General features: G+C 46.0%; 2 protein-coding genes across 6 annotated transcripts in view; one reads left to right on the plus strand and one right to left on the minus strand.

The window, feature by feature from the left end:
* The window catches only part of SEC14L5 (SEC14 like lipid binding 5), a 90,348-nt gene extending 82,834 nt beyond the window's left edge, over positions 1–7,514 (plus strand). For all 3 annotated transcript variants that reach the window (XM_069734738.1, XM_069734737.1, XM_069734739.1), the window contains 8 exons: positions 406–494; positions 575–645; positions 736–907; positions 4,541–4,675; positions 4,902–5,039; positions 6,154–6,402; positions 6,649–6,821; positions 6,920–7,514. In XM_069734738.1, the coding sequence (XP_069590839.1) occupies positions 406–494; positions 575–645; positions 736–907; positions 4,541–4,675; positions 4,902–5,039; positions 6,154–6,402; positions 6,649–6,821; positions 6,920–7,022 (1,130 nt within the window). In that variant the 3' untranslated portion in view covers positions 7,023–7,514. The remainder of the gene's footprint in view (positions 1–405; positions 495–574; positions 646–735; positions 908–4,540; positions 4,676–4,901; positions 5,040–6,153; positions 6,403–6,648; positions 6,822–6,919) is intronic.
* Positions 7,515–12,506: 4,992 nt separating this feature from the next.
* LOC138645426 (syntaxin-binding protein 4-like) lies at positions 12,507–57,679 on the minus strand. Of its 3 annotated transcripts, none has more exons than XM_069734742.1 (22): positions 57,361–57,679; positions 26,383–26,456; positions 25,169–25,264; positions 23,737–23,806; positions 23,580–23,654; positions 21,375–21,457; positions 21,105–21,231; positions 20,884–21,016; positions 19,336–19,442; positions 19,056–19,206; positions 18,898–18,964; positions 18,714–18,811; positions 18,421–18,517; positions 15,552–15,688; positions 15,370–15,462; positions 14,431–14,496; positions 14,153–14,344; positions 13,937–14,047; positions 13,692–13,741; positions 13,458–13,564; positions 13,304–13,358; positions 12,507–13,164 (listed from the first exon to the last, which is right to left on the minus strand). In XM_069734742.1, exons 1-22 carry the CDS (start codon positions 57,423–57,425, stop codon positions 13,056–13,058), a joined length of 2,163 nt encoding a protein of 720 aa, XP_069590843.1. In that variant the 5' UTR covers positions 57,426–57,679; the 3' UTR covers positions 12,507–13,055. The 3 variants fall into 3 exon arrangements, with proteins under 3 accessions (XP_069590843.1, XP_069590841.1, XP_069590844.1); XM_069734740.1 differs by lacking the exon at positions 57,361–57,679 and adding an exon at positions 27,364–27,595; XM_069734743.1 differs by lacking the exon at positions 57,361–57,679 and adding an exon at positions 27,206–27,492.
* Between the last annotated feature and the right edge of the window lie 14,410 nt (positions 57,680–72,089).

A 72,089-nucleotide genomic window follows, 5' to 3' on the forward strand; every position in this document is an offset into this window, starting at 1 on the left:
GCAAGAGTAATGACAAAATACAAAAGTGACTAAAACAGCCAAAAAGGATCAGGACAGAGAAATTGTTTGTGGTGACCCCCTGCAGAACCACTCCTTTATAGGGGTGTCTTGCTAATTTCCTATCATTTCTAGCTGTTGTCTGTCCCATTTGCACAACAGCGAGAGAAATTGATTCACAATCAGTGTTGCTTCATAACTGGACAGGTTGATTTCACAGAAGTGTGATTTGACTTGGAGTTACATTGTGTTGTTTAGGTTTTCCCTTTATTTTTCAGAGCTGTGTATATGACTTAGACGTCATAAATTACACTGGGGGGGCGCTGTTGCATTGATCTCTATGGACTTTATTACTAGCAGTGGTGAAAGGAGGTACTGCAAGTGACTCAATTTCCATTTAATTTAAAGATGGCCGTCCTCTATATATCCTGCGTCTGGGACAGATAGACACCAAGGGACTGTTAAAAGCAGTGGGGGAAGAGGCCATATTACGTCACGTGAGTGTCTGATGTCATACAGGCTCTAACTTTGTAATCTGTAGAGTGGACTTTGGTGAAACATATTCTCTATACAACAGGTCCTGTCCATTAATGAGGAAGGGCAGAGACGGTGTGAGGAGAACACCCACCTGTTCAGCGCCCCCATCAGGTTAGTAATAGGTAGTGGTATTCTATTTTATTACGTTACATTATATTATTACATCACACTCTTATATATTATGCTATATTATACCCTTAGGTCATGGACCTGTCTTGTAGACCTGGAAGGGCTGAACATGAGACACTTGTGGAGGCCCGGTGTGAAGGCCTTGCTGCGAATCATAGAGGTGGTGGAGGCTAATTATCCTGAGACCTTGGGGCGACTGCTGATAGTTCGGGCCCCCAGAGTCTTTCCCGTTCTTTGGACACTGGTGAGATAACCCATAGGCTTTACCCTAAGTCCGATCCTCAGCAGCTCATCTCCAGTCTCTAGCCTAAGCCCTGTCCTGTTCCTTGGCAGCTCTTCTCCAGCCTCTACCCCAAGTCCAGGTCTGTTTCTCAGCAGCTCCACTCCAGATTCTACCATCAGTCCAATCCAATTCCTCAACAGCTCCTTTCCAAACTCTACCCTAAGTCCAGTGTGGTTCCTTGGAAGCTCCTCGCTAGACTCTACCCTAACTCTGGTTCTGTTCCTTGACAGTTCCTTTCCAGCTTCTACCCTAAGTCCAACCCTATTCCTCGGCAGCCTCTCTTCAGCCTCTTCCTTAAGTCCAGTGTTGTTTTTTTGGCAGCTCCTCTCCAGCTTCTACCACAAGTCCGGTCCTGTTCCTCAGCAAGCAGCATCTCTTGAGATTTTACAATAAGTCTGGTTCTATCCCTCAGCAGCTTCTTTCCAGCCTCTACCCTAATTCAGGTCCTTTTCTTGGCTGCTCCTCTCCAGCCTCTACTATAATTCTGGTGCTGTTATTTGGCAGCTTCTCTCTAGCTTCTACCGTAAGTCCGGTACTCTTCTTCAGCAGCTTCTTTCTTTACTCTAAGTCCAGTGCTGTTCCTCGGCAGCTCCTCTCCAGCCTCACCCTTAAGTCTGGTCCTGTTTCTCGGCAGCTCCTGTCCAGCCTCTACCCTAAATCTGGTGCTGTTCTTTGGCAGCTCCTCTCCAGCTTCTACGCTAAATCCGGTTCTGTTCCTCAGCAGCTCCTGTCCCGTTTCCACCCTGAGTCCGGCCTTGTTCCTCAGCAGCTCCTCTCCAGTTTCTACCCTGAGTCTGGCCTTGTTCCTCAGCAGCTCCTCTCCAGTTTATACCCTGGGTCTGGCCTTGTTCCTCAGCAGCTCCCCTCCAGTCTCTACCTTAAGTCCGGTTCTGTTCCTCAACAGCTCCTGTCCCGTTTTTACCCTGAGTCTGGCCTTGTTCCTCAGCAGCTCCTCTCCAGTTTCTACCCTGAGTCTGGCCTTGTTCCTCAGCAGCTCCTCTCCAGTTTCTACCCTGAGTCTGGCCTTGTTCCTCAGCAGCTCCTCTCCAGTTTCTACCCTGAGTCTGGCCTTGTTCCTCAGCAGCCCCTCTCCAGTTTCTACCCTGAGTCTGGCCTTGTTCCTCAGCAGCTCCTCTCCAGTTTCTACCCTGAGTCTGGCCTTGTTCCTCAGTAGCTCCTCTCCAGTTTCTACCCTGAGTCTGGCCTTGTTCCTCAGCAGTTCCTCTCCAGTTTCTACCCTGAGTCTGGCCTTGTTCCTCAGCAGTTCCTCTCCAGTTTCTACCCTGAGTCTGGCCTTGTTCCTCAGCAGCTCCTCTCCAGTTTCTACCCTGAGTCTGGCCTTGTTCCTCAGCAGCTCCTCTCCAGTTTCTGCCCTGAGTCTGGCCTTGTTCCTCAGCAGTTCCTCTCCAGCTTCTTCCCTAAGTCCGGCCCTGTTCCTCAGCAGCTCCTCTCCAGTTTATACCCTGAGTCTGGCCTTGTTCCTCAGCAGCTCCTCTCCAGTTTCTACCCTGAGTCTGGCCTTGTTCCTCAGCAGCTCCTCTCCTGTTTCTACCCTGAGTCTGGCCTTGTTCCTCAGAAGCTCCTCTCCAGTTTCTACCCTAAGTCCGGCCCTGATCCTCAGCAGTTCCTCTCCAGCTTCTTCCTTAAGTCCTGCCTTGTTCCTCAGCAGTTCCTCTCCAGCTTCTTCCCTAAGTCCGGCCCTGTTCCTCAGCAGCTCCTCTACAGTTTATTCCCTGAGTCTGGCCTTGTTCCTCAGCAGTTCCTCTCCAGCTTCTTCCCTAAGTCCTGCCTTGTTCCTCAGCAGCTCCTGTCCAGCTTCTTCCCTAAGTCCGGCCCTGTTCCTCAGCAGCTCCTCTCCAGTTTCTACCCTGAGTCCGGCCTTTTTCCTCAGAAGCTCCTCTCTAGTTTCTACCCTGAGTCCGGCCTTGTTCCTCAGCAGCTCCTGTCCAGCTTCTTCCCTTAGTCCGGCCCTGTTCCTCAGCAGCTCCTCTCCAGTTTCTACCCTGAGTCCGGTCTTGTTCCTCAGCAGCTCCTCTGCAGTTTATTCCCTGAGTCTGGCCTTGTTCCTCAGCAGCTCCTGTCCAGCTTCTTCCCTAAGTCTGGCCTTGTTCCTCAGCAGCTCCTCTCCAGTTTCTACCCTGAGTCCGGCCTTTTTCCTCAGAAGCTCCTCTCTAGTTTCTACCCTGAGTCCGGCCTTGTTCCTCAGCAGCTCCTGTCCAGCTTCTTCCCTAAGTCCGGCCCTGTTCCTCAGCAGCTCCTCTCCAGTTTCTACCCTGAGTCCGGCCTTTTTCCTCAGCAGCTCCTCTCCAGTTTCTACCCTGAGTCCGGTCTTGTTCCTCAGCAGCTCCTCTGCAGTTTATTCCCTGAGTCTGGCCTTGTTCCTCAGCAGCTCCTCTCCAGTTTCTACCCTGAGTCCGGTCTTGTTCCTCAGCAGCTCCTCTGCAGTTTATTCCCTGAGTCTGGCCTTGTTCCTCAGCAGCTCCTGTCCAGCTTCTTTCCTAAGTCTGGCCTTGTTCCTCAGCAGCTCCTCTCCAGTTTCTACCCTGAGTCCGGCCTTTTTCCTCAGAAGCTCCTCTCTAGTTTCTACCCTGAGTCCTGCCTTGTTCCTCAGCAGCTCCTGTCCAGCTTCTTCCCTAAGTCCGGCCCTGTTCCTCAGCAGCTCCTCTCCAGTTTCTACCCTGAGTCCGGCCTTTTTCCTCAGCAGCTCCTCTCCAGTTTCTACCCTGAGTCCGGTCTTGTTCCTCAGCAGCTCCTCTGCAGTTTATTCCCTGAGTCTGGCCTTGTTCCTCAGCAGCTCCTCTCCAGTTTCTACCCTGAGTCTGGCCTTGTTCCTCAGCAGCTCCTCTCCAGTTTCTTCCCTGAGTCCGGCCCTGTTCCTCAGCAGCTCCTCTGCAGTTTATACCCTGAGTCCGGTCTTGTTCCTCAGCAGCTCCTCTCCAGTTTCTACCCTGAGTCCGGCCTTGTTCCTCAGCAGCTCCTCTGCAGTTTATTCCCTGAGTCTGGCCTTGTTCCTCAGCAGCTCCTCTGCAGTTTATTCCCTGAGTCTGGCCTTGTTCCTCAGCAGCTCCTCTCCAGTTTATACCCTGAGTCCGGCCCTGTTCCTCAGCAGCTCCTCTGCAGTTTATACCCTGAGTCCGGTCTTGTTCCTCAGCAGCTCCTCTGCAGTTTATTCCCTGAGTCTGGCCTTGTTCCTCAGCAGCTCCTCTCCAGTTTCTTCCCTGAGTCCGGCCCTGTTCCTCAGCAGCTCCTCTGCAGTTTATACCCTGAGTCCGGTCTTGTTCCTCAGCAGCTCCTCTCCAGTTTCTACCCTGAGTCCGGTCTTGTTCCTCAGCAGCTCCTCTGCAGTTTATTCCCTGAGTCTGGCCTTGTTCCTCAGCAGCTCCTCTGCAGTTTATTCCCTGAGTCTGGCCTTGTTCCTCAGCAGCTCCTCTCCAGTTTATACCCTGAGTCCGGTCCTGTTCCTCAGCAGCTCCTCTGCAGTTTATACCCTGAGTCCGGTCTTGTTCCTCAGCAGCTCCTCTCCAGTTTCTACCCTGAGTCCGGCCTTGTTCCTCAGCAGCTCCTCTCCAGCCTCACCAGAACCTTCTCTTTCAGATCAGCCCATTCATCAATGAGAACTCTCGGCGAAAATTCCTGATCTATAGCGGCAATAATTACCAAGGACCCGGCGGCATCTCTGATTATTTGGATAAGGAGGTCATCCCAGATTTTCTTGGTGGAGAGTGCATGGTGAGAATTACAATAATGTAAAAATTAAAGTGAAATAATCCGGCGATAATTCAGCTTGATTGTCTGAAATTCTTTCACCTTCACCATGCTCTACACTGCAGCTCTGCATGTGCAGCTAATTTACACAGCCAGATCCATCATTTACTTTCTTCTATTGTTATTTCTAGCTGCAATATGTTTTCTGTGTCTGTGTGATGATGACGTGTCTGTATGTTGTATACGGCAGTGTAACATTCCAGAGGGAGGTCTGGTCCCCAAGTCACTGTATCAATCCGATGACGATGCCGAGATGTCTGATCACATCCGACTGTGGACCGAAACTATTTACCACTCAGCGTTAATCTACAAGGGGGCCCCACACGAGGTATGTGACCTACAGGGGCCAGTTTCAGGCAGCATGTGATTCCATTACCTATGTGACATCGCCAATGTCTAGTCATCTTTATCTTGGTAGATTGGGTCAGGTAAGGTGGAAAGAGGACCACGGGCAAAGCGGCAGCTACCTACATTGTGTGGTTAAATAATACCGTCAAACTATGCCAGATAGCAGCACTATACCGTGCTCTTATAGTGCCGCCATACACTGCTCACATGCTTGTTTTCTATCTATCTTTATATAGAGGCCGAATAATTCAATCATTCTGCGCCCATATAATCACTCCATAAAGGCCCCTAGTTATCAGGGTGTTATCTCCAGTTTTCTAGCACAATAATCTGGCATAAATTCAATATTAAATTCTGGTTTACATTGCCGAAATAATACAGCCATGAAGTGCCCATATAATACGTACATAATACTTACATTCACCTGAATAATGCAGCCATTCAGTGCTTATACTGTACAATAGTGCCTACATAATACTTACATTTATCTGAATAATGCAACCATGCAGTGCTCATACAATAGTGCCTACATAATACTTACATTTATCTGCATAATGCAGCCATGCAGTGCTCATACAATAGTGCTTACATAATACTTACATTTATCTGCATAATGCAGCCATGCAGTGCTCATACAATAGTGCCTACTTAATACTTACATTTACCTGAATAATGCAGCCATGCAGTGCTCATACAATAGTGCCTACATAATACTTACATTTATCTGAATAATGCGGCCATACAGTGCTCATACAATAGTGCCTACATAATACTTACATTTATCTGCATAATGCAACCATGCAGTGCTCATACAATAGTGCCTACATAATACTTACATTTATCTGAATAATGCGGCCATACAGTGCTCATACAATGGTGTCTACATAATACATAATACTGTCTTGCGTCACATAAATAATACAGCCCTACACTGCCTTTATAATAGAGCATTCATAATCCTGCACGAATAATGCCGTCATAGATTGCATATATAATACCGCTCCATGGCATGATTTCTTAGCTGTCAGGTAGCACAGTGACAGCAGAGGCTGCTGACGCCCCTAACCGCACGTCTCTCTCCTGGGTCCCCACAGATAACAGCTGAAATCCTCGAGGTGGAGTCGGTGATCACCTGGGACTTCGACGTCCTCCGTGGAGATGTCGTGTTCAGCCTCTTCCATTCTAAGCGGGTGCCGGAGGTCCATCAAAAGGATCCAGCGTCCGTCACAGCGACCACAGCCTCCAGCAACAATGTGCAGCTCATAGACAAGAGCTGGGTCCTGGGGGTGGATTACAGGAGGGTGGAGGCGCCTCTGGTCTGCAGAGAAGGGGAGAGCATCCAGGTGGGTCGCATGGTTTCCCCCATTTACTGTGTTCATGGAAAACATAATGGGGGTTGTGGTCTAATCGCTTGCATTACTGTATGTGACCACTAGATGTCAGAGTAGCAGACGTTTTATGGCGAAGATCTCCAGCTGTTGTAACACTACTACTCCCATCATGCCCTGTCGGCCTGCAGGATACATGACGCTTGTGTATTCGTTCTTATGCATGCAGAAACTTACCCAGACTCCTCCATATTTCCTCAGGGATCTCATGTAACTCGCTGGCCCGGGTTCTACATCCTCCAGTGGAAGATGCACAGCCCCTGCTCCGGATCCAGCATGGCCCGGGTGGACGACGTTTTGGCCTCACTGCAGGGATCCAGTCACAAGTGTAAAGTCATGTATTACTTCGAAGTTCTGGCGTCAGAAGACTTCAGGTAAGGAACTCTGAGTGTAGGCTGAGGTCACACCCAAATTTATAAGATCTCTGCTTGTTGTCAGTGAATAATAATATGTTTGTTTCCGTCCTTCTCAGGGGCTCCATGTCCAGTCTGGAGTCTTGCAGCGGCTTCTCGCAGCTTAGTGGAGTCACCAACTCTTCCAATAAGTCTCACAGTAGCTCTTTGATCTCCAGATAACATCAGGGGATGGGGGTGACACCGATCTTTTTAGCACTTGGGCCGTAGGCCCCTGTTGGCCTTATTGCCAGTGGTTCCTCTGCCCTGGACATGTGGCGGGCAAATTAACAGAGGCGAACCTGCCACCTGCAAGCCATGCTGATCGAGTATTCATAGACATCACTCGCATCTCCCCGGGGGCCATGATTTTTCCATTTCTTGAAAACCAAATATACAGGGATAACCCAAGAGCGGCTACCTTGTATCAGGTGCCACCACCTGACTGACTTTAGCAGGTCCCCAAGGAGGAGAAGAAGAGAATCTTAAGAAGATGTGGTGTGGTAAGATGTTACAACAGGGCTATGAAGTGTGGGGTGACAGGCTCGGGGGTCCCGGGCCCCCCTACACTACCAGCACTTTCTAAACACGTTTGCCTTTACTAACCTATTAACTTATTTGCTGACTATGCTCAGGCCGATGTTTGATAATGAAATAAACCCTTGCTAGATTGTTGCCTCGGGTCCTGTTTTCTGTTTGTGAAAGGGTTAAGCCCATGTCTGAATGTATGTATCTATCTAAGATCTTTTTCTGTGTCCTCATGACAGCACTTCCTGGCTCTGGCCCTTAACAATGTATATGGGTTTTCCGTCATTATTAAATGTGCATGCAGCCAGAGTTGATTGATTCCTTTAGGTTCCTATGACAAACCTGTGCCTTGAGAATACAGTGACCGGGAGTGTTGTCATTGGGGATAACAGCACACTTTTTTAAAACATATCAAGCAGGCTTTTATAAGATAGCTCTGTGAAGAATATGGGGGGATTTAAGTCATGCCCATCAACTGTATTATATCATAATAAAGTCCTCTTTCAACATGTGTAGCTGTAACAGGACACCTGGCTCAGCAGGTGGCCTAGCCTCAGCTTTAAAGAAGAAACTCACCCCCTCACACCAGCTTAGCTAGTATACAACCTCCTGCATAGCCCATGCGGTGTAACTGCTTCGTTCAGACATCTAGGATTTCATAAGGAGAATATGGACTTATCGTACGTCCTAGCCACACACCGGTTACATTTTTGAGATCTCTGGAATGGGCCGAATGCCTTCCAGGGTCTCGATCCATTGTAGCACCCCAGGGTGGAGAGATACGTAGAATGGCTAGTAGGACTCAGGTAGCAAAGCCCGTGTTTGGTCTTAAGGCGTAGCAAGGGCCTGCTCAAATCTGACGGTGCAAAACAGACAGTCCATTTAGGAGTTATGACCCATCTTAGGTTTTGGAGTTTTTAGCTGCTATATGCAAGAGGAGGGGATTCAGGTTCAGCCCACAGGGCAAGAGGGGAGTGACCCCAAAGGGGTTAAATGCTCGTGTAAAGCATGGCCTATTACTTTTGTCCAGGGAGGTCACAACGACATATTGTGTGGGGAGAAGTCAAGCAAGAGAGGGGACCGCAAGCCTCCCATGTGGCAGCCCCTCTGCAGACCATTCATCTGACTGATTACTGACTCACACGTCTGTGTTCTCGGCTTAACTTTACATGCTACTGGGGCTGGTTTCTGGCCCAATATAATCCCGTTAATGGACCGGGATAATATCTAATGAGGAACTGGTGGAAGTCCTACCGGACTGACCAGGCGCTAGTGAAAAGGGCCTCTCAGCCTGTCAGGGTTGTGAGCAAGTGTTGTGCCATGTCAGCGACTGCGTGGGCCACATCCTCTCACTCCCCATGCCTCCCTGGGCCCATGTGGGCAGTGGGGTGTCTGTGTAAAACTGTGCCAAGCTGACCTTATGTGTCCTTAGTGGGTTCGGAATGTAACGTTGGTGCAAGTGAGGAGACCGTACCGCTTGATCCTTCCAACGGAATAGTGACGTCAGGCGGGGTGCGGGTTATTCACATGTGGTGGGATTCTGTGTGATCTCTGGTGCTTTCCATCACGTGGTGAGATGCTGTGTGATCTCTCTGGTGCCATCCTTCACATGTGGCAGCGTTGGGATTCTGCGTGATCTCTCTGGTGCTTTCCATCACATGTGGTGGCAATGTTGGGATTCTGCGTGATGTCTACAGTGCCATCCTTCACAAACCTTTTTAAGGCAAGTGTAGATATACAGTAGATACTTATCACCTATTCTGAAAAATATTTTTACAACTTTGTGTACATGATGAGATTCAGAGGGCACAAACTACTTTATGTAAGGTGACTGCACATAGAACTGCCGTTTCAGAGCTCAGTGGGTATTTCCTGCTTGTGGAGCTGCAGGATCAGAGTTCAGTGGGTATTTCCTGCTTGTGGAGCTGCAGGATCAGAGCTCAGTGGGTATTTCCTGCTGGTGGAGCTGCAGGATCAGAGCTCAGTGAGTTTCATGCTTGTGGAGCTGCAGGATCAGAACTCAGTGGGTGTTTCATGCTTGTGGAGCTGCAGGATCAGAGCTCAGTGGGTGTTTCATGCTTGTGAGGCTGAAGGATCAGAGCTCAGTGGGTGTTTCATGCTTGTGGAGCTGAAGGATCAGAGCTCAGTTGGTGTTTCATGCTTGTGGAACTGAAGGATCAGAGCTCAGTGGGTGTTTCATGCTTGTGGAGCTGAAGGATCAGAGCTCAGTGAGTGTTTCATGCTTGTGGAGCTGAAGGATCAGAGCTCAGTGAGTGTTTCATGCTTGTGGAGCTGCAGGATCAGAGCTCAGTGAGTGTTCCATGCTTGTGGAGCTGAAAGATCAGAGCTCAGTGTGTGTTTCATGCTTGTGGAGCTGCAGCATCAGAGCTCAGTGAGTGTTTCATGCTTGTGGAGCTGAAGGATCAGAGCTCAGTGGGTGTTTCATGCTTGTGGAGCTGAAGGATCAGAGCTCAGTGGGTGTTTCCTGCTTGGGGAGCTGAAGGATCAGAGCTCAGTGGGTGTTTCCTGCTTGTGGAGCTGAAGGATCAGAGCTCAGTGGGTGTTTCATGCTTGTGGAGCTGAAGGATCAGATCTCAGTGAGTATTTCATGCTTGTGGAGCTGCAGGATCAGAGCTCAGTGGGTGTTTCATGCTTGTGGAGCTGCAGGATCAGAGCTCAGTGAGTGTTTCATGCTAGTGGAGCTGAAGGATCAGAGCTCAGTGAGTATTTCATGCTTGTGGAGCTGCACGATCAGAGCTCAGTGGGTGTTTCATGCTTGTGGAGCTGCAGGATCAGAGCTCAGTGAGTGTTTCATGCTAGTGGAGCTGAAGGATCAGAGCTCAGTGGGTGTTTCATGCTAGTGGAGCTGCAGGATCAGAGCTCAGTGGGTGTTTCATGCTTGTGGAGCTGCAGGATCAGAGCTCAGTGTGTGTTTCATGCTTGTGGAGCTGCAGGATCAGAGCTCAGAGGGTGTTTCATGCTAATGGAGCTGCAGAATCAGAGCTCAGTGGGTGTTTCATGCTTGTGGAGCTGCAGAATCAGAGCTCAGTGAGTGTTTCATGCTTGTGGAGCTGCAGGATCAGAGCTCAGTGAGTGTTTCCTGCTTGTGGAGCTGAAGGATCAGAGCTCAGTGGGTGTTTCCTGCTTGTGGAGCTGAAGGATCAGAGCTCAGTGGGTGTTTCATGCTTGGGGAGCTGAAGGATCAGAGCTCAGTGGGTGTTAAATGCTTGTGGAGCTGAAGGATCAGAGCTCAGTGGGTGTTTCATGCTTGTGGAGCTGCAGGATCAGAGCTCAGTGGGTGTTTCATGCTTGTGGAGCTGCAGGATCAGAGCTCAGTGAGTGTTTCATGCTTGTTGAGCTGCAGGATCAGAGCTCAGTGAGTGTTTCATGCTTGTTGAGCTGAAGGATCAGAGCTCAGTGGGTGTTTCATGCTTGGGGAGCTGAAGGATCAGAGCTCAGTGGGTGTTTCATGCTTGGGGAGCTGAAGGATCAGAGCTCAGTGGGTGTTTCATGCTTGTGGAGCTGCAGGATCAGAGCTCAGTGAGTGTTTCATGCTTGTTGAGCTGAAGGATCAGAGCTCAGTGGGTGTTTCATGCTTGTGGAGATGAAGGATCAGAGCTCAGTGGGTGTTTCATGCTTGGGGAGCTGAAGGATCAGAGCTCAGTGGGTGTTAAATGCTTGTGGAGCTGAAGGATCAGAGCTCAGTGTGTGTTTCATGCTAGTGGAGCTGAAGGATCAGAGCTCAGTGGGTGTTTCATGCTTGTGGAGCTGCAGGATCAGAGCTCAGTGAGTGTTTCATGCTTGTGGAGCTGAAGGATCAGAGCTCAGTGGGTGTTTCATGCTTGTGGAGATGAAGGATCAGAGCTCAGTGGGTGTTTCATGCTTGTGGAGCTGCAGGATCAGAGCTCAGTGAGTGTTTCATGCTTGTGGAGCTGAAGGATCAGAGCTCAGTGGGTGTTTCATGCTTGTGGAGATGAAGGATCAGAGCTCAGTGGGTGTTTCATGCTTGGGGAGCTGAAGGATCAGAGCTCAGTGTGTGTTTCATGCTAATGGAGCTGAAGGATCAGAGCTCAGTGGGTGTTTCATGCTTGTGGAGCTGAAGGATCAGAGCTCAGTGGGTGTTTCATGCTTGTGGAGCTGCAGGATCAGAGCTCAGTGGGTGTTTCATGCTTGTGGAGCTGAAGGATCAGAGCTCAGTGGGTGTTTCATGCTTGTGGAGCTGAAGGATCAGAGCTCAGTGAGTGTTTCATGCTTGTGGAGCTGCAGGATCAGAGCTCATTGAGTGTTTCATGCTTGTGGAGCTGCAGGATCAGAGCTCAGTGAGTGTTTCATGCTTGTGGAGCTGAAGGATCAGAGCTCAGTGAGTGTTTCATGCTAGTGGAGCTGAAGGATCAGAGCTCAGTGAGTGTTTCATGCTTGTGGAGCTGCAGGATCAGAGCTCAGTGAGTGTTTCATGCTTGTGGAGCTGAAGGATCAGAGCTCAGTGAGTGTTTCATGCTAGTGGAGCTGAAGGATCAGAGCTCAGTGAGTGTTTCATGCTTGTGGAGCTGAAGGATCAGAGCTCAGTGTTTCATGCTTGTTGAGCTGTATGTTCAGAGAGTGTTTGTTTTTATGGTGAAGCAGGTTGAAAGTTCGGTAGGTGTCCCCTGCTTGTGGAACTAGAGATTAGTAGCTTCCCTGCTTGTGGAGCTGCAGAATAAGTTTGCTGGGTGTTCTCTGCTTGTGAAGCTGCATATTCAGAGCTCAGCGGGTGTTCCCTGTGAAACTCCTTTATTTTTCTTTCCTTTCTATAAATGCTCTGACCACCTCACACTGACTGAACTGTGCAAGAAAATGGAGCTATATAATCTGACGTGTGAATAATTAGGACCTGCTTTGACTAAAGACTTCTCTTCCTCTCCTTCTGGCTGATGACTGTATCTTACATTACTGCACAATTTGACTACAGTGTTTGTTATTAGTCTGTAAGCATGAAATAGGAGCTGCATCAGTCTAATGCACATAGTTTGGAATAAGAGCTGTATACACAAAACGGGAGTGAATTTTTATAGGGTTTCAAAGGTGGACATAGCCTTTAAATACTAAATTAATAATTCTCAAGCCTTTCTGATAAGCCTCAATGATTTGTAACAGCTGTGAACATTTTCATCTCAGATGGTTTATTTACAAGGAATTGATACAAAGAAAAATATAGAGAAGAGATGGATTTCCTTTGTTTGTTCTTTGTGTGGAAGTGAGTGGAGCATTTGCAAGGGTGGTCACGGATGATGGAGATGATAGTCCTGTCCGGCGGGATGGAAGAATCGTGAGTACTGTTGTTGAACTATTGTGAGATTTTCCCAGGATGAAGGTGATGGGTAGCTGTCTATGCGTCTGACTCCAGTGACGTCCATAGCATAACCCCACGTCCCCTAAAATCAAAGTATCCCAAGTCTTTGGGTCATCTTAGTCAGGAAAGCTGGGAGACAACCCTGGGCTTCCCAGGGGATTTCTTTGGTTTTATGGGCATGTGGACATCTTTCTAGTTGCTCTGGCAGAAGGGGCAGGTTGCCTTTGGCTATGTAGTGTGTCCACCTCCCTTCATGTTGCTCTGGCAGAAGGGGCAGGTTGCCTTTGGCTATGTTATGTAGTGTGTCCACCTCCCTTCATCGTCCGTCAGTGGCAGGCTCCTGTGTGGCGGTATTTGGTTTATTTTGGTTGATCCTTCGACCCTTTGTCTGTGTACAGAACTTCTTCACTGCGACTGAGATCGTGGGTGGATGGCGGGGTGGGCCAGCTCACTTTTCGGCTAGCGGATCTGCGGAACATAAAACAATGTGATTCACTGGCATCCAATATATATATATATATATATATATATATATATATATATATTTAATTGTATGGCTGGTGTGTTCATGTCAGAACTGTCATAGGGACCTGGCTGCTGCACTCACCCCGGTTGATATGATGCTCGGTTGTAGTGAAAATCGCCGCAGGAGAAGGGGCAGGCTGAAACGAGAGCAGAACATCATGTTATACCGAGGGACTCCAGTCTACGAGTTACCCCGGGGTGGAGTTGCCCCTTACATTTGGTGTCCTATATCTCACCTGTACATGACTCTAAGATATCAGTGACTTCTGTCACCAGCATTTGAGCAGAGGGCAGGCACACGTTCACAGGGCTCTCGTCAGGACTGTCCTCAACATCCCCAGCTCTAATAGAGAGAATACCACTTAAAAGGCAGAAATTGTACATGGAAAGTCGGGTAAAGTCTAGATCGTGGCATGTTTGGTATAACCATTAGTAAAAAAAAAAAAAATTAATTCCAAAAATTAGCTTACCCTTTTTCAGCATCAAGCTGGAGGGAAGTGGATAATATTTTCTGGATTTTCTTTGGAAGGCGAGAAACATGAGTTAGAAGTAAAATCAATCTAGTGAATCATGCAAATTACAGGATCAGTAAACAGGATCAGGAAATCCCCCCTTCTCCCCTCTAAGACCCTGCAGGTAGAATGCTGGAAGCTGAGGAGGATACTATTTTCTCTGGTATATAGGTGTGTGTTACCCCAGGTAGCGGGATGCTCACATGTACGAAGTTCAGCAGCTTCTTGTTGGACATCTCCAGATGTTTGCGAGTCACCTCCGATTTCCGTAGTTGACAGTCAGACAAGGATAACCGTCTGTTCAGGTCCATACCCTAAAGACAGAACGGACACTGATGAGCTGAGCTCACTGGCGCCAACTGCAGTTCCACTGGTGGAATCACACTGGGTGGATCATCATCATGTTCCTGGCTCCTCACCTCTTGGACCTCTATGGCCATCAGCTTCTTCTTCCCTGACATCTGGCTCTTCAGTTCTGAGATCTCGGCCTCCAGCAGGTGAATGACTTCCTCGTAGTCGTGCTCTGCGCTGTGCGCCTGCCGTTGCGCCAGCTCTGCCATCTGCAGCTTGTTTTGGAGACCTCGGTTCTCGGATAGAAGTCCTGTCACTTTCTGTAATACAAGGAGGAGGACTCGTGAAACCCCCCTGGTGCCGTCTCCAGAGCCCATTGGGGCCGGGATTTGGTCATGGCGCCTACCTGGTTTATCTTCTGAAGTTCTTCTTCTGCTTCTTTTTTACTATTTTCTGCTTCTCGAAGCAAAACCTGCAAAATGCAAATCACAAAGTAAAAGACGCCTCCTGGAATAGGAGGAACTATAGAAACTGTGGGCTGAGTAAGATGGAGCTTAATAGGTGGGACCCTTGTGCCCAGGAGGGGCACAGGAGCTTGTGGCACACTGTGGTTTTGTCATCATTAGTCTTCTGTAATAATACCCACCATATGAATATGTGCAGGACCCTCCGAAGGACCACCGATCACATGACCATGTGTGTGCAGGACCCTTCAAAGGACCACCGGTCCCATGACCATATAGGACCCACAAAAGGACCAGCAGTCACATGACCATGTGTGTGCAGGACCCTCAGAAGGACCACTGGTCACATGACCATATAGGACCCACAAAAGGACCACCAGTCACATGACCATGTGTGTGCAGGTCCTGAAGCCAGAGGCAGGACAGCATGGGGGCTCCACAGAGGAAGAGTCTAAAAAGCTGCTCTGTAAGTGTTTGGAGTCTGTATATATTTACGGGGGCCCCCCGAGTATATTTGGCTAGCGACGCTGGACGTCTCCACCAGTTTATATTTGGCAAGTGACACTGGGCAGGTCCCTCGATTATATTTGGCTAGCGACGCTGGGCGGGTTCCCTGAGTATATTTGGCTCGCGACACTGGGTGGGTCCTCCGAGAAAATTTGGCCTGTGAAAGTTTAGGGCTTTTGGGATCTGTGTTTAGGGGGTTTAGGTTGGGGTCTATATTAAAGGGTCTGTCATTAGAGAAGTGACTGATGTGGCAGGCGACGGGTAGGAACCTGAACATAAGATTTCAGCCATTTTCCTGAGAAGTCTCGATCCCAACTTTCTGGAGGAACCTAAGCTCCACCATCTGGGGGACAACCCCGACCTGTGTCACCCACCTTCAGCCGCCGCATCTCCTGCTTCAGCTCAGACACTTCTTCCTGCATTTTCTCCAGATCTAAGCTGTCGAAGAACCTCGGGACATCAAACTCCTACAGAATAAGGACAGAGGGGGTGAAAGGTGTGATGCTGGAGGAGCCCCCCACAGAGCCGGCGTGGTCGGAATGAGCGCCCCTCATACCTTAGTGACCGGGGAGTGGAACGCACATGTGTCCAGCAAATTGGCCGCTTCGCAATGGGTGAAGAGTAAAGAGCCGGAGTCCAGACCGGCGTCGTCCAACTCATCCTGTAGCCCGTCACGAAGAGCCTGCAGGAGATCTGAGGAGGCACGACAGCAGCACAGAGCATTTCAGGAGGGGAGTGGAGACACTGCGGTCTATGTCTGGGTGATAGACATGGAAGAAGCAGATTCCTTAGCAGCACAGAGGGTTTAAGGAGAGGAGCATCCTGTAGGAAGCAGTGGCCTTTCCACTCGTGATGTCAGTGACGATAGTTACATAGTTACATAGTTATTAAGGTTGAAGGAAGACTATATGTCCATCTAGTTCAACCCATAGCCTAACCTAACATGCCCTAACATGTTGATCCAGAGGAAGGCAAAAAAAACCCATGTGCAAAGAGTAAGCTCCACATTGGGGAAAAAAATTCCTTCCCGACTCCACATACGGCAATCAGACTAGTTCCCTGGATCAACGCCCTATCAAGGAATCTAGTGTATATACCCTGTAACATTATACTTTTCCAGAAAGGTATCCAGTCCCCTCTTAAATTTAAGTAATGAATCACTCATTACAACATCACACGACAGAGAGTTCCATAGTCTCACTGCTCTTACAGTAAAGAATCCGTGTCTGTTATTATGCTTAAACCTTTTTTCCTCCAACCGCAGAGGATGCCCCCTTGTCCCTGTTTCAGGTCTATGATTAAAAAGATCATCAGAAAGGTCTTTGTACTGTCCCCTCATATATTTATACATTAAAATGAGATCACCCCTTAGTCTTCGTTTTTCCAAACTAAATAGCCCCAAGTGTAATAACCTATCTTGGTATTGCAGACCCCCCAGTCCTCTAATAACCTTGGTCGCTCTTCTCTGCACCCGCTCCAGTTCAGCTATGTCTTTATTATACACCGGAGACCAGAACTGTGCACAGTATTCTAAGTGTGGTCGAACTAGTGACTTGTATAGAGGTAAAATTATGTTCTCCTCATGAGCATCTATGCCTCTTTTAATGCATCCCATTATTTTATTTGCCTTTGTAGCAGCTGCCTGACACTGGCCACTGAATTTAAGTTTGTCATCCACCCATACACCCAGGTCTTTTTCATTGACGGTTTTGCCCAGAGTTTTAGAATTAAGCACATAATTATACATCTTATTACTTCTACCCAAGTGCATGACCTTACATTTATCCCCATTAAAGCTCATTTGCCATTTATCAGCCCAAGCTTCTAGTTTACATAAATCATCCTGTAATATAAAATTGTCCTCCTCTGTATTGATTACCCTGCAGAGTTTAGTGTCATCTGCAAATATTGAAATTCTACTCTGAATGCCCCCTACAAGGTCATTAATAAATATGTTAAAAAGAAGAGGGCCCAATACTGACCCCTGTGGTACCCCACTGCTAACCGCTACCCAGTCCGAGTGTGCTCCATTAATAACCACCCTTTGTTTCCTATCCCTGAGCCAGCTCTCAACCCACTTGCACATATTTTCCCCTATCCCCATTATTCTCATTTTATGTATCAACCTTTTGTGTGGCACCGTATCAAAAGCTTTTGAAAAGTCCATATACACTACATCCACTGGGTTCCCTTGGTCCAATCCGGAACTTACCTCTTCATAGAAACTGATCAAATTAGTCTGACATGAACGGTCCCTAGTAAACCCGTGCTGATACTGGGTCATGAGGTTATTCCTCTTCAGATACTCCAGTATAGCGTCCCTTAGAATGCCCTCCAGGATTTTACCCACAGTAGAGGTTAAGCTTACTGGCCTATAGTTTCCGAGTTCAGTTTTTGTTCCCTTTTTGAATATTGGCACCACATTTGCTATACGCCAGTCCTGTGGCACAGACCCTGTTATTATGGAGTCTTTAAAGATTAAAAATAATGGTCTATCAATGACTGTACTTAATTCCTGCAGTACTCGAGGGTGTATCCCATCCGGGCCCGGAGATTTGTCAATTTTAGTGATTTTTAGACGCCGCCGCACTTCCTGCTGGGTTAAGCAGGTGACATTTAATTGGGAATTTTTATCACTAGACATTTTGTCTGCCATGGGATTTTCTTGTGTAAATACTGATGAAAAAAAGTCATTTAGCATATTGGCTTTTTCCTCATCCTCATCCACCATCTCACCCAGACTATTTTTAAGGGGGCCAACACTATCATTTTTTAGTTTCTTACTATTTATGTAGTTAAAGAATATTTCAGGATTATTTTTACTCTCTCTGGCAATGAGTCTCTCTGTCTCAATCTTTGCTGCCTTGATTTGCTTTTTACAGAATTTATTTAATTTTCTGTATTTATTTAATGCCTCATCACTACCTACTTCCTTTAATTCTCTAAATGCTTTCTTTTTGTCCCTTATTGCGCCCCTTACAGCTCTATTTAGCCATATTGGTTTCCTCCTATTTCTAATATGTTTATTCCCATACGGTATATACTGTGCACAGGTCCTATCCAGGATGCTAATAAACGTCTCCCATTTTCTCTGTGTATTTTTGTGTCTCAGGATATCGTCCCAGTTAATTGCACCAAGATCCTCTCTCATCCGTTGGAAATTTGCCCTCCTGAAGTTTAGTGTCCTTGTAACCCCTCTACTACACATCTTTTTAAAGGATACATGAAAACTTATTATTTTGTGATCGCTATTTCCCAAGTAACGCCCAACCCTTATATTTGATATATACGTAGTGGAAGGAGCGGGTCTCTGAGAAGCACAGAGTATTTCAGGAGAGCAACATGTCCACTCGTGGTGAAGTGAGTGATGTGATGGTGCAGTGCCGTGATGTGCGGAGGGTGAACACGCACTGGGCTGTACCCACCTCCGTATGCCACCGTTCCCTGGCAGTCTGTGATCAGGCCGTGGTGCAGCTCTCGCCTCTTCTCATTGGATATTTCCAGCCCGAGGATCTCCAGGATCTGTAATATCAGTACAGCGATGACGAACGAGCCAAAAAAGGGATAACCATGTCTTATGAGTATACAGATCTGGTTTATATCACATCATGCCAAAGTACAAAACATTTGCGGCAGAATTGTGAATGCAGCTCTGGAGGGAGAATGATGTGATGTCCCTCCGTGCGGCTACATACAGTGGACACCGATAGTCACTCACCAAGTCCAGCTTCTCCTCTTTGATACGGACATGGGGATCTAAGGAGACTTTCTGTTTGCTTCCTGCAGATGTTCTGTGATTTGCCGGAGACGATGGAACTGCGATGAGATGTGATATTATCCAATGTGATAAGACCCCCACAGTATAATGTGCAGCCACCGGACTGATCAGTGAGCCCACTTACCCGATATTGTCAGTTCTGGGGGGCAGATATCGGGGGACGGAGAAGGCACGTTATTTTCATGTCGGCACTGAAAAAAATATACAATATAGTCATTCACTAAAGTGAGCTGCAATAAAGATCACTCCACCGGGGGATGTACCTGGACCTTTTGCCCTCACCTCTGGAGATCGCACGTGGACCTTAAGTCTGCAGGGGGACAGTCCATTTCCCACAAGCCTGTGCTGCAGCAAAGAAGAACTACTGGATACGGAGGAACTGCGAAGTCGGCCCAAATTTGGTATGAAGGACACGTCGGTGCAGCTGTTCTGTCTTAGAAGAAAGATGTAAGAGGGTTATATTAGAAGGAGGACGAGATCTCAAGGTTGTAACCACCATATATCGGACCAGCCAGTCCTGTTCCAATGGTCGTAGCTCCAGATTATTTGGTCCGGTACTCACCTGAACCGGGCTCGGGCCAGAATCCGTTTGGCTTCCTCATTGGTGACTCCAATCATTGAGTCTTTGTTAATAGACAGCAGCTGGTCTCCAGATCGTAGCCGTCCGTCCTGAGAAGTATGTACGAGGGGTTTAGGGTTACAAAAACATGGATGGCATCATGTCTGACTACATCATTATCCTTAAGGTTATCCTGAGCTCCATGACATGGTCTAACCCTAAGGTTGTCCTTAACTCCATGATATGGTCTAACCCTAAAGTTATCCTGAGCTCCATGCCATGGTCTAACCCTAAGGTTGTCCTGAGTTTCATGCCATGGTCTAACCCTAAGGTTGTCCTGAGCTCCATTCCATGGTCTAACCCTAAGGTTATCCTTAACTCCATGACATGGTCTAACCCTAAGGTTGTCCTGAGCTCCAGGCCAGGCTCTAACCCTAAAGTTGTCCTGAGTTCCATGCCATGGTCTAACACTAAGGCTGTCTTTAACTCCATGCCAGGCTCTAAGCCTAAGATTGCCCTTATCTCCATGCAATGGTCGAACCATAAGGTTGTACTTAATTCCATGCCATTGTCTAACCCAGGGGTGGGTTAACCTCAAGCCCCAGGGCCATTTACGGCCCTCGATGACCTTTTATCAGGCCCCCGAGCAGATTCTCAGGGACCGCTTTCTTGAGCAGGGAGGTGTATTTTGATTACAACCTGCTCATTAATTTCTTCTTGCCCTGTTAGCACACACATGCAGTGTTCACTACTGAACACTGAAGGGCATGCAATGAAAGATTACGCCCTGACACCAGTGACAGTCAGGATGTACTTTGTAGGCGGAGTTTGTACGGGCCCCGAAGGATGGTATAATATCCAAATGGCCCTTCGCAGAAAAAAGATTCCCCACCCCTGGTCTAACCCTAAGGTTGTCCTGAGCTCAATGCCATGGCCTAACCCTAAGGTTGTCCTGAGCTCCATGCTATGGTCTAACCCAGAGGTGGGGTATTTATTTTCTGCCAAGGGCCATTTGGATATTTATACCATCCTTCGGGGGGCCGTACAAACTCCGCCCACAAAGTACATCCTGGCACTGGTGTCAGGACGTAATCTTTCATTGCATGCTCTTCAGTGTTCAGTAGTGAACACTGTGTGTGCTAACAGAGCAAGAAGAAATTAATTAGCTGGTTGTAATCAAAATACACCTCCCTGCCCAAGAATGCAGTCCTTGAGAATCTGCCCAGGGGCTAGATAAAAGGTCATCGAGGGCCGCACATGGCCCTGGGGCCTGAGGTTCCCCACCCCTGGTCTAACCCAAAGGTTGTCCTGAGCTCCAAGTCAGGCTCTAACCCTAAAGATGTCCTGAGCTCCATGCCATGGTCTAACCCTAAGGTAGTCCTGAGCTCCATGCTATGGTCTAACCCAGAAGGTTGTCCTTAACTCCATGCTATTCTTTACACCTAAAATTACCCTTAAGTGAATGTTAGGCTCAAACCGAAAAGTTGAACCTTAACCCCATGCCAGTAACTAGCCCTAATTGTCTACAACATCTATTATCGGCTGCCTTACCCGATAACTGTCTCCCTCAGGAAGCACCTCTTGCACATACACCATAGGCCCCTCCTGTCGATTGGAGCCTCCACTGATCACCAGCCCCAGTCCTGTAGATTTAAGTATGGAAATATTCTGGACTCCCAAGTCACTAGGAAAGAATAGAGTACTGGGATGTCATCAACACGGAGTCCACAAATTTCTGAAGAGGTATTTTATCATCTGGACCTCTACGGTACCTTGCTGTAGAGTATGAAGAAACCCCGCTGCTCCCTCCAAATTGGCTATGAGAGCTGGCAGGACTCAGAAGCAAAGGGCTCTGGGATCGTGAGGAAGACTCTGAGGACGTGCTCTCCAGGTACCTGCCTGAGACACAGAGCAACAAGGGGAAAGCAAAGAATAAAGGAGGCTGACAAGTCATCCCCATAAGGGTGAACACACATACAACAGAAAATCACAGTCACCAATTTTAGTGCAAATATCTCCAGAATATCCGGTGCTATACTCACTGCTGTGCATTATGGGGGAACTTCTGGAAGATCCTGTGTCACTATGAGAGCTACATTTCTCCAAGAGTTCTGAGAATTCCTTCCTAAAATATAATATACAATACAATCTGTATACTGCTCTCTATGTACAACTGCTATAATACTGCACCTATGTACAAGAATATAATAAACTATAATAAAATAGTAGATAGGGCGGCACTGCCTTTACCGTGAGGACCCGCCAAGTGATATATTAACACTTCAGTGCTTCATGGGTTAACCAGTCTTGCCACAATGCACACACCTCGGGTGCTCCTCGACAATAGAAAAGACCAATCCAACTGCATAGTCCACATCACAGAAAAGGAAAAACGAGGGCACTCACCAGTCTTATGGTGCAAAAAATCACTTTATTCACATGACATCTTAAAAGTCTGTGGTCGGGCAACGACGGAGCCGAAGCTCAAGTGAGCAGGGGGGAGCGGAGACGACGGCCGTTTCGCGCTGTATTATAGAAGTTATATTCTTGTACATATGAGCAGTATTATACTAGATACACAAGAATATAACTACTATAATACTGCCCCTATGTACAAGAATATAACTACTATAATACTGCCCCTATGCACAAGAATATAACTACTATAATACTGCCCCCTATGTACAAGAATATAACTCCTATAATACTGCCCCCTATGTACAAGAATATAACTACTATAATACTGCCCCTATGTACAGGAATATAACTACTATAATACTGCCCCCTATGTACAAGAATATAACTCCTATAATACTGCCCCCTATGTACAAGAATATAACTACTATAATACTGCCCCTATGTACAAGAATATAACTACTATAATACTGCTCACTATGTACAAGAATATAACTACTATAATACTGCCCCTATGTACAAGAATATAACTACTATAATACTGACCCCTATGTACAAGAATATAACTACTATAATACTGCTCCTATATACAAGAATATATCTACTATAATACTGCCCCTATGTACAAGAATATAACTACTATAATACTGCCCCTATGTACAAGAATATAACTACTATAATACTGCTCCTATGTACAAGAATATAACTACTATAATACTGCTCCTATGTACAAGAATATAACTACTATAATACTGCTCCTATGTACAAGAATATAACTACTATAATACTGTACTGTTGGGGTAGGACTGTATGTGGATGACTATATAATACAGATATCGGGGCCTCCATTACTGCGCTCTTTACTTTACTTCTCTGATGACAGCAGTTACATTTATATTACCGTACAGCTGTCGGCAGAGCGGATTATACCCCAGGGGGTCCGACTGCCTCTAGGATAATGACTTTTCGAGTTGATCCCATATTACCCCCTGTAGATAATGACCGCTTCGACCTCTTTACTTTTTACAGGATTTATCATTTGGATACAAAAGATGATTTTTTTTTCCAGAATTTTTCTAAGAGTCTCTCATCAATCTACATGCTGGTTCGAGGTAACGGGGTCTATTTGGCCACAATGTAGTAACTACGTCCAAAACTTCATCTTATTTTTCTATTTCTGCCCAATTTGGAAAAGTTTTCGAAAATAGTAATTGGACATGATGCATTAGAAGGGAAAGAGAAAAATAAAAAATGTTAACTATAAATGGCAGGTCTCTGAGGGATCGTCAGCGCATCGATATGTGTGAGGGTCAGAGGTTTGGGCGGTGATAGAGAACATGTGATGCCATGTCGGTGGCGCTCGTGAACAGATGCCAGGTTGTGCAGATGGTAAATAAATTAGGATATTTCTCACAAGATGGAGAGCATTAGACGCCATCTTGTCCGTAAGTCTGAAAATCCATGATACCTCTGGCGGTGCTACCTCTCCTCCCTCAAGGTATTGAGGAACTAAAGTCAGGCCCTAACATGATGATGTCTTCAAAGTTAAAGTGGTGGTCTCCTGAAGACAACCTGTGTCATGGATCCCTCTAATTGGGACCTTATCCTCTTCTCTGTATTAGCCAGACCCGTGAGTCGATTCCTCTCCACCCAGCCATATATTATGTGGTCATGCTATGTGATTCTGCCGAGGAAGACCATGGGCCAGAAGAACAACCATGCCCTTATTGTTAACAACCTCTGAAGGAAACAACAGTCAGGCTATCGAGGAACCTCGTGTAGAATACCCCAATGATCCAGAAAGGTTAGACAATCAGAAAAGATTTCCAAACCTGGCTTCTTCATCCCGAGCAATGAGGAGTCGCATGTAGCCGGTAGCAGACGCCATCCGTAAAATGTCCACAGCTCTGTGGAAAATTCGATGAGTAATTAGTCTCACAACTCGATATGAGAACCCCGGAAACTAGCGATCAGTCGGCCAGATGTTACCTGTCGTTTGAGACTCCGAGCAGACTATCTCCATTCACCTCTAGAATCTGATCCCCAGGAAGCAGGCGTCCTTAAAAAAACAAAAAGATGGATATCAGCTTCCATGGTGTGTAGAGAACCTATACAGCTCTATAGACCTCAAAAAACATGGAACATGGATCCAAGATAAAAACTGGACCACATTATGTGGCTGGCTGAAAGTAAGGTTGAAGGTTGCGAGAGGTCTTGGAAATTGCCATAAGGAAACAATAGTGAAATCCAGCATGATGGTAGCAAAATCAGGGTTGGATGCTGCTGGCTGAAGGTGATGGAGGACACCGATAGAGGAGACTTCTAGCTGAAGGTGATGGAGGACACCGATAGAGGAGACTTCTAGCTGAAGGTGATGGAGGACACCGGTAGAGGAGACTTCTAGCTGAAGGTGATGGAGGACACCGATAGAGGAGACTTCTAGCTGAAGGTAATGGAGGACACCGATAGAGGGGACTTCTAGCTGAAGGTGATGGAGGACACTGGTAGAGGAGACTTCTAGCTGAAGGTAATGGAGGACACCGATGGAGGACACTGGTAGAGGAGACTTCTAGCTGAAGGTGATGGAAGACACCGATGGAGGACACTGGTAGAGGAGACTTCTAGCTGAAGGTGATGGAGGACACCGATGGAGGACACTGGTAGAGGAGACTTCTAGCTGAAGGTGGGGGAGAGGATCAGTAAAGAACTTTCTACCTGAAAGTGATCGAGGGAATCAGTAAAGGACCTTCTGGATGAAAGTGATGGAAGAGACCAGTAGAGAACACTTCTGGCTGAAGGTAACAGAAAGGACCAGTAGAGGACACTAATAACTGGTTATAACCAGTAGAGGACCTTAGTGGCTGAGGATGACCAGTAGAGGACACTAATGACTGGTGATGACCACTATAGGACACTAATGACTGGGGATGACCAGTATAGGATAATAATGACTGACGATGACCAGTATAGGACACTAATGTCTGGCGAAGACCAATAAAAGACACTAATGATTGGCGATGACCAGTATAGGACACTAATGACTAGTGATGACCGGTAGAGGACACTAATGACTGGGGATGACCATTATAGGACACTAATGACTGACGACAACCAGTATATAACCCTAATAACTGGGGATGACCAGTATAGAACACTAATGACTGACAATGACCAATATATAACCCTAATCACTGGGGATGACCAGTATAGAAGACTAATGACTGACAATGACCAGTATAGAACACTAATGACTGGGGATGACCAGTATAGAACACTAATGACTGGTGTGACCAGTGTAGGACACTAATGATTGGTGATCTCCAGTTTAGGTCATGAAGGACTGGAGTTGGATCTGCTGGTGGAAGGCAATGATAGATAAGGATTACGACACATCAAACTATATGTCAAAACCTTATCCTACCATCGGAATAGGCAACTCCACCAGGAAGGATTCTTTTCACGTAAACTCCATATTCTTCTCTACTGAACTCCCGCAATCCTCCGATTACCTTAATGCCTGTAACATAAATTGCTGTATTAGGAGCTGGATCCAGGAACATGGTGCCATCATCTCATTCCCCTCCATACGTCACCTACCGTAGACAGAGATGGAACATATTAATGGCTCACCAGGCCCATGGGAATGAAGGGGTCAACCTTCCCACTCGGCCGTTCGGTGACAATAGCCGCTCTTCTCACATTTTTATATCCCATTTTCATTCTTCCGTCACTGATTCAATTGAAGTAATGGTCTCATATTTCCCCAAACAATGCCACAAATCCTCTTAGGGAAGGGTCACCGCAAGAGAATAAATCCCGTCTGATTACAGTGAGAGGTGATTGGTTTATATGACGGTAACTGGAAGCCCCCAATCCTGACCATAACATGGAGAAGCCCAAAACTGATCCGTCAGCGGCTTTTAGGATTCTCGTGGGGCCAGGTTGCATCGGGCGAGATCATGGGATCCTGGGAGCACCATCTCCATCGTAATCTATACCTGAGCAGAGTGTCCTATACACCTGCCATCACTATCCACCCTGCGTGGCATACAGTCCTCTAGACACTCTCCATTATTGTCATGAACCAGGAGGCTCAGGATGATCATACATCTTTCCTGACCTGTAAGCGGCACATTGATAAAGATAGGAATTTTGACATCTCCTACCGGACTACCAACTATTGTATTTGGCTTGTAGAAGTGAAGTCCTCTTACATGGCAGAGGAGTACAGGAAACAGTAGAAACGCCCCTTTAAATACCCAACTCCTGAAAAAAGTGGTCTCCCACCTCCCATATGCAATCTCTAATACTGGTGTCTTATGTGGCAGTGGACCTCCTCAGACATCGGGGCGCTGGGTAAATCATCCCATTTTGCGTTTTCCGCAGGATTGTCTCACAAAATCGGAGGCAAACTGAGTAGAACTCTTGCAAATTTGCATGAAAGTGGGAGTTAACGCTTTTATCTGTGCTCCTCGGGGGTGGAGTTTAAAAGTATCCAGCCAATGAGAATGTAAATGTTGGAAGCTACAGCCCCAGTTGGTCCTGACAGCTCTGCACCCCCTATAATTATGTCAACGCCTCTCTGCAAAAAAACAAGCGGTTCAACTGCCACGGGAGAAGGATTTAGGGTCTCACCTAGTCCATTCACGCAGTCGTTGAATTCCATGCAGTAAACGGTTCGATCCATTCCGTAGGGACCCATTAATGTCCTGCGAACACAGAAACGATAGGGGATCAGCGGACATCATCTTTCTACTTTGTGGACCTATTCTGGGAAGACCCGGCTCACGGCAGACAGGGATTCTGCTCAGTAGGGGGACCGAAAGCAATGGTGACGATAGCACAAGTCACAAAGGTTCTGAGGAAGAACAAGAGAAGACCAAGCATTAGGGATAAACCCACTCCACTATGGCGGAATTAGGCGTACAGGTTGATCACAAGTGATCACCTCCTGATCAGTTGTTTTGCTGAAGGAATTGCAATAAGCACAGTGCCCCTAGAGGCGAAGCCACGTCAGTGCAGGCAATCAGCAAGTGGCCATTTGTCAGTGGCGCGAGTCAGTTCATGGATCTCATCATGATATATACTGTATATATTAATAAATTAATCAGCACCAATGGTCTCATTTTGGGCCACAGAGACCCTCTCCTCAGGCTTCACCTTCCTCATCCCGTTAAAAATACAAATTTTAATGACCTGGAAAATGGCGAAATTGGGTTTTATGTCCCATTCCTTGGGATATAAAAGTCCCATAAACGTCCAGAACGTTTTTTTCATATGATCTTATTATCAGAGATCTATTGATTCTCATCCAGTGTCGGCTGCGGCACATCCTAAAACACGAAACAGATTCCCCCCCCACACACACACCCCATATATACAATAATGAAACCCCCGACAAGGACCACAAAATCCCAAACTGATCGAGATCTGGCAATGAAAGAGTTAAAAATGTTACCGGAGGTTCGGAACCGTCGTCTTTTTAACTCTTCCCGGTCCGGATCGTTGCGTAATAGTCATTGTGTAGGGGACTGTGAGCCGATGTGACCTCTGCGGTGTCGTATGAATCCCAAACATCTGCTGACCCGAGTCTATGGGAACCGGCGCCCGTCTCACCTGCTGATCATCATGGCTCCTTTACAGAAGACGGACACGGACGGCATCCTCCTGGACTGCAGCGTGATGTGACCGGGGACATGAACACGGCCAAATGGGGAACGTGAGGGTGACCGGCCCCATATGTGCAGGGGAGGGCTCATCATCGCGTGGAAGCTGTTCCGCAGCGACCACCCCTTGGCACTAAATGGGTCACTGAGGACCAAAGTCGGCTCTAATCTGTGCCAGTTAGCTGAGTGTGCAGCCAGAGGCTTTTCTATCTGAAGTCAGCTTGAAGTTGCGGCTTACATGACGACTGCCATGTAGTAGACATCATTCATGGCCAGTACGGGGCTGACACCGCCGGCCGGCAACACTGGGGGCACGGCTCGAATCTGTCCAGGACATCTGAAGGGAGGCCATACACTTTACCACTGTTTAGGTGATTTTTCCTCCACATTTCTCCCTTTTCTTTATAATTGGTTAATGTGTTAGACAGAAAATTCTCAATGATGCAAGCATAATACCGTCCATAATACAGCGCCCAAATAATTCTCCGATACAGCCCCAAAATAAGACCACTGTACAGTCTCTGAATAATACCAACATGGTGGATACAAATAAAACTATCAAATAATACCACTATAATGTGACCAAATAATACCACTATAATACAACCAAATAATACCACAATAATGAGACCAAATAATACCACAATAATGAGACCAAATAATACCACAATAATGAGACCAAATAATACCACAATAATGAGACCAAATAATACCATTGTAATGTGACCAAATAATACCACTATAATACAATCAAATAATACAATAATGAGACCAAATAATACCTCAATAATGCGACCAAATAATACCACTATAATACAACCAAATAATACCATTATAATGCGACCAAATACCACTGTAATGTGACCAAATAATACCACTATAATGCGACCAAATATCACTATAATGCGACCAAATAACACCACTATAATGCAACCAAATAATAACACAATGAGATCAAATAATACCATTATAATGCGACCAAATAATACGACTATAAAGCGACCAAATAATACCACAATAATGCAACCAAATATAACTATAATGCAACCAAATAACACCACTATAATGCGACCAAATAATAACACAATAATGCGACCAAATAATACCACAATGAGACCAAATAATACCATTATAATGCGACCAAATAATACCACAATAACGCGACCAAATAATACCACAATAATGCGACCAAATAATACCACAATAATGCGACCAAATAATACCACTATAATGCAAACATATAATACCACAATAATGCGACCTTATACCACTATATTGTGACCATATAATACCACTATAATGCGCCCAAATAATACTATAATGCGACCATATAATACCACTATAATGCGACCATATAATACCACTATAATGCGACCAAATAATACCACTATAACGCGACCAAATAATACCACTATAATGCGCCCAAATAATACCACTATAATGCGACCATATAATACCACTATAATGCGACCAAATAATAGCACTATAATGCGACCATATAATACCAATATAATGCGACCAAATAATACCACTATAATGCGACCATATAATACCACTATAATGCGACCAAATAATACCACTATAATGCGACCATATAATACCAATATAATGCGACCATATAATACCAATATAATGCGACCAAGTAATACCACAATAATGCAACCAAATAATACCACTATAATGCACCCATATGATACCACAATAATAGTCACTCGATAATACCACCAGACTGCCTAAACAGAATTACAGCACAGTGCTTAAATATTACCGCTACAGAGTCCACAAATAATACCACCATACTGTCCCTAATAATATTCCCATATAGTCTAAAATAAGACCATACCGCTGTCTCGGAATTATCCAATTATCGAGCACATAAATAAAACCGTCATACAGTCATCAGATAATACCACAGTATTATCATACCAATATGCATAAATTATACAGTCCAAAATGAAAACAGTCATACAGTCTCAAAATAAAACCTATAATGTAACCAGATTAACCCACTGCGGTGCCTAAATAATACCACTACAGTCCAATAATAAGAATAATCCAATAATACAACCATACAGTCCCTGATTATTTCTACCCTTCTTTGGTGAAATAATACAATGAAGTTCCTGAATAACACCACCATAGAGTGCAAAAAATGAAACCATAATAAAGTCACCAAATAGCAATATAAGGCACACAGATAATAGCGCAGTGCCGAAATAGCATTACAGCGTGTAATTAATACCGCTATGAGCTCCATATATAATATCAATCTACTCTACCTAAAAAATACAACCGTAAAAGTGCTGTGTAATCCTCCCATACTGTCCTAAAACAACGCCACAGTATAGGTCCTTCATTATACCACCATACCGTGCACATACTAAAAGGACATGCTATTCGCAAGTCATATAGCTATACTGTAACCGCCCACGGAGACAAAATAGAAGCATACACTGTCCTAACCGACATACTGCCATAGAGATCATGTAGAATACCAATATACAGTTCCCAAATACCTTACTAATGTAACCATATTATAGCAGCACAGTGCCCAATTAATACCACTATGAGGTACACAAATAATACCGCCATATGGAGCCCAAATATTAAAACTAAGAAGCCTCTGAACTATCCTACCATACAGGTCACAAAAAGGACCACAATAATACAACCAAATGATATGAGCACAGGGCCTGATTAGTATTGCTATGGAGTACACAAACATAACCCAATTATATTAAAGGGGTGGTACACTTTTGGGGGGTAATTTATATTTTTACTTAGTGTCATTAAGATGTTGTGCCGTTTGCCTTCTGCAGCCTCTGTGTGGCTCTGTCTATTGCTGCCTGCAGAATGAGGTAACTGAGGATCCGTCAGTGAGCTCTCTGTTATCTGTCTTCTTCTGAGCTCCTCTCAGCTGATTTATGACCGCAGACCACATCCAAGATGGAATCCAACACATCTGGGTCTGTGATGGCGCCTCTTCCCATCCTGCGGACAGCGCTAGGTCTGTCAGTGGCCCCTGCCGGGTGGTGGAGACCACCTCTGCTGACGTCACCTGACTGATGACCCCATGATAGACGGCCTGGGTCCTGGCAGTCCGCTACTTCAATAACCGGACCAAAGATTTATACAACAGCAACAATGAAATCTCAGCAATCAGAGCTTATATTTTACCACAGCAACCAATCAGAGCTTAGCTTTCATTTTACTACAGCAGCCAATCAGAGCTTAGCTTATATTTTACCACAACAACCAATCAGAGCTTAGCTTTCATTTTACTACAGCAACCAGAGTTTAGCTATCCTTTTACCATAGCAACCAATCAGAGCTTAGCTTATATTTTACCACAGCAACCAATCAGAGCTTAGCTTTCATTTTACCACAACAAGCAATCAGAGCTTAGCTTCCCTTTTACCATAGCACCCAACCAGAGTGTAGCTATCATTTTATCATAGCAACTAACCAGAGCTTAGCTTATATTTTACCGCAGCAACCAATCAGAGCTTAACTTTCATTTTACTACAGCAGCCAATCAGCGCTTAGATTATATTTTACCACAACCAATCAGAGCTTAGCTTATATTTTACCACAGCAACCAATGAGAGCGGAGCTTTCGTCTTACCTCCGCAGTGTGGTCGGTGAGTGAGGCCACTGCAGACGGACTCTCCTGCGCCCCCCGCCGCGGCCATGCAGCGGTGTATGGCGGGTGGGATTAGTTCCGCTGTCTGCCCCCCGTGTGATCCCCGCGCCTGTGCAGATCCTCTGTAAACCATCGCTTCCCGGCATAAATAATACCGCCCTAATCTTTTCTTGAAAAGTGATTATGCTCAGCACAATGACCCACAAGCCCGGCAGGGTCAGCGCCGGTTACATCACAAGCTGACGCCGAGGTTTCCATCTGTGGCTGCTGGTAAGGAAGGAGCTGACGCTAGGAATAATGGGCAGTAATGGCCGCGTCCGCTGTGCACTGATGGAGCAGGTTTATTGTACAAAGAGCGGAACTATCCACAGAAAGCAACAGAAGACAATGGCGGGGAAGGGGCAAAAGTCACCTGTCTGGTCATCAATCCATAACTAAAGACTAAACCACTGGCCCAGCAGGACCAATGAGGTGTGAAGAGAGGGACAGATCACAAACCAGTGTTTGGGCGAAAAAAATATTCCCTTGGATCACCCGGGACTGTATGACACATACACCACTAGATCACCAGGGACTGTATGACTCATACCCCACTAAATCACCAGGGACTGTATTACACATACACCACTAGATCACTAGGGACTGTATGACTCATACACCACTAGATCACCAGGGACTGTATGACTCATACACCACTAGATCACCAGGGACTGTATGACTCATACACCACTAGATCACCAGGGACTGTATGACTCATACACCACTAGATCACCAGGGACTGTATGTCACATACACCACTAGATCACCAGGGACTGTATGACTCATACACCACTAGATCACCAGGGACTGTATGACTCATACACCACTAGATCACCAGGGACTGTATTACACATACACCACTAGATCACCAGGGACTGTATGACACATACACCACTAGATCACCAGGGACTGTATGTCACATACACCACTAGATCACCAGGGACTGTATGACTCATACACCACTAGATCACCAGGGACTGTATGACTCATACACCACTAGATCACCAGGGACTGTATGACACATACACCACTAGATCACCAGGGACTGTATGACTCATACACCACTAGATCACCAGGGACTGTATTACACATACATCACTAGATCACCAGGGACTGTATGACTCATACACCACTAGATCACCAGGGACTGTATGACACATACACCACTAGATCACCAGGGACTGTATGTCACATACACCACTAGATCACCAGGGACTGTATGTTATGACCCCAATGGCGAGGGTCTCAGAGGAACGTGGAAGTCTGCAAGATACAAAAATCCAGCTCATAGGGCAGTGGTAACTGGGTTGACCATATATCTACTCCTAACGCCAACACTAGAAGTAGCCGGGGGTCATACCTACGTTGATCCTAGATGACTCGCGCCAGCCGGAGAATCTAAATACCCCTAGTAGAGGAAAACAAAGACCTCTCTTGCCTCCAGAGAAAGGGACCCCAAAGCAGGATAGAAGCCCCCCACAAATAATAACGGTGAGGTAAGAGGAAATGACAAACACAGAAATGAACCAGGTTTAGCACAGAGAGGCCCGCTAACTAATAGCAGAATATAGAAAGGTAACTTATATGGTCAACAAAAAACCCTATCAAAAATCCACACTGGAAATTCAAGAACCCCCGAACCGTCTAACGGTCCGGGGGGAGAACACCAGCGCCCTAGAGCTTCCAGCAAAAGTCAGGATACAGATTAGGAACAAGCTGGACAAAAATACAAAACCAAAAACAAATAGCAAAAAGCAAAGTAAATGACTTAGCTGAATAACCGGACCAGGATCAGTAGACAAGAGCACAGCAGATTAGCTCTGATAACTACGTTGCCAGGCATAGAACTGAGTGTCCAGGGAGCTTATAAAGCAACGCCCCTAACTAACGACCCAGGTGCGGATAAAAGGAAAGACAGAAAAACCAGAGTCAAAAAAACTAGTAACCACTAGAGGGAGCCAAAAAGCAAATTCACAACAGTACCCCCCCCTTAGTGAGGGGTCACCGAACCCTCACCACGACCACCAGGGCGATCAGGATGAGCGGCATGAAAGGCACGAACTAAATCGGCCGCATGAACATCAGAGGCGACCACCCAGGAATTATCCTCCTGACCATAGCCCTTCCACTTGACCAGGTACTGAAGTCTTCGCCTGGAGAGGCGAGAATCCAAGATCTTCTCCACCACGTACTCCAACTCGCCCTCAACCAACACCGGAGCAGGAGGCTCAGCAGAAGGAACTACAGGCACAACGTACCGCCGCAACAAGGACCTATGAAATACATTGTGAATAGCAAACGACACAGGAAGATCCAGACGAAAAGACACAGGATTAAGGATTTCCAATATCTTGTAAGGACCAATAAAACGAGGTTTAAATTTGGGAGAGGAGACCTTCATAGGAACAAAGCGGGAAGAAAGCCATACCAAATCCCCAACGCGTAGTCGGGGACCCACACCGCGGCGGCGGTTGGCAAAGCGCTGAGCCCTCTCCTGTGACAACTTCAAGTTGTCCACCACATGATTCCAGATCCGCTGCAACCTATCCACCACAGAATCCACCCCAGGACAGTCAGAAGACTCCACATGACCTGAAGAAAAGCGAGGATGGAAACCAGTGTTGCAGAAAAAAGGCGAAACCAAGGTGGCGGAACTAGCCCGATTATTAAGGGCAAACTCAGCCAACGGCAAGAATGTCACCCAATCGTCCTGATCAGCAGAGACAAAACACCTCAAATAAGCCTCCAAAGTCTGATTGGTTCGCTCCGTCTGTCCATTAGTCTGAGGATGGAAAGCAGAGGAAAACGACAAATCAATGCCCATCCTACTACAAAAGGATCGCCAGAACCTGGAAACGAACTGGGATCCTCTATCTGACACAATATTCTCAGGGATGCCGTGCAAACGAACCACGTTCTGGAAAAACACAGGAACCAGATCGGAAGAGGAAGGCAGCTTAGGCAAAGGAACCAAATGGACCATCTTGGAGAAGCGATCACATATCACCCAGATAACAGACATGCCCTGAGATAGCGGAAGATCAGAAATGAAATCCATGGAGATATGTGTCCAAGGTCTCTTCGGGACAGGCAAGGGCAAGAGCAACCCGCTGGCACGAGAACAGCAAGGCTTAGCTCTAGCACAAGTCCCACAGGACTGCACAAATGACCGCACATCCCTTGACAAAGAAGGCCACCAAAAGGACCTGGCCACCAGATCTCTGGTGCCAAAAATTCCCGGGTGACCTGCCAACACCGAGGAATGAACCTCGGAAATGACTCTGCTGGTCCACTTATCCGGAACAAACAGTCTGTCAGGTGGACAAGACTCAGGCCTATCAGCTTGAAATCTCTGCAACACACGTCGCAGATCCGGAGAAATAGCTGATAAGATAACTCCATCCTTAAGAATACCAACAGGATCAGCGACTCCAGGAGCATCAGGCACAAAGCTCCTAGAAAGAGCATCGGCCTTCACATTCTTTGAACCTGGTAAATACGAGACAACAAAATCAAAGCGGGAGAAAAACAATGACCAGCGGGCCTGTCTCGGATTAAGGCGTTTAGCAGACTCGAGATACATCAGATTTTTGTGATCAGTCAAGACCACCACACGATGCTTAGCACCCTCGAGCCAATGACGCCACTCCTCAAATGCCCACTTCATGGCCAACAACTCCCGATTGCCCACATCATAATTTCGCTCGGCAGGCGAAAACTTCCTAGAGAAAAAGGCACAAGGTTTCATAACAGAGCAACCAGGGCCTCTCTGCGACAAAACGGCCCCTGCTCCAATCTCCGAAGCATCCACCTCAACCTGAAAGGGAAGTGAGACATCGGGCTGGCACAAAACAGGCGCCGAAGTAAACCGGCGTTTCAACTCCTGGAAAGCCTCCACGGCAGCAGGAGCCCAGTTAGCTACATCGGAGCCCTTCTTGGTCATATCCGTCAAAGGTTTCACAACGCTAGAAAAATTAGCGATAAAACGACGGTAGAAGTTAGCGAAACCCAAGAACTTCTGAAGACTCTTAACTGACGAGGGCTGAGTCCAATCAAGAATAGCTCGGACCTTGACCGGGTCCATCTCCACAGCAGAAGGGGAAAAAATAAACCCCAAAAAGGGAACCTTCTGTACACCAAAGAGACACTTTGAGCCTTTGACAAACAAAGAATTTTCACGCAAAATTTTAAAGACCAACCTGACCTGCTCCACATGCGAGTCCCAATCATCAGAAAAAACCAAAATATCATCCAGATAAACGATCAAAAATTTATCCAGATACTTCCGGAAAATGTCATGCATAAAGGACTGAAAAACTGAAGGCGCATTGGAGAGCCCAAAAGGCATCACCAAGTACTCAAAATGACCTTCGGGCGTATTGAATGCGGTTTTCCATTCATCACCTTGCTTAATGCGCACAAGGTTGTACGCACCACGAAGGTCTATCTTGGTGAACCACTTGGCACCTTTAATTCGGGCAAACAAGTCAGACAACAGCGGCAGAGGATACTGAAATTTGACAGTGATCTTATTTAAAAGCCGATAATCAATACAAGGCCTCAAAGATCCGTCCTTTTTAGCCACAAAAAAGAATCCTGCACCAAGAGGGGAAGAAGACGGACGAATATGTCCTTTCTCCAAAGACTCCTTGATATACGAACGCATAGCGGTATGTTCAGGTACCGACAGATTAAAGAGTCTTCCCTTAGGAAATTTACTGCCTGGAATCAAATCTATAGCACAGTCACAGTCCCTATGAGGAGGCAATGCACTGGACCTGGACTCGCTAAAGACATCCTGATAATCAGACAAATACTCCGGAACTTCCGAAGGCGTAGAAGAAGCAATAGACACAGGCAGGATATCCCCATGAATACCACGACAGCCCCAACTAGAAACTGACATAGCCTTCCAGTCCAGGACGGGATTATGGGTCTGTAACCATGGCAGCCCTAAAACAACCAAATCATGCATTTTATGTAAAACAAGAAAACGTATCACCTCGCGGTGTTCAGGAGTCATGCACATGGTAACCTGTGTCCAATACTGCGGTTTATTTGCTGCCAATGGCGTAGCATCAATACCCCTAAGAGGAATAGGATTTTCTAATGGTTCAAGAGTAAAACCACAGCGCTTAGCAAATGACAGATCCATAAGACTCAGGGCAGCACCTGAATCTACAAACGCCATGACAGGATAAGACGACAGTGAGCAAATCAAAGTTACAGACAGAATAAATTTAGGTTGCAAATTTCCAGCGGTGACCGGACCAACAACCTTAGCTATACGTTTAGAGCATGCTGAGATAACATGTGTAGAATCACCACAGTAGTAGCACAAGCCATTCCGGCGTCTATGAATTTTCCGCTCATTTCTGGTCAGGATTCTATCACATTGCATTAAATCAGGTGTCTGTTCAGACAACACCATGAGGGAATTTGCGGTTTTTCTATCACATTGCACCGAATTAGGTGTCTGTTCAGACAACACCATGAGGGAATTTGCGGTCTTGCGCTCCCGCAATCGCCGGTCAATTTGAATAGCCAGTGCCATAGCATCATTCAGACCTGTGGGAATGGGAAAACCCACCATAACATCTTTAATGGCATCAGAAAGACCATTTCTAAAATTAGCGGCCAGTGCACAGTCGTTCCAATGTGTCAGCACGGACCATTTCCGAAATTTTTGGCAATACACTTCAGCCTCGTCCTGCCCCTGAGACATAGCCAGCAGGGCCTTTTCTGCCTGAATCTCAAGATTGGGTTCCTCATAAAGTAAACCGAGCGCCAGAAAAAACGCATCAATATCAGCCAATGCCGGATCTCCTGGCGCCAGCGAAAAAGCCCAATCTTGAGGGTCACCCCGTAAGAACGAAATAACAATTTTTACTTGCTGAGCGGAGTCTCCAGATGAACAGGGTCTCAGGGACAAAAACAATTTACAATTATTCTTGAAATTCCTAAACTTAAACCTGTCTCCGGAAAACAGTTCAGGAATCGGTATCTTAGGTTCTGACCCAGGACTTCTGATAACATAATCTTGTATGCCCTGCACACGAGTAGCCAGCTGGTCCACACTTGTAATCAAGGTCTGGACATTCATGTCTGCAGCAAGCATAAGCCACTCTGAGGTAAAGGGGATGAAGAAAAAAAAAAAAAATGAGAGAGGAGAAAAAAAAAAAAAAAACTCAGAATCTTCTTTCTTATAATCCCTCTTTTGCAATGCATTAAACATTTAATATAGGCCTGGCAAACTGTTATGACCCCAATGGCGAGGGTCTCAGAGGAACGTGGAAGTCTGCAAGATACAAAAATCCAGCTCATAGGGCAGTGGTAACTGGGTTGACCATATATCTACTCCTAACGCCAACACTAGAAGTAGCCGGGGGTCATACCTACGTTGATCCTAGATGACTCGCGCCAGCCGGAGAATCTAAATACCCCTAGTAGAGGAAAACAAAGACCTCTCTTGCCTCCAGAGAAAGGGACCCCAAAGCAGGATAGAAGCCCCCCACAAATAATAACGGTGAGGTAAGAGGAAATGACAAACACAGAAATGAACCAGGTTTAGCACAGAGAGGCCCGCTAACTAATAGCAGAATATAGAAAGGTAACTTATATGGTCAACAAAAAACCCTATCAAAAATCCACACTGGAAATTCAAGAACCCCCGAACCGTCTAACGGTCCGGGGGGAGAACACCAGCGCCCTAGAGCTTCCAGCAAAAGTCAGGATACAGATTAGGAACAAGCTGGACAAAAATACAAAACCAAAAACAAATAGCAAAAAGCAAAGTAAATGACTTAGCTGAATAACCGGACCAGGATCAGTAGACAAGAGCACAGCAGATTAGCTCTGATAACTACGTTGCCAGGCATAGAACTGAGTGTCCAGGGAGCTTATAAAGCAACGCCCCTAACTAACGACCCAGGTGCGGATAAAAGGAAAGACAGAAAAACCAGAGTCAAAAAAACTAGTAACCACTAGAGGGAGCCAAAAAGCAAATTCACAACACTGTATGACTCATACACTACTAGATCACCAGGGACTGTATGACTCATACACCACTAGATCACCAGGGACTGTATTACACATGCACCACTAGATCACCAGGGACTGTATGGCTCATACACCACTAGATCACCAGGGACTATGACTCCTACACTACTAGATCACCAGGGACTGTATGACACATACACCACTAGATCACCAGGGACTGTATGACACATACACCACTAGATCACCAGGGACTGTATGACTCATACACCACTAGATCACCAGGGACTGCACAGGCAGTAGATGTGAAGTCTCTGGATCGCCAGGGAATGAATCAGAAGTGCACAACCAGAACTGTATTAGGTTAATTTCACACTAGCGTTCGGCAGGGCTGCGGATGGCTGCGTACCTATGCCGTGAAGCTCCGCCCACTGCCGTGCCTCATCCTTCTGCTCCGCCTACATCTGCACGCTTCCTGCGTAGACAATCTTTAACATTGGGTACGCAGACCATGCGGATCCCTCCGCATGCGTCGTTTTGACGCTGCACTGACCGTAACAAAATGCAACAAGGTCGGCGCAGCATCAAAACGATGAATGTGGAGGCATCTGCATACATCCGCAGCCCTACCGAACGCTAGTGTGAACCTAGCCTTACACATACACCACTAGATCACCAGGGACTGTATTACACATACACCACTAGATCACCAGGGACTGTACTACTACACATACACCACTAGATCACCAGGGACTGTACTACAGATACACCACTAGATCACCAGAGACTGTATTATTATTATTATTATTATACATTTTTATAGCGCCATTTATTCCATGGCGCTTTACATGTGAATACGGGGCAAATATAGACAAATACATTAAACATGAGCAGATAACAAGGCACACGAGTACATAAGGAGGGAGGACCCTGCCCGCGAGGGCTCACAGTCTGCAGGGGGTGGGTGAGGATACACTAGGAGAGGGAAGAGCTGGCTGTGCGGCTGTTCAGTAGGTTGAGGATCACTGCAGGCTGTAGGCTTGTCGGAAGAGATGAGTCTTCAGGTTCTTTTTGAAGGTTTCTATGGTAGGCGCAAGTCTGATGTGTTGGGGTAGAGAGTTCCAGAGTATGGGGGAAGCACGGGAGAAGTCTTGGATGCGGTTATGGGAAGAAGAGATGAGAGGGGAGTAGAGAAGGAGGTCTTGGGAGGATCGGAGGTCGCGTGTAGGTAGGTACCGGGAGACCATGTCACAGATGTATGGAGGAGACAGGTTGTGGATGGCTTTGTATGTCAGTGTGAGGGTTTTGAACTGGAGTCTCTGGGCGATAGGAAGCCAGTGAAGGGCTTGACACAGGGGAGAGGCTGGGGAATAGCGGGGGGACAGGTGGATTAGTCGGGCAGCAGAGTGTAGGATGGATTGGAGTGGTGCCAGAGTGCTAGAGGGGAGTCCAGAGAGTAGGAGGTTGCAGTAGTCGAGGCGGGAGATGATAAGGGCATGCACTAGCGTTTTTGCAGTGTTGCGGTCAAGGAAAGCACGGATCCGGGAAATATTTTTGAGTTTGAGACGACAGGAGGAGGCAAGGGCTTGGATATGTGGCTTGAATGACTGTATGACCCATACACCACTAGATTACTATGGACTGTATGACCCAAACACCACTAGATCACCAGGGACTGTATTACATATACACCACTAGATTACTAGGGACTGTATTACACATACACCACTAGATCACCACGGACTGTATTACATATTCATCACTAGATCACCAGGGTCTGTATTACGTATTACACATACACCACTAGATCACCAGGGACTGTATTACACATACACCACTAGATCACCAGGGACTGTATTACACATACACCACTAGATCACCAGGGACTGTATTACATATACACCACTAGATCACCAGGGACTGTATTACACATACACCACTAGATCACCAGAGACTGTATTATAAATGTACTAATAGATCGCCAGGGGATCATTATATCAATACACTTCTAGATCATCAGACAACTCGTTATAAAGCTCACCAGGGATCACTTGACTTCTGAATCACCAAGGCTGACAAGAACTAAACCGCCATATAACCAGAAATGAGGCAAAGAATACAAAGAATTTGGTATGGAGTATCGTATTATCACTCAGGACTGAGAAAAGAAAGTATCACTGGATCTCCAAGAATTGATTAAGACCACTGGATCCCCAGGGACAGGATGATACATGGAACACTGACTTTCCAGGATCTGTGTACAGGATACAATACCAGACACACGTGGGGCATCACAGGGACACAATAGGGATTGTGTCAGAATTCTGGCTCCGATGGCGGCCCAGTCTCCCACAGCTCTGTGTTATAGTCATACACCGCTATGTGTGGCCCCGCAGACATGACAAGCAGATGTCTCATCATAGCATGTAATCCACCCATATCTGCTGATTACTGACCCCGGCGAGCCGTGTGATGGAGCCACTGACCCAGTGCTGCAGCCACAGGGAGGTCACCCTGTAACACTGATCCCACTTGTCATCTAACTGTGCCAAAGGGACCGACTGGCCTGAATGTTACAGCGGATCATCATTATAAACCGGAGACATGTCCATATCCGACAGCAGTCTGCACAGAGCCAGAGGCTGACACAGGAAAACAAGGGAAAAGACGGTGACACAGCCGCACAAATACACGCTGCTCAAAAACATAAAGGGAACACTAAAATCCCACATCCTAGATATCTCTGAATGAAATGTCCCAGTTGTAAATCTTTATTCATTGCATAGTGGAATGTGTTGAGAACAATAAAACCTAAAAATGATCAACGTAAATCACAACTAATATCCCGCGGAGGTCTGGAGATGGAATGATGCTCAAAATCAAAGTGGAAAATCAAATTACAGGCTGATCCAACTTCAGTGGAAATGCCTCATGACAAGGAAATGATGCTCAGTATTGTGTGTGGCCTCCACGTACCTGTATGACCTCCCTACAATGCCTGGGCATGCTCCTGCAGAGGCGGCGGATGGTCTCCTGAGGGATCTCCTCCCAGACCTGGACTAAAGCATCCGCCAACTCCTGAACAGTCTGTGGTGCAAAGTGACGTTGTTGGATGGTGCGAGACATGATGTCCCAGATGTGTTTAGTCGGATTCAGGTCTGGGCAACGGGCGGGCCAGTCCATAGCTTCAATGCCTTCATCTTGCAGGAACTGCTGACACACTCCAGCCACATGAGGTCTGGCATTGTCCTGCATTAGGGGGAACCCAGGGCCAACCGCACCAGCATATGGTCTCACAAGGGGTCTGAGGATCTCATCTCGGTACCTAATGGCAGTCAGGCTACCTCTGGCGAGCATATGGAGGGCTGTGCGGCCCTCCAAAGAAATGCCACCCCACACCATTACTGACCCACTGCCAAACCAGTCATGCTGAAGGATGTTGCAGGCAGATCACTCTCCACGGCATCTCCAGACTCTGTCACGTCTGTCACATGTGCTCAGTGTGAACCTGCTTTCATCTGTGAAGAGCACAGGGCGCCAGTGGTGAATTTGCCAATCCTGGTGTTCTGTGGCAAATGCCAAGTGTCCTGCACGGTGTTGGGCTGTGAGCACAACCCCCATCTGTGGACATCGGGCATTCAGACCATACTCATGGAGTCGGTTTCTAACCGTTTGTGCAGACACATGCACATTTGTGGCCTGCTGGAGGTCATTTTGCAGGGCTCTGGCAGTGCTCCTCCTGTTCCTCCTTGCACAAAGGCGGAGGTAGTGATCCTGCTGTTGGGTTGTTGCCCTCCTACGGCCCCCTCCACGTCTTCTGGTGTACTGGCCTGTCTCCTGGTAGCGCCTCCAGCCTCTGGACACTACGCTGACAGACACAGCAAACCTTCTTGCCACAGCTCGCATTGAGGTGCCATCCTGGATGAGCTGCACTGCCTGAGCCACTTGTATGGGTTGTAGAGTCCTTCTCATGCTACCACGAGTGTGAAAGCACAACCAACATTCAAAAGTGACCAAAACATCAGTCAGAAAGCATTGGTACTGAGATGTGGTCTGTGGTCCCCACCTGCAGAACCACTCCATTATTGAGGGGGTCTCGATAATTGCCAATAATTTCCATCTGTTGTCTATTCCATTTGCACAACAGCATGTGAAATTGATTGTCAATCAGTGTTGTTCCTAAGTGGACAGTTTGATTTCACAGATGTTTGATTTACTTGGAGTTATGTTCTGTTGCTTAAGTGTTCACTTTATTTTTTCGAGCAGTGTACAACCCCTGGCAAAAATGATGGAATCACCGGCCTTGGAGGACGTTCATTCAGTTGTTTAATTTTGTAGAAAAAAATCAGATCACAGACATGGCACAAAACCAAAGTCATTTCAAATGGCAACTTTCTGGCTTTAAGAATCACAATCACTAAAAGAAATCAAGAACAAAAAATATGGTAGTCAGTAATGGTTACTTTTTTAGAACAAGCAGAGGGAGAAAATTATGGAATCACTCAATTCTGAGGAAAAAATTATGGAATCATGAAAAACAAGCAAACAAAAAAAAACCTCCAACACATCACTAGTATTTTGTTGCCGCACCTCTGGCTTTTCTAACAGCCTGCAGTCTCTGAGTCCTGGACTTAATGAGGGTCACACAGGACACTTCATCATTCTGCCTCCTACGTTCTCTGATTGCTGTCCCCAGATCAGCTTTGCAGGTTGCAGCCTTGTCATCGACCATTTTCTTCAACTTCCACCAAAGATTTTCAATTGGATTGGGATCCAGACTATTTGCAGCCATGACATTGACCTTATGTGTCTATTTTCCAGGAATGTTTGCAGTTTTTGCTCTATGGCAGGATGCATTATCATCTTGAAAAATTATTTCATCATCCCCAAATATCCTTTTAATTGATGGGATAAGAAAAGTGTCCAAAATATCAACATAAACTTGTGCATTTATTGAAGATGTAATGGCAGCCATCTCCCCAGTGCCTTTACCTGACATGCAGCCCCATATCATCAATGACTGTGGAAATCTGCATGTTCTCTTCAGGCAGTCATCTTTATAAATCTCATTGGAACGGCACCAAACAAAAGTTCCAGCATCATCACCTTGCCCAATGCAGATCCGCGATTCATCACTGAATATGACTTTCATCCAGTCATCCACAGTCCACCATTGCTTTTAGCCCATTGTAACCTTGTTTTTTTCTGTTTAGGTGTTAATGATGGCTTTCATTTAGCTTTTCTGTATGTAAATCCCATTTCCTTTAGGCGGTTTCTTACAGTTCGGTCAGACGTTGACTCCAGTTTCCTCCCATTCGTTCCTCATTTGTTTTGTGCATTTCCTGTTTTGGAGACATATTGCTTTAAGTTTCCGGTCTTGACGCTTTCATGTCTTCCTTGGTCTACCAGTATGTTTGCCTTTAACAACCTTCCCATGTTTGTATTTGGTCCAGATTTTAGACACAGCTGACTGTGAACAACCAACATCTTTAGCAACATTGCGTGATGATTTACCCTGTTAAGAGTCTGATAATCCTCTCCTTTGTTTCAATTGACATCTCTTGTGTTGGAGCCATGATTCATGTCAGTCCACTTGGTGCAGCAGCTCTCCAAGGTGTGATCACTCCTTTTTAGATGCAGACTAACGAGCAGATCTAATTTGATACAGGTGTTTGTTTTGGGAATTGAAAATTTACAGGGTGATTCCATAATTTTTTCCTCAGAATTAAGTGATTCCATAATTTTTCCCCTCTGCTTGTCCTAAAAAAAGTAACCATTACTGACTACCACATTTTTTGTTCTTGATTTCTTTTAGTGATTCTGAAAGCCAGAAAGTTGTCATTTGAAATGACTTTAGTTTTGTGCCATGTCTGTGATCGGATTTTTTTCTACAAAATTAAACAACTGAATGAAAATCCTCCAAGGACGGTGATTCCATATTTTTTGCCAGGGGTTGTATATCAGCACAAAGCATGTTATACTACAGTATGTCTGCACATAGCTGAAGTATTATAGTAGTTATATTCTTGTACATAGGAGCAGTATTATAGTAGTTATATTCTTGTACATAGGGGGCAGTATTATAGTAGATATTTTCTTGTACATAGGGGCAGTATTATAGTAGTTATATTCTTGTACATAGGGGGCAGTATTATAGTAGTTATATTCTTGTACATAGGAGCAGTATTATAGTAGTTATATTCTTGTACATAGGGGCAGTATTATAGTAGTTATATTCTTGTACATAGGAGCAGGATTATAGTAGTTATATTCTTACACATAGGGGCAGTATTATAGTAGTTATATTCTTGTACATAGGAGCAGTATTATAGTAGTTATATTCTTGTACATAGGGGCAGTATTATAGTAGTTATATTCTTGTACATAGGAGCAGGATTATAGTAGTTATACTCTTACACATAGGGGCAGTATTATAGTAGTTATATTCTTGTACATAGGAGCAGTATTATAGTAGTTATATTCTTGTACATAGGGGCAGTATTATATATGTTATATTCTTGTACATAGGGGCAGTATTATAGTAGTTATATTCTTACACATAGGGGCAGTATTATAGTAGTTATATTCTTGTACATAGGAGCAGTATTATAGTAGTTATATTCTTGTACATAGGGGGCAGTATTATAGTTGTTCTATTCTTGTACATAGGGGCAGTATTATAGTTATATTCTTGTACATAGGGGCAGTATTATAGTAGTAATATTCTTGTACATAGGAGCAGTATTATAGTAGTTATAATCTTGTACATAGGAGCAGTATTATAGTAGTTATATTCTTGTACATAGGGGGCAGTATTATAGTAGTTATATTCTTGTACATAGGGGGCAGTATTATAGTAGTTATATTCTTGTACATAGGGGCAGTATTATAGTAGTTATATTCTTATACATATGGGGCAGTATTATAGTAGTTATATTCTTGTACATAGAGGCAGTATTATAGTAGTTATATTCTTGTACATAGGAGCAGTATTATAGTAGTTATATTCTTGTACATAGGGTGCAGTATTATAGTAGTTATATTCTTGTATATAGGGGCAGTATTATAGTAGTTATATTCTTGTACATAGGGGCAGTATTATAGTAGTTATATTCTTGTACATAGGGGGCAGTAAGTGTCAGTCTACACTGCAGTTCTTGCATGTAATTCTGTCTAGGAGCTCAGGATGCTGTGGTGCTCGGCATTATAGGTCAGGTATAAATCAGTAATCCATCAGAGATTCTGCATCTGTCGCTGTCACATCTGTGTCCTCCTGGAATCAACTTATATAATTGCCTCCAGTATCCCCCATGGACGGAGTAACCTTGACATGGCGCTGATTTGACAGTCGGCCTCCAGTCACATCCTGTCCTTCAGCACTGGAGTCGTTCTTTACCCGACGCTGGACTTGATCTGAACTTCAAGTGACAAAAGCTTTAGCCCTTAATCCGATTGGTGCTGATTACACGGGCTGTGATGGCCGGGAAGGCAGCGCCTGCATTATATGGGGATGCTCAGCAGTCACAGCACCCGGGATGATCTGTGTGTTTACTGCTGAGCAAGAGGTTACCGACCGCCGGGTGACAGCTCGCCAGTCACAACGTAATGTCCTCACTAATGCCAGAGACTTTACCGTCTGCCGCGAACATGAGCAGGTGAATGAATAATAATAATTTTTATTTATATAGCGCCAACATATTCCGCAGCACTTTACAATTAAGCGGGGACATGTACAAACAATAAATTCGGTACGAGGAGGATTTATTTTAGCTATAAGTTTTGACGATGGGATGGACGAAATTCCAATAGGAAGAAGAGAACAATGAAATGTTCAGGCAAAAAATGAAATTCACAGATTTTGTGCTACACTGGGAATATAAAAATCACAAGATCCAAACTGCAGACCTGTAAAAGGTTCTGAGATGGACACAAATGTTGGTTTTCACATTTTGCCTCGTGAGTGATGTTCACTCCTTCAGTCAGAATTATCAGCATTTTATTATCCATGAAGTTTATGAGACGCATCAATATTCCCCGCGCTGCCCCTTATTCTCCACACTCCTGCCCCTTATTCTCCACACTCCTGCCCCTTATTCTCCACACTCCTGCCCCTTATTCTCCACACTCCTGCCCCTTATTCTCCACACTCCTGCCCCTTATTCTCCACACTTCTGCCTCTTATTCTCCACACTCCTGCCCCTTATTCTCCTCACTCCTGCCCCTTATTCTCCTCACTCCTGCCCCTTATTCTCCTCACTCCTGCCCCTTATTCTCCAGACTCCTGCCCCTTATTCTCCAGATTCCTGCCCCTTATTCTCCTCACTCCTGCCCCTTATTCTCCACACTCCTGCCCCTTATTCTCCACACTCCTGACCCTTATTCTCCACACTCCTGACCCTTATTCTCCACACTCCTGACCCTTATTCTCCACACTCCTGACCCTTATTCTCCACACTCCTGCCCCTTATTCTCCACACTCCTGCCCCTTATTCTCCACACTCCTGACCCTTATTCTCCAGACTCCTGACCCTTATTCTCCACACTCCTGACCCTTATTTTCCACACTCCTGACCCTTATTCTCCACACTCCTGACCCTTATTCTCCACACTCCTGACCCTTATTCTCCACACTCCTGACCCTTATTCTCCACACTCCTGCCCCTTATTCTCCACACTCCTGCCCCTTATTCTCCACACTCCTGCCCTTATTCTCCACACTCCTGCCCCTTATTCTCCACACTCCTGCCCCTTATTCTCCACACTCCTGCCCCTTATTCTCCAGACTCCTGACCCTTATTCTCCAGACTCCTGACCCTTATTCTCCAGACTCCTGACCCTTATTCTCCACACTCCTGCCCCTTATTCTCCACACTCCTGCCCCTTATTCTCCATACTCCTGCCCCTTATTCTCCACACTCCTGCCCCTTATTCTCCACACTCCTGCCCCTTATTCTCCACAATCCTGCCCCTTATTCTCCACACTCATGCCCCTTACTCTCCACACTCATGCCCCTTACTCTCCACACTCCTGCCCCTTACTCTCCACACTCCTGCCCCTTATTCTCCACACTCCTGCCCCTTACTCTCAACACTCCTGCCCCTTATTCTCCACACTCCTGCCCCTTATTCTCCACACTCCTGCCCCTTATTCTCCACACTCCTGCCCCTTATTCTCCACACTCCTGCCCCCTATTCTCCACACTCCTGCCCCTTATTCTCCACACTCCTGCCCCTTATTCTCCACACTTCTGCCCCTTATTCTCCACAATTCTGCCCCTTATTCTCCACACTTCTGCCCCTTATTCTCCACACTTCTGCCCCTTATTCTCCACACTCCTGCCCCTTATTCTCCACACTTCTGCCCCTTATTCTCCACACTTCTGCCCCTTATTCTCCAGACTCCTGCCCCTTATTCTCCACACTCCTGCCCCTTATTCTCCATACTTCTGCTCCTTGTTATCCACACTCCTGCCCCTTATTCTCCAGACTTCTGACCCTTATTCTCCACGCTGCCCCTTATTCTTCAGACTCCTGCCCCTTATTCTCCACACTTCTGCCCCTTATTCTCCACACTTCTGCCCCTTATTCTCCACACTCCTGCCCCTTATTCTCCACACTCCTGCCCCTTATTCTCCACACTCCTGTCCCTTGTTCTCCACACTCCTGCCCCTTGTTCTCCACACTTCTGCCCCTTGTTCTCCACACTCCTGCCCCTTATTCTTCAGACTCCTGCCCCTTATTCTCCAGACTCCTGCCCCTTATTCTCCAGACTTCTGCCCCTTATTCTCCACACTTCTGCCCCTTATTCTCCAGACTCCTGCCCCTTATTCTCCAGACTCCTGCTCCTTATTCTCCAGACTCCTGCCCCTTATTCTCCACACTCCTGCCCCTTATTCTCCACTCTCCTGCCCCTTATTCCCCACACTCCTGCCCCTTATTCTCCACTCTCCTGCCCCTTATTCTCCACTCTCCTGCCCCTTATTCCCCCTTATTATCCAGACTCCTGCCGCGTATTGTCCACACTTCTGCCCCTTCTTTTCCAGACTTCTGCCCTTCCCCCGGCAGCTGGATATCGGCTCCTGGACAGATCCTGACTGATCGCCGCCTGTTCTTGTCTCATCGGAGCTCAAAGTTTACCACAATTTCTGCATTTTTGTTTGCGGTTTTTGAGAATTGACCGCAGGTTCTCACTGGTGTGGGATCTGGGGCGTTTTCGGGACCCAAAATGTCCATGTTTTGTTCCCTGAGCTGTGAAGTTCTCACTTTGGCCTTGTGACATGGTCTCCACCCCGGGGGGGGGGGGGGGAAGCATCATTACCATACAGTCCTGGATGATGGGAAGAGGATTAGATCCCATTCTTTATTCATGGCTGCAGTGTTAGTGTGCCCCCTCCATGGATGAGAAGCCCCCACACATAAACGATCTCAGGAGGATTTACTGCCGGCAGACACAAGACTCATGACAGCGTCACCTTCTCTTTTTCGGACAATTACTCTTCCAGACGTCTCAATCAGTCTGAGGAAGTTCAACAAAGAGAATAATGTCACCCCGTCATCTTCCAATCCCTCTACTTCTGTCAGAATGTCCACCATGTTCTTCTTGGAGGGAAGTGGCTTTTTCGCTGCCCTTCTTCACATCAGGACACCTCTAAAAGCCTTTGCCCCACCTTGTTGCAGATGCATGGACAACTGCCTGCTTCCATTTCAGGGCAAGTTCTGTACTGGTGTTCAACCGATCCCATAGCTGAATCCTGATTATGAGACGATCCTGACACTTGTTGGACTTTCTTGGGTGCCATGAACCCATTTCTCCAGCAATTAAACTGTACTCTTTGGAATTCTTAATGATCCAATAAATGTTTGACTTTGGAACAACCTTACAAGCAGCAATGTCCTTGCCTGTAAAGCACTTTTGATGCACTTGCATGGTTTTCCTTGGAGATAATCGCTGTTAACAGAGTAAGTCAATGATTACAAGCAAAAGCGTCGCTTTAGGGTGAACCTGTCAGGAGACTCATGCTGCCCAAATCGTATGTATGACAGCCTGGGTGCACGATTGTAGCCGGGTAAATGATTCTATGTTGGAGAAGAAATATTCTTTGAAGATCTGCTCACTCTTCATAATGCGGGATACCCAGGATAACAGGCAGGGGTTGGATCCCTGGTGTTATCGATAGCGGCCACCTTCGATGCTGGCGCACTGATGCAGATGCAGGCACATGGATATAAATGCGCAGGGGTGACACTAACATTCACAGCTGGATTGTCGGTGACGTATCCCATGATGGCGGTGTAGAGAGGACACAGGAGAGGCAGCAGTGGTGTAAAACAGAAGTAAACTTTACTTTTAAGGCAGCAAGTTGATAACAGCATGGTGGGACCAAACGATGGTTCCATGACTTATCGTCAAAGACAATTTGGAGCCCATAAGAGCTACAGGTTAACCTGGAAGACTGAACTAAAAGCTCATTTTACCGATTTTCTTCCACTCATTACGGGGTGGCTGTACCCCAGTGGCCTCCAGATCCCAGTACACGGAGGCTGGTGATCAGTTCCATCATCTGCTTCTTCGCCTCTCTGAGTTCAGCATAGTTGGGTGATTCTATGGGACCAGGAGAATCCTCCTATTAACAGGTAAAAAAGGAACACTGCACAACATTTTCTTCCGATAGTTCCTCAGTGTCGGCCTCTGGAGCAGAGAGGGAGCCGCTCTGCTACATCCTGCGTCACTGCTGCTCCTCTATCAACACTGCTGCTCCTCTATCAACCAGGTCACTGCTGCTCCTCTATCAACACTGCTGCTCCTCTATCAACCAGGTCACTGCTGCTCCTCTATCAACCAGGTCACTGCTGCTCCTCTATCAACTAGGTCACTGCTGCTCCTCTATCAACCAGGTCACTGCTGCTCCTCTATCAACCAGGTCACTGCTGCTCCTCTATCAACCAGGTCACTGCTGCTCCTCTATCAACCAGGTCACTGCTGCTCCTCTATCAACCAGGTCACTGCTGCTCCTCTATCAACCAGGTCACTGCTGCTCCTCTATCAACCAGGTCACTGCTGCTCCTTTATCAACCAGGTCACTGCTACTCCTCTATCAACCAGGACTGGCGTATCACAGAAAGTAAACTCCACCTAACTGACTATTCCCCAGCTACCGGCTATGTGACGGAGCGGACCCCGAGTGTGTTCCAAATACTACACAACAAACCATGGCATCATTTCAAGTATTTTACAAGGAGAATTCACATCGTAAAAACATTAAAGTAATCCTCAACTTTGGGTCATTACAATACTCATGATGAATGTGATTATTTTTATACATATAATATTCAGTATGAAAAATAGGTGGCGGGTCAGTGACCCGTCATCAGCCATACAGTTGAATATATAAGCAGAGAACCACATAAAGCCCCGCCCCGGAGCACGGGCATATCATTAACTGAAAATAAAGATTCCACAAGAACCACAAGACAGATTTCTTCACCAGGTATAAGTGTAATCAGTATAACGGTGCTGAGCTGACATTGTCTGAAGTCACTGAGCACAATCCTGCTGACAGGTTCCCTTTGCTACTATAAGAACTGAGGCAAAACTTTGTGGGAAAAAAAAACATTATTTCTTTATGTAGGTTTCAAAACTTTTGGCCATGACTGTACAACAGTGAATGGAAAAAAAAGGGGGAAAGGGAGAAGGATTATTCAGCTCACCAGATGCAGCAAAACTGAGGCCTCCATCAGAAGAATGTGGTGCGCGGACCCCAGACCGGCAGCCGGGCAACAAGCAGAGGAAAAACAAGGCGGTTCCAGCATTAGCTTAGTTATATGTAGAGTTAAAACGTGACTTTTAATTAGAAAAAAAATAAAATTAAATTCTAAGAACAAAAACCTCTGAAAAAGTGGGGAGGAAGGGAAGGTAGAAATAGGAGGGGGTGGGAAAATAAAAGGACAGGGGTCTATGCGTTTCATGCTGTAAAGCTCTTAGGAGTCAGGACAAACCGCTTTATAGGTTGAAACATGTAGACCCGTGTCCTTTTATTTTCCCACCCCCTCCTGTGTCTACCTCCACTTCTTCCCCACTTTTTCACAGGTTTTTGTTCTTATAATTCAATTTTTTTCTAATTAAAAGACATGTTTTAACTCTACATAACTAAGCAGATGCTGGAACCGCCTTGTTTTTCCTCTCCTGTACAACAGTCACACAGAAAATACATCGTGTATTATACCCCAGAGCTGCACTCACTATTCTGCTGGTGCAGTCACTGTGTACCTACATTACATTACTGATCCTGAGTTATATCCTGTATTATACCCCAGAGCTGCACTCACTATTCTGCTGGTGCAGTCACTGTGTACATACATTACATTACTGATCCTGAGTTACATCCTGTATTATACCCCAGAGCTGCACTCACTATTCTGCTGGTGCAGTCACTGTGTACATACATTACATTACTGATCCTGAGTTACCTCCTGTATTATACTCCAGAGCTGCACTCACTATTCTGCTGGTGCAGTCACTGTGTACATACATTACATTACTGATCCTGAGTTACCTCCTGTATTATACTCCAGAGCTGCACTCACTATTCTGCTGGTGCAGTCACTGTAAATACACTACATTACTGATCCTGAGTTACATCCTGTATTATACCCCAGAGCTGCACTCACTATTCTGCTGGTGCAGTCACTGTGTACATACATTACTGATCCTGAGTTACATCCTGTATTATACTCCAGAGCTGCACTCACTATTCTGCTGGTGCAGTCACTGTGTACATACATTACATTACTGATCCTGAGTTACATCCTGTATTATACCCCAGAGCTGCACTCACGATTCTGCTGGAGCACTCACTGTGTACATACATTACATTACTGATCCTGAGTTACCTCCTGTATTATACTCCAGAGCTGCACTCACTATTCTGCTGGTGCAGTCACTGTAAATACACTACATTACTGATCCTGAGTTACATCCTGTATTATACCGCAGAGCTGCACTCACGATTCTGCTGGAGCACTCACTGTGTACATACATTACATTACTGATCCTGAGTTCCATCCTGTATTATACCCCAGAGCTGCACTCACTATTCTGCTGGTGCAGTCACTGTGTACATACATTACATTACTGATCCTGAGTTACATCCTGTATTATACTCCAGAGCTGCACTCACTATTCTGCTGGTGCAGTCACTGTGTACATACATTACATTACTGATCCTGAGTTACATCCTGTATTATACCCCAGAGCTGCACTCACTATTCTGCTGGTGCAGTCACTGTAAATACACGACATTACTGATCCTGAGTTACATCCTGTATTATACCGCAGAGCTGCACTCACTATTCTGCTGGAGCTCTCACTGTGTACATACATTACATTACTGATCCTGAGTTCCATCCTGTATTATACCCCAGAGCTGCACTCACTATTCTGCTGGTGCAGTCACTGCGTACATACATTACATTACTGATCCTGAGTAACCTCCTGTATTATACTCCAGAGCTGCACTCACTATTCTGCTGGTGCAGTCACTGTGTACATACATTACATTACCGATCCTGAGTTACATCCTGTATTATACCCCAGAGCTGCACTCACTATTCTGCTGGTGCAGTCACTGTGTACATACATTACATTACTGATCCTGAGTTACCTCCTGTATTATACTCCAGAGCTGCACTCACTATTCTGCTGGTGCAGTCACTGTGTACATACATTACATTACTGATCCTGAGTAACCTCCTGTATTATACTCCAGAGCTGCACTCACTATTCTGCTGGTGCAGTCACTGTGTACATACATTACATTACTGATCCTGAGTTACATCCTGTATTATACCCCAGAGCTGCACTCACTATTCTGCTGGTGCAGTCACTGTAAATACACGACATTACTGATCCTGAGTTACATCCTGTATTATACCGCAGAGCTGCACTCACTATTCTGCTGGAGCTCTCACTGTGTACATACATTACATTACTGATCCTGAGTTCCATCCTGTATTATACCCCAGAGCTGCACTCACTATTCTGCTGGTGCAGTCACTGCGTACATACATTACATTACTGATCCTGAGTAACCTCCTGTATTATACTCCAGAGCTGCACTCACTATTCTGCTGGTGCAGTCACTGTGTACATACATTACATTACCGATCCTGAGTTACATCCTGTATTATACCCCAGAGCTGCACTCACTATTCTGCTGGTGCAGTCACTGTGTACATACATTACATTACTGATCCTGAGTTACCTCCTGTATTATACTCCAGAGCTGCACTCACTATTCTGCTGGTGCAGTCACTGTGTACATACATTACATTACTGATCCTGAGTAACCTCCTGTATTATACTCCAGAGCTGCACTCACTATTCTGCTGGTGCAGTCACTGTGTACATACATTACATTACTGATCCTGAGTTACATCCTGTATTATACCCCAGAGCTGCACTCACTATTCTGCTGGTGCAGTCACTGTGTACATACATAACATAACTGATCCTGAGTTACCTCCTGTATTATACTCCAGAGCTGCACTCACTATTCTGCTGGTGCAGTCACTGTGTTCTTACAGTACATTATATCCAATGCTGGGAAAGTAGAGTGACTCCTGTTACCTCCAGATAATGTCACCCAGCTTTCCCAGAGTTGAGACTGATTGGATGGTAAAGTGCAGGTAGACGCCTCCTTACTTCGTCCGGCAGAGCTCTGTGACTTTGCTCAGTGATCCGGTCAGAAAATGCAAAAATAAATAATTGCAGGATTTATAATCTTCCAGTCTGGTGCTCAGGAAGCCGAGTGTTTCATTATCTCAGGGATCGATACCAGCGGGCCGGGATCCAGACCGGGCTTTACTCCAATCTCCAGTGTCGGACACATAATTACTGATCACATGCATTCATTAACTCAGATAATACGGAATCCACTGTTAATTCTCACTGGCTCCATTCATTCTCCTTATAGGGTTTAATAAAGCTCCAACGTCTGATAGTAAAAATACATATAAATATCTCCAGAATGTAACACCTCTAACCAAAGAGAACCCCTCCGGCAGTGTAATGTATGTACACCGTGACTGCACCAGCAGAATAGTGAGTGCAGCTCTGGAGTATAATACAGGAGGTAACTCAGGATCAGTAATGTAATGTATGTACACAGTGACTGCACCAGCAGAATAGTGAGTGCAGCTCTGGAGAATAATACAGGAGGTAACTCAGCATCAGTAATGTAATGTATGTACACAGTGACTGCACCAGCAGAATAGTGAGTGCAGCTCTGGAGTACAATACAGGATGTAACTCAGGATCAGTAATGTAATGTATGTACACAGTGACTGCACCAGCAGAATAGTGAGTGCAGCTCTGGGGTATAATACAGGATGTAACTCAGGATCAGTAATGTAATGTATGTACACAGTGACTGCACCAGCAGAATAGTGAGTGCAGCTCTGGAGAATAATACAGGAGGTAACTCAGCATCAGTAATGTATGTACACAGTGACTGCACCAGCAGAATAGTGAGTGCAGCTCTGGGGTATAATACAGGATGTAACTCAGGATCAGTAATGTAATGTATGTACACAGTGACTGCACCAGCAGAATAGTGAGTGCAGCTCTGGAGTATAATACAGGAGGTTACTCAGGATCAGTAATGTAATGTATGTGTGGCACCCCTAGGGGTATTTGCCACAAAAATAGTTACTGACAGTAAGTACAAATACTAAAATAGCAAGACTGCACTACCACCTCCGGCCAGAAGGAGGAGCTCCAGAGACTCCCCTTGATCCATTCTGGTCTGAGAGAAGAAATGGCAGTTGGGCCAAGGAGCTGATAGTGAGAGGTCATACAGTTGAATCTCTAACAGCCCTGTGACTGTTACCAGGCCTAAATCACCGGCCTGAGGAGAAGAGGGATAGAGAAAAAGGACATTGTGAGAACCGGGTAGCATTAATCACTACCCAGAACAGGCGCAAAGACGGATACCGGATCCGTGGCTGTATTCATTACATATAATACAGCAACCGGAAAAACGTGAGGTGATATCAGCTTCACTAGGGCCGGACGCAGCAACAGACACAGAGTTCAGCGGTACTCCTGGAGGGGGTAAGCCGATAAAAGGACTCGGGTTGCCCGTCGAACCAGGACCCGGAGGGGACAGATTGGGCCGGCAGCCAGTTCACATACAGCAGCAGGGCCACACAGAAATTGCGCACAATAAGAGGCGAAGACCCCGGCAGGGTCAAAGTAACTCAGAGTTCCCATACAGACTCCGGTGACAGGACTGGTTGTAAATCCTTTTATGTTAAAGTAAACTGGTTAAACGTTTCAGTGCCTCAGTCTTTCATTTGGACAATAGCCATCTATCCAGGATTGGGATCATCACCGCTGGGAGAACCTGCTGCTGATCAAGTAAGTGCCTGTCCCCTCACGATACCCCTTACACTGTGCATTGCCTGAGGCCACAGCACCGGGTCAAGCCACCCGTGACATCCCCCTCAAGAGACAGACTCCATTGGTCCGGTGCTGGGTATCCCGGTCTCCTGGGCGTCACATATGTACACAGTGACTGCACCAGCAGAATAGTGAGTGCAGCTCTGGAGTATAATACAGGATGTAACTCCGGATCAGTAATGTAATGTATGTACACAGTGACTGCACCAGCAGAATAGTGAGTGCAGCTCTGGAGTATAATACAGGAGGTAACTCAGGATCAGTAATGTAATGTATGTACACAGTGACTGCACCAGCAGAATAGTGAGTGCAGCTCTGGGGTATAATACAGGATGTAACTCAGGATCAGTAATGTAATGTATGTACACAGTGACTGCACCAGCAGAATAGTGAGTGTGGCTCTGGGGTATAATACAGGATGTAACTCAGGATCAGTAATGTAATGTATGTACACAGTGACTGCACCAGCAGAATAGTGAGTGCAGCTCTGGAGTATAATACAGGATGTAACTCCGGATCAGTAATGTAATGTATGTACACAGTGACTGCACCAGCAGAATAGTGAGTGTGGCTCTGGGGTATAATACAGGATGTAACTCAGGATCAGTAATGTAATGTATGTACACAGTGACTGCACCAGCAGAATAGTGAGTGCAGCTCTGGGGTATAATACAGGATGTAACTCAGGATCAGTAATGTATGTACACAGTGACTGCACCAGCAAAATAGTGAGTGCAGCTCTGGGGTATAATACAGGATGTAACTCAGGATCAGTAATGTAATGTACACAGTGACTGCAGCAGCAGAATAGTGAGTGCAGCTCTGGGGTATAATACAGGATGTAACTCAGGATCAGTAATGTAATGTATGTACACAGTGACTGCACCAGCAGAATAATGAGTGCAGCTCTGGGATATAATACAGGAGGTAACTCAGGATCAGTAATGTAATGTATGTACACAGTGACTGTACCAGCAGAATAATGAGTGCAGCTCTGGGATATAATACAGGAGGTAACTCAGGATCAGTAATGTAATGTATGTACACAGTGACTGCACCAGCAGAATAATGTGTGCAGCTCTGGAGTATAATACAGGAGGTAACTCAGGATCAGTAATGTAATGTATGTACACAGTGACTGCACCAGCAGAATAGTGAGTGCAGCTCTGGGGTATAATACAGGATGTAACTCAGGATCAGTACAGGATATATAATATTTGTAGATAGTGAAACCACGGTTCGTACTGATCATAGGGGAAAGGTAGAGATCTGAATACCTATAAGTCATCCCATTGATAAACATTGGAAAGAGTGATAACAGGGAACAATAGCTTGCATTCAATATAATAGCACATATATGGAAGAGAAATGAGAGGTTAACGTCCTTTTCATTTTCTCTTAGTAGCAGGGATCAGTTTTCCCTGCCTGGGACCCCGCCTTATTGTAATACACAGGGACCACCTTACACCCCAGCAATCAGTAATCATAGACCTACAATGGGGTAAATGAACATAATCACAGGACGAAGTGGAATCCTGGTAAGTTCTTTATGTGGCTCATATTCCTTGAAGGGGTATTCCAGCATTAGAACATGGATCTGCAGGACCACCCAGACGTCCTCAATGAGGAAGTTCAAGTGCAGACAAGACCTGGCTGCTCCTTTAACATCAGAGACCTCAGTGCTGGTCTGAGCCCCTTGGCCCAGGCTCTTCCTATATGGAAAGAGCAGAATTTGGGGTCACACCCCTTTAAGATGCGTGAGACTAGATCCATCCTACCTGGACGGGCTCCCACACCTCCGCTCTACTCACCAGTATATTAAGGACAGACCGTCAAATCTCTCCAGCTGCTTCCCAGAAGGTTTGAGATAGGACATTTCATCCGAGACCCTGGGATCTCACCTTGTCCTGGCTGACGGCTCCAGGACGCCTCACAGCGAGAGCCGCGAGCCCACGTCTGAGCGCGCGGTGCCTCCTTAATGCCCTGCCATCTCCGCTCTCCCTGCGCTAATCGCACGGGATTTCAGGCGCACAGCGGCAGGCCTAATCTCAGCTCTGCATATGACTTCCACCCCCCCACCCATCCTCTGCCTCAGGACTTCTTGTCCCTCCCTGGACCAGCTGGTGTTGTGTCCTCTTCTCCTTGGCGATCTGCTGACCTGGTTTAATGGGCTTATTCCAGCAGGAGACGGGTTAATAACGCCCGCCTACCTTCCTAATGTGACCTGCAAATCCTGGCGACCAAAGGCTGTGACCCGGTCAATGATTCTGTAACGTGATGTGGCGCCGATCTCAGTGACGGCATCAAATGTGTCGGGTTTATTTTCTTATTATTTTGGTGGCACATAATACCGCCATATGGAGCCCACATACAGAGCCAAGGGTCTCTATCAGAGCAGGACATGTGCTAGTAGGGAATAGGGCACAACCATTTCACAAAATGAAGGGGCCGGCCAAATTGGGTTGTGTGTGATGCCAACACAAGAATTTGTCAACTGTAAAGGAGATGATGCAGGGTTGTCTAATTAAAAAATATATATAAAGATTGTGAGATGCGTTTGATTTCATCCCCCTATAGTCTTCTCAGTACAGCTGTTCTGTGAACGCCTCAAAGCTTTGTGTGAGAACATTAGGGATCAAACAGCATCAGGAAAACCAAGGAGCCCACCAGACAGGTCAGGGATAAAGCTGTGGAGTAGAGTAAAGCACGGATAACATTTCACGGACCACTGTTCAATTCATCATCCAAAAGTGGAAGGAGTATGGCACAACTGGCACAACCAAGGAGCCCACCAGACAGGTCAGGGATAAAGTTGTGGAGAAGAGTAAAGCACGGATAACATCTCACGGACCACTGTTCAATTCATCATCCAAAAGTGGAAGGAGTATGGCACAACTGGCACAACCAAGGAGCCCACCAGACAGGTCAGGGATAAAGTTGTGGAGAAGAGTAAAGCAGAGTTAACATCTCACGGAGCACTGTTCAATCCAAAAATGGAAGGAGTATGGCACAACTGTAAACCTACAAAGGAGCCCACCAGACAGGTCAGGGATAAAGTTGTGGAGAAGAGTAAAGCACGGATAACATCTCACGGACCACTGTTCAATCCATCATCCAAAAGTGGAAGGAGTATGGCACAACTAAGGAGTCCACCAGACAGGTCAGGGATAAAGCTGTGGAGAAGAGTAAAGCACGGATAACATCTCACGGACCACTGTTCAATTCATCATCCAAAAGTGGAAGGAGTATGGCACAACTGGCACAACCAAGGAGCCCACCAGACAGGTCAGGGATAAAGCTGTGGAGAAGAGTAAAGCAAGGTTAGCATCTCATGGAACACTGTTCAATCCATCATCCAAAAGTGGAAGGAGTATGGCACAACCAAGGAGCCCACCAGACAGGTCAGGGATAAAGTTGTGGAGAAGAGTAAAGCAGGGTTAACATCTCACGGAGCACTGTTCAATCCAAAAATGGAAGGAGTATGGCACAACTGTAAACCTACCAAGACCAACCTTTGTTTTTTTGGTTTTCGTCCTGATGAAGAGGTCGTGTGGAACCTTGAAACGCGTTGACTTTTAAAAACCTTTAATATTAAACTCTTTCGATTTTACCTCTGGACTTCTTGTCCCTCCCTGGACCAGCTGGTGTTGTGTCCTCTTCTCCTTGGCGATCTGCTGACCTGGTTTAATGGGCTTATTCCAGCAGGAGACGGGTTAATAACGCCCGCCTACCTTCCTAATGTGACCTGCAAATCCTGGCGACCAAAGGCTGTGACCCGGTCAATGATTCTGTAACGTGATGTGGCGCCGATCTCAGTGACGGCATCAAATGTGTCGGGTTTATTTTCTTATTATTTTGGTGGCACATAATACCGCCATATGGAGCCCACATACAGAGCCAAGGGTCTCTATCAGAGCAGGACATGTGCTAGTAGGGAATAGGGCACAACCATTTCACAAAATGAAGGGGCCGGCCAAATTGGGTTGTGTGTGATGCCAACACAAGAATTTGTCAACTGTAAAGGAGGTGATGCAGGGTTGTCTAATTAAAAAATATATATAAAGATTGTGAGATGCGTTTGATTTCATCCCCCTATAGTCTTCTCAGTACAGCTGTTCTGTGAACGCCTCAAAGCTTTGTGTGAGAACATTAGGGATCAAACAGCATCAGGAAAACCAAGGAGCCCACCAGACAGGTCAGGGATAAAGCTGTGGAGTAGAGTAAAGCACGGATAACATTTCACGGACCACTGTTCAATTCATCATCCAAAAGTGGAAGGAGTATGGCACAACTGGCACAACCAAGGAGCCCACCAGACAGGTCAGGGATAAAGTTGTGGAGAAGAGTAAAGCACGGATAACATCTCACGGACCACTGTTCAATTCATCATCCAAAAGTGGAAGTAGTATGGCACAACTGGCACAACCAAGGAGCCCACCAGACAGGTCAGGGATAAAGTTGTGGAGAAGAGTAAAGCAGGGTTAACATCTCACGGAGCACTGTTCAATCCAAAAATGGAAGGAGTATGGCACAACTGTAAACCTACAAAGGAGCCCACCAGACAGGTCAGGGATAAAGTTGTGGAGAAGAGTAAAGCACGGATAACATCTCACGGACCACTGTTCAATCCATCATCCAAAAGTGGAAGGAGTATGGCACAACTAAGGAGTCCACCAGACAGGTCAGGGATAAAGCTGTGGAGAAGAGTAAAGCATGGATAACATCTCACGGACCACTGTTCAATTCATCATCCAAAAGTGGAAGGAGTATGGCACAACTGGCACAACCAAGGAGCCCACCAGACAGGTCAGGGATAAAGCTGTGGAGAAGAGTAAAGCAAGGTTAGCATCTCATGGAACACTGTTCAATCCATCATCCAAAAGTGGAAGGAGTATGGCACAACCAAGGAGCCCACCAGACAGGTCAGGGATAAAGTTGTGGAGAAGAGTAAAGCAGGGTTAACATCTCACGGAGCACTGTTCAATCCAAAAATGGAAGGAGTATGGCACAACTGTAAACCTACCAAGACCAACCTTTGTTTTTTTGGTTTTCGTCCTGATGAAGAGGTCGTGTGGAACCTTGAAACGCGTTGACTTTTAAAAACCTTTAATATTAAACTCTTTCGATTTTACCTCTGCCTTGAGTGCAGCGCAAGTGAATGACACCACCGGCTTGCACATCATCTTTTCTAGTTAGTCTATCTCTGATCGTTGTCTTGCGGCAGATATATATATATATATATATATATACACATACATATATATACACACACACACACCTTTTTCATGTTGCTAGTTTACAACTATACCAGGTGAGTGGTTCCACATCCCTTATTTATCTGTACCATCGGATAAGACCCTATTCCGCTCCTTGTCTCCTAGTTTTCTCTACACTGACTTTATGGAAGAGTGGCAGAAAGAGGGCCGTTTACAAAGCAAGCCATAAGAAGTCCTGCAGTTTGCAAAAAAACGTGGGGAAATCAGCAAGCATGTGGAAGAAGGTGCTGGTCAGGCAGGTGAGGCCAAAAGTAGGACTTCTTGGGATGAATGCAAAATGCCACGTGTCGCGGAAAACTATCATTGCACATCACTCTGAAAACACCATCCCCACTGTCAGACATGGTGGTGGCAGCATCATATTGTGGGAAGCTTTTCTTCAAGAGAGGCAGGAAAGCTGGTCAAAGGTGATGGTAAAATGGATGGAGCAAAGTGCAGAGCAAACCTGGAGGAAACCCTGCTATACTCTAAGACTTAAGATTGGGGCGTAGGTTTACATTCCAGAGGGACAACGACCCTAAGAATCCTGCCACAGCTATAATGAGGGTGTAGATCAGAGCATATTCCTGTGTGGGAAAGGCGCAGTCACTGTCCAGACCGAATCCCACAGAATCTGTGACTGATCGCTGCAGCCAAGCATGGTCCTACAAAGTGATGACTCCGGGGGATTGAATACAAATGCACGGAACATTTTTCAGATTTATATTTTTAAAACAAATAGAAAACCTTATCTAATTTCCTTCACACGACACAAATACTCGCTACCTAGTGTCAGCATCACAGAAAAGCCCAGAAATTCCTACCTGCAGCCCAAATAATACTACATAACAGTACTGAAAATAATACTGACACAGGACAATATTGGACAAATCAATTTTGATACAATAATAATCATTGGCTAAACTGCCAGGATATAAAACAAGCCGAACAGATCCATCAGCTCAAGGGTCACCTAAAAAACTACAAAACAATGTATCAGGGGCCGAGTGGAGCACAATGTAACCGCAAGGAAAGGCTGTGAGCCCCCTCCTGTCCCTGACTGCACTATACCAGATGTTCAACTAATGCCAGGTGCCAGAATAACAAGGACAGGCAGCCATCCAAGGTCTCCGAGAGGACTTATCTCCAGACACAACATGGGTCCAAGGGACAGGTCACAGCCAGGAAGAAGTCACAGCAAGGCGAATAATACCGCATGTAACTGTATACTACCCTGCACTAAACATGCGCAAAACAGGACACGATCCCTGAAACACTGGAGACAGTAATATAGTACATAGGGGCAGTATTATAGCAGTTATATTCTTGTACATGGGAGCAATATTATAGTAGTAATATCCTTGTACATAGGGGCAGTATTATAGTTTTTATATTCCTGTACATAGGAGCAGTATTATAGCAGTTATATTCTTGTACATGGGAGCAATATTATAGTAGTAATATCCTTGTACATGGGGGCAGTATTATAGTAGTTATATTCTTGTACATAGGAGCAGTATTATAGTAGTTATATTCTTGTACATAGGGGCAGTATTATAGTAGTAATATCCTTGTACATAGGGGCAGTATTATAGTAGTTATATTATTGTACATAGGAGCAGTATTATAGTAGTAATATCCTTGTACATAGGGGCAGTATTATAGCAGTTATATTCTTGTACATGGGAGCAATATTATAGTAGTAATATCCTTGTACATAGGGGCAGTATTATAGTTTTTATATTCCTGTACATAGGAGCAGTATTATAGCAGTTATATTCTTGTACATGGGAGCAATATTATAGTAGTAATATCCTTGTACATAGGAGCAGTATTATAGTAGTTATATTATTGTACATAGGGGCAGTATTATAGTAGTTATATTGTTGTACATAGGAGCAGTATTATAGTAGTTATATTCTTGCACATAGGAGCAGTATTATAGTAGTTATATTCTTGCACATAGGAGCAGTATTATAGTAGTTATATTCTTGTACATAGGGGCAGTATTATAGTAGTAATATCCTTGTATATAGGAGCAGTATTATAGTAGTTATATTGTTGTACATAGGGGCAGTATTATAGTAGTAATATCCTTGTCTATAGGAGCAGTATTATAGTAGTTATATTGTTGTACATAGGGGGCAGTATTATAGTAGTTATATTCTTGTACATAGGGGCAGTATTATAGTAGTTATATTCTTGTACAGAGGAGCAGTATTATAGTAGTTATATTCTTGTACAGAGGAGCAGTATTATAGTAGTTATATTCTTGTACATAGGGGCAGTATTATAGTAGTTATATTCTTGTACATAGGGGCAGTATTATAGTAGTTATATTCTTGTACATAGGGGGCAGTATTATAGTAGTTATATTCTTGTACATAGGGGCAGTATTATAGTAGTTATATTCTTGTACATAGGGGCAGTATTATAGTAGTAATATTCTTGTATATAGGAGCAGTATTATAGTAGTTATATTCTTGTACATAGGGGCAGTATTATAGTAGTTATATTCTTGTACATAGGGGGCAGTATTATAGTAGTTATATTCTTGTACATAGGGGCAGTATTATAGTAGTTATATTCTTGTACATAGGGGCAGTATTATAGTAGTAATATTCTTGTATATAGGAGCAGTATTACAGTAGAAGATCTACTCTCCACTCTACTCTCAAGATCGCATCTCACCACCTGTGCACTTCACCCGCTCCCATCCCACCTTATCCGAAACCTCACCACAGTCTTCATCCCAACCCTAACCCATCTCATCCTTTCACTAACAACTGGTGTTTTCCCCTCAAGCTTTAAACATGCCTCCATCACACCTATCCTCAAAAAGCCCTCTCTTGACCCATCCTCGGTATCTAGCTATCGCCCTATATCACTTCTTCCTTATGCCTCCAAGCTACTGGAGCAACACGTCCATCTTGAACTGTCCTCCAACCTCTCTTCTTGCTCCCTCTTTGACCGCTTACAATCTGGCTTCCGGTCACACCACTCCACTGAAACTGCTCTAACGTCACCAATGACCTCTTAACCGCCAAGAGCAAGCGACACTACTCTGTCCTCCTCCTCCTCGACCTGTCCTCTGCCTTTGACACAGTGGACCATTCCCTATTATTACAGACCCTCTCATCCCTTGGCATCGCAGACTTGGCCCTATCCTGGATCTCATCATATCTAACAGACCGGACATTCAGCGTCTCCCACTCACACACCACCTCCTCACCTCGCCCTCTATCTGTCGGAGTCCCACAAGGTTCAGTCCTAGGGCCCCTGCTCTTCTCCATTTACACCTTTGGCCTGGGACAGCTCATAGAATCTCATGGCTTTCAGTATCATCTCTATGCTGATGACACAGATCTACATCTCTGGACCAGATATCACCTCCCTACTAACCAGAATCCCTCAATGTCTGTCCACTATTTCATCCTTCTTCTCCGCTAGATTTCTGAAACTTAACATGGACAAAACAGAATTCATTGTCTTTCCCCCATCTCACGCGACCCCCCCAACGAACCTATCCATTACAGTAAATGGCTGCCCACTCTCCCCAGTCCCACAAGCCCGCTGTCTCGGGGTAATCCTTGACACTGATCTCTTATTCAAACCACATATCCAAGCCCTTTCCACTTCCTGCCGCTTTCAACTCAAAAATATTTCACGAATCTGTTCATTCCTCAACCATGAATCTGCAAAAACCCTAGTCCATGCCCTCATCATCTCCCGCCTTGACTACTGTAACCTCCTGCTCTGTGGCCTCCCCTCTAACACTCTCGCACCCCTCCAATCTATTCTAAATTCTGCTGCCGACTAATCCACCTGTCCCCCCGCTATTCCCCGGCCTCTCCCCCGTCAATCCCTTCACTGGCTCCCCATTACCCAGAGACTCCAGTACAAAAGCCTAACCATGACATACAAAGCCATCCACAACCTGTCTCCTCCATACATCTGTGACCTCGTCTCCCGGTACCTACCTACACGCAACCTCCGATCCTCACAAGATCTCCTTCTCTACTCCCCTCTTATCTCCTCTTCCCACAATCGTATACAAGATTTCTCTCGCGTATCACCCCTACTCTGGAACCCTCTACCCCAACATATCAGACTCTCGCCTACCATCGAAACCTTCAAAAAGAACCTGAAGACCCACCTCTTCCAACAAGCCTACAACCTGCAGTAACCACCGATTGACCAAACCGCTGCATGACCAGCTCTATCCTCACCTACTGTATCCTCACCCATCCCTTGTAGATTGTGAGCCCTCGCGGGCAGGGTCCTCTCTCCTCCTGTATCAGTCGTGACTTGTATTGTTTAAGATTATTGTACTTGTTTTTATTATGTATACCCCTCCTCACATGTAAAGCGCCATGGAATAAATGGCGCTATAATAATAAATAATAATAATATTATAGGTCGGGGACAGTAGCATAGTTTAATTTTGTACACATGGGAATAAAGGATAGCATTATGGTATAATTTTGCACATATGAGGCAATATTATAGCGGTTTCATAGTTGGATTTAACAATAATTATTTATAGTCTTACACAGTTGTATGCTTTTTTCTGATAAATACAATTATTGCAGTTTGAAATTGTAATACTGTTTGTCACCACTAGATGACAGCAAACCATAATGCATCTACAGGTCCTTCTCAAAAAATTAGCATATAGTGTTAAATTTCATTATTTATCATAATGTAATTATTACAATTAAACTTTCATATATTATAGATTCATTATCCACCAACTGAAATTTGTCAGGTCTTTTATTGTTTTAATACTGATGATTTTGGCATACAACTCCTGATAACCCAAAAAACCTGTCTCAATAAATTAGCATATTTCACCCATCCAATCAAATAAAAGTGTTTTTAATAACAAACCAAAAAAAACCATCAAATAATAATGTTCAGTTATGCACTCAATACTTGGTCGGGAATCCTTTGGCAGAAATGACTGCTTCAATGCGGCGTGGCATGGAGGCAATCAGCCTGTGACACTGCTGAGATGTTATGGAGGCCCAGGATGCTTCAATAGCGGCCTTAAGCTCATCCAGAGTGTTGGGTCTTGCGTCTCTCAACTTTCTCTTCACAATATCCCACAGATTCTCTATGGGGTTCAGGTCAGGAGAGTTGGCAGGCCAATTGAGCACAGTAATACCATGGTCAGTAAACCATTTACCAGTGGTTTTGGCACTGTGAGCAGGTGCCAGGTCGTGCTGAAAAATGAAATCTTCATCTCCATAAAGCATTTCAGCCGATGGAAGCATGAAGTGCTCCAAAATCTCCTGATAGCTAGCTGCATTGACCCTGCCCTTGATGAAACACAGTGGACCAACACCAGCAGCTGACATGGCACCCCACACCATCACTGACTGTGGGTACTTGACACTGGACTTCAGGCATTTTGGCATTTCCTTCTCCCCAGTCTTCCTCCAGACTCTGGCACCTTGATTTCCGAATGACATGCAAAATTTGCTTTCATCAGAAAAAAGTACTTGGGACCACTTAGCAACAGTCCAGTGCTGCTTCTCTGTAGCCCAGGTCAGGCGCCTCTGCCGCTGTTTATGGTTCAAAAGTGGCTTTACCTGGGGAATGCGGCTCCTGTAGCCCATTTCCTGCACACGCCTGTGCACGGTGGCTCTGGATGTTTCCACACCAGACTCAGTCCACTGCTTCCTCAGGTTCCCCAAGGTCTGGAATCGGTCCTTCTCCACAATCTTCCTCAGGGTCCGGTCTCCTCTTCTCGTTGTACAGCGTTTTCTGCCACATTGTTTCCTTCCAACAGACTTACCATTGAGGTGCCTTGATACAGCACTCTGGGAACAGCCTATTTGTTGAGAAATTTCTTTCTGGGTCTTACCCTCTTGCTTGAGGGTGTCAATGATGGCCTTCTTGACATCTGTCAGGTCGCTAGTCTTACCCATGATGGGGGTTTTGAGTAAGGCTAGGTTCACACTAGCGTTGCGCCGCCCTGCGTCGGCGACGCAACGCGCGACGCACGTAAAAACGCGCGCAAACGCGCGCAAAAACGCGCGCGTTTTGCGACGCGTGCGTCGTTTTTGACGAAAATCGGACGCACAGAAAATGCTACAATGTAGCATTTTCTTGCGTCCGACGCTAGCGTCGGAAACGACGCACGTGGCGAAAAACGCCACCAAAACGACGCACGCGTCCCCTATGTTAAACATAGGGGCGCGTCGCCGCTGCGTCGCCGGCGCGTCGCCGGCGCAACAGCGACGCACATTGGCGGAACGCCAATGTGAACGTAGCCTTATGAACCAGGCAGGGAGTTTATAAAAGCCTCAGGTATCTTTTGCATGTGTTTAGAGTTAATTAGTTGATTCAGAAGATTAGGGTAATAGGTCGTTTAGAGAACCTTTTCTTGATATGCTAATTTATTGAGACAGGTTTTTTGGGTTATCAGGAGTTGTATGCCAAAATCATCAGTATTAAAACAATAAAAGACCTGACAAATTTCAGTTGGTGGATAATGAATCTATAATATATGAAAGTTTAATTGTAATCATTACATTATGGTAAATAATGAAATTTAACACTATATGCTAATTTTTTGAGAAGGACCTGTATAGGGCTCGGTGACATTGCTGGATAGATAATAATCTGGACGTTTCCCTCTCGTCACGTTTCTTTCTAAACTATAGTATAAATTAAATTCCCAACAATGGTCTGACTAAACCGCGGCCATTTATCCCCGATATCGCCTGTTACTTTGTTGGCTGCAGACCCTAAGACCCTCCTCTCCCCTCTGTACCAGTCTGTCATTGTAAACTTGTTTAATGTAAACGATATCTATAATTCTGTACGTAAACCCTTTCTTATGTACAGCACCATGGAATTAATGGTGCTATATAAATAATAATAATTTATAGATGGGTCTCATTATAATAATATTCTGACACCACCTGCAGTACCACTTTTCACCACAGTACGAGTCCCACAGTTCCCTTAGACGCTAATGAAACAGCGCCCCCTTTCACCTTTACCAAAAGCGAATAAAATGCTGTAAGTGTAGAGCAAAGCTTCGCCCTGGGGGGGAGACCCCCTGATAATTGTCAGTAAGGGGGGATGCAGAGTATGATAGGTCTATACCAGGTGATAAGACCCTTTAAGTAGCGTTGCAGGCGCAGTGCCGGCTCATTATTGTGGTCTCCGGCTTTCCTATAACCGGGCTCGCTGGTTTCGATAGAGATTTCGGAGTTGGCACACCCCAGGGAGAGGATGAGGAGGTCCCCATGCCAGGGAGCTGGAAGAACTGGTTCCAGACAGGGAGTAGCTGCTTAGAAAGTGTTTGTCACCTCGCTCTCCATTAGAGACTTGTACGATACATCGCGTAGGAGGTCGGTGATTGTACGAGATACGACCCGGGTCACAAAGGCCGCGGCGCGGAATAACAGGACCTTCTACAGCACTGGGTCCAGATACGAGCCCCCAGAGTGTCCGGGGAGCGGCAAACAATGCAGGAAGCAAGGGTTCAATTTCCCTACAGCTCCCCCGCAGGACAAGGCAGGCATTACACCATTGTCACACAGGACTGTCCATGGAATCCACCTGACCCGGGTCACAAAGGCCGCTGCGCGGAATAACAGGGCATTCTACAGCACTGGGTCCAGACACGAGCCCCCAGAGTGTCCGGGGAGCGGCAAACAATGCAGGAAGCAAGGGTTCAATTTCCCTACAGCTCCCCCGCAGGAGAAGGCAGGCATTACACCATTGTCACACAGGACTGTCCATGGAATCCACCTGACCCGGGTCACAAAGGCCGCTGCGCGGAATAACAGGGCATTCTACAGCACTGGGTCCAGACACGAGCCCCCAGAGTGTCCGGGGAGCGGCAAACAATGCAGGAAGCAAGGGTTCAATTTCCCTACAGCTCCCCCGCAGGACAAGGCAGGCATTACACCATTGTCACACAGGACTGTCCATGGAATCCACCTGACCCGGGTCACAAAGGCCGCTGCGCGGAATAACAGGGCATTCTACAGCACTGGGTCCAGACACGAGCCCCCAGAGTGTCCGGGGAGCGGCAAACAATGCAGGAAGCAAGGGTTCAATTTCCCTACAGCTCCCCCGCAGGACAAGGCAGGCATTACACCATTGTCACACAGGAATGTCCATGGAATCCACCTGACCTGGGTCACAAAGGCCGCGGCGCGGAATAACAGGACCTTCTACAGCACTGGGTCCAGACACGAGCCCCCAGAGTGTCCGGGGAGCGGCAAACAATGCAGGAAGCAAGGGTTCAATTTCCCTACAGCTCCCCCGCAGGACAAGGCAGGCATTACACCATTGTCACACAGGACTGTCCATGGAATCCACCTGACCCGGGTCACAAAGGCCGCGGCGCGGAATAACAGGGCATTCTACAGTACTGGGTCCAGACACGAGCCCCCAGAGTGTCCGGGGAGCGGCAAACAATGCAGGAAGCAAGGGTTCAATTTCCCTACAGCTCCCCCGCAGGACAAGGCAGGCATTACACCATTGTCACACAGGACTGTCCATGGAATCCACCTGACCCGGGTCACAAAGGCCGCGGCGCGGAATAACAGGGCATTCTACAGCACTGGGTCCAGACACGAGCCCCCAGAGTGTCCGGGGATCGGCAAACAATGCAGGAAGCAAGGGTTCAATTTCCCTACAGCTCCCCCGCAGGAGAAGGCAGGAATTACACCATTGTCACACAGGACTGTCCATGGAATCCACCTGACCCGGGTCCTCCAGGACACTCACCAGCTGATATGTGGTCCCTGATATGTCACATGCAGTATGCACTTACTTATCTATATTCACATTGGGTACACAATATAGAACACACGCAAGAAGCTCGGCACTGTAGGATCTCCCGCACACAACCATGCCGCCTGGGGCTCACTGGTAGAGTTTCTGCCTTCCATACTATGGTTTTAAGTGTTAATCCTGGGAAAGAGGAGGAAAAAACAAACATCAAGGTCTCTGCACCGAGTCTTCTGCCCTTGCAGAGCCTCCACCATTGAGCGGAGGTGTAGCAGCCAGGGTTCCGACTCAGGTGTGCGGTGCAGTACCGTCTCCGGGGCTCAGAGACAAAGGCTCATTGTAGGAGACGTGTCCGCAGGTCGTCCCCCATTAGGCTACGTTCACATTGGCGTTCCGCCAATGTGCGTCGCTGTTGCGCCGGCGACGCGCCGGCGACGCAGCGGCGACGCAGCGGCGACGCGCCCCTATGTTTAACATAGGGGACGCGTGCGTCGTTTTGGTGGCGTTTTTCGCCACGTGCGTCGTTTCCGACGCTAGCGTCGGACGCAAGAAAACGCTACATTGTAGCATTTTCTGTGCGTCCGATTTTCGTCAAAAACGACGCACGCGTCGCAAAACGCGCACGTTTTTGCGCGCGTTTGCGCGCGTTTTTACGTGCGTCGCGCGTTGCGTCGCCGACGCAGGGCGGCGCAACGCTAGTGTGAACCTAGCCTTACAGCACAGTAACTGTGTAGTAACAACACAACAGATGCATCGGGATCCAGGGTCCAACAAGGGGCTCTGCCAGCCAGCCTGCGACTACAACTCCCAACATGACAGATGTCAGGACATGCTGGGAGTTGTAGTCTCCCAATAGATAGAAAGACACTGGTCGGGGATGACTATTTCTAATCTATGAAAATATACCGCTATACTGTACCCAGATTATACCACTATACAGTGCCCACATTACACCGCTATACAGTGTCCACATTACACCGCTATACAGTGTCCACATTATACCGCTATACAGTGCCCACATTACACCGCTATACAGTGCCCACATTACACTGCTATACAGTGTCCACATTACACCGCTATACAGTGCCCACATTACACCGCTATACAGTGCCCACATTACACTGCTATACAGTGTCCATATTGTACCACTATACAGTGCCCACTTTATACCGTTATACAGTGCCCACATTACACCGCTACACAGTGTCCACATTATACCGCTATACAGCGCGCACATTACACCGCTATACATTGCCCACATTATACCGCTATACAGTGCCCACATTACACCGCTATTCAGTGTCCACATAATACTGATATACAGTGTCCACATAATACTGATATACAGTGTCCACATTATACCGTTATACAGTGTCCACATAATACTGCTATACAGTGCCCACATTATACCGCTATACAGTGCCCACATTACACCACTATACAGTGTCCACATTATACCGCTATACAGCGCCCACATTACACCGCTATATAGTGCCCACATTATACCGCTATACAGTGCCCACATTATACTGCTATACAGTGTCCACATTATACCGCTATACAGTGCTCACATTATACTGCTATACAGTGTCCACATTATACCGCTATACAGTGCCCACATTATACAGCTATACAGTGTCAACATTACACCGCTATACAGTGCCCACATTACACGCTATTCAGTGTCCACATAATACTGATATACAGTGTCCACATAATACTGATATACAGTGTCCACATTATACCGCTATACAGTGTCCACATAATACTGCTATACAGTGCCCACATAATACTGCTATACAGTGCCCACATTATACCGCTATACAGTGCCCACATTACACCACTATACAGTGTCCACATTATACCGCTATACAGCGCCCACATTACACCGCTATACAGTGCCCACATTATACCGCTATACAGTGCCCACATTATACTGCTATACAGTGTCCACATTATACCGCTATACAGTGCTCACATTATACTGCTATACAGTGTCCACATTATACCGCTATACAGTGTCCATATTATACCGCTATACAGTGCCCACATTATACTGCTATACAGTGTCCACATTATACCGCTATACAGTGCTCACATTATACTGCTATACAGTGTCCACATTATACCGCTATACAGTGCCTACATTATACTGCTATACAGTGCCCACATTATACCGCTATATAGTGCCCACATTATACTGCTATACAGTGTCCACATTATACCGCTATACAGTGCCCACATGCCACATTATACTGCTATACAGTGCCCACATTACACGGCCATACAGAGCCAATAGCTCCATAAAAAGCCTGAATCTTTATATCACCCTTTAACTACAAAGAATTACCAAACTATCTGATTGCATTATCACCGAACAATAGTAAATAATTCCCATACTACAGTCCCGTACACTGCCTACATCATGGAGCAGTGCCATGCTGAACTTATACTGACATACAGCGCCAAAATAATAGCTCCATACAGTGTGCACATTATTCTGCCTTACTGTCCACTTGATAGTA

This window comes from Ranitomeya imitator, chromosome 7 (assembly GCF_032444005.1).
Source record: "Ranitomeya imitator isolate aRanImi1 chromosome 7, aRanImi1.pri, whole genome shotgun sequence".
Taxonomy (NCBI): domain Eukaryota; kingdom Metazoa; phylum Chordata; class Amphibia; order Anura; family Dendrobatidae; genus Ranitomeya; species Ranitomeya imitator.

Excerpts from the sequence above, each read along its gene's own strand:
- LOC138645426 (XM_069734740.1), bottom strand. The coding sequence starts at position 27,509 with ATGATGAGCCCTCCCCTGCACATATGGGGCCGGTCACCCTCACGTTCC. Across the intron at positions 18,518-18,713 it reads AAGAGGAGAAGCTGGACTTG|ATCCTGGAGATCCTCGGGCT; the intron begins GTGAGTGACTAT and ends CTGATATTACAG. Across the intron at positions 14,497-15,369 it reads AGGAGATGCGGCGGCTGAAG|GTTTTGCTTCGAGAAGCAGA; the intron begins GTGGGTGACACA and ends TGCATTTTGCAG.